At 32.0% G+C, this 72089-nt stretch overlaps 2 protein-coding genes and 1 long non-coding RNA gene across 3 annotated transcripts; 1 reads left to right on the forward strand and 2 right to left on the reverse strand.

Annotated features, from left to right (window-relative positions):
* Window positions 1-9157: 9157 nt before the first annotated feature.
* On the forward strand, window positions 9158-18931 carry LOC127704237 (uncharacterized). The gene is made up of 5 exons (XM_052208192.1): window positions 9158-9421; window positions 11210-11512; window positions 12274-12574; window positions 14242-14667; window positions 16149-18931. Exons 1-5 carry the CDS (start codon window positions 9166-9168, stop codon window positions 16333-16335), a joined length of 1473 nt encoding a protein of 490 aa, XP_052064152.1. The 5' UTR covers window positions 9158-9165; the 3' UTR covers window positions 16336-18931.
* A 1930-nt stretch (window positions 18932-20861) lies between these two features.
* LOC127704235 (receptor-type tyrosine-protein phosphatase gamma-like) lies at window positions 20862-51383 on the reverse strand. The gene is made up of 16 exons (XM_052208189.1): window positions 51163-51383; window positions 50785-50872; window positions 49726-49802; window positions 47608-47644; window positions 46077-46174; window positions 44986-45114; window positions 44565-44713; window positions 42924-43059; window positions 42275-42424; window positions 31512-31611; window positions 29869-29942; window positions 27748-27876; window positions 27338-27460; window positions 25378-25514; window positions 24633-24768; window positions 20862-23589 (listed from the first exon to the last, which is right to left on the reverse strand). The coding sequence occupies exons 1-16, from the start codon at window positions 51370-51372 to the stop codon at window positions 23518-23520; spliced, it is 1845 nt and encodes a 614-aa protein (XP_052064149.1). The 5' UTR covers window positions 51373-51383; the 3' UTR covers window positions 20862-23517.
* Window positions 32979-42128, reverse strand: LOC127704244 (uncharacterized). The gene is made up of 3 exons (XR_007983197.1): window positions 40577-42128; window positions 36194-36289; window positions 32979-34115 (listed from the first exon to the last, which is right to left on the reverse strand). It is a non-coding gene; the product is annotated as an uncharacterized LOC127704244 (long non-coding RNA).
* Window positions 51384-72089: the final 20706 nt, after the last annotated feature.

Raw genomic sequence — 72089 nt, forward strand, 5'->3', positions numbered from 1 at the left:
TATAGGGAAAACGGTACTATTTATTCTGCCATAGCCGACAATACTAACATTTTCAAAATTTACCACTTTTTATAATAAAAACCTGGATAAAACAGTTATGTGTGGTGTTAGTACTTTTTTATTCTGTTTTAAAAATTGAAGCCAAATAGTATCATGACCAACTTCCAACGGAGCTTGTTTATGTTATCCATGCCCACCGTCCTTTTACGCCAAATTTATGAAATTTTGGAAGTCTTTTCGAATAATTCTCTAGAAAATATTTCAATAGGTTTCACAATTTATATTGTAAATATACATACTGCAGTTATTCATAGATAAATAAAAAAATATATTGTACCCTTACATCCAATCACAGCGCTCCCAAGTTGACTTCCTTCACCTGCCTTGGGTACACAAAAGGCCAACCTAATGCTGGGAAAATGTAATAGTACCGTTTTCCCTTAATCAGGAAACAAACTCGTGTATTTTTGCCTCGCCATGTCCACAGTCTGCAAATTTTGATAAATATCTCGTTTGACATACAATTGTTCAATAATTCACTAAGCAAGTTTTCTGATAATTTTCCTTGCATTTTATATTTAGATATATATTTTTATTTTCAGAGTTGGATGACACGACATTAGACTTAATAGGGATAATAGATTTTTTGTTATTAAATGAAGCAAATGTAAACCTCAACAAAAAAGGTTGTGACTCTCCTTTAATTTTAGCAGTACGAAAGCATACCTCTGAAGTCGTAAGGAAAATACTAAATGCCAGTCCCAATCTGTTTCATTGTGGAAAGGAACACCTTAATGCCATTGAAATTTGCTTTTCTGATCCAATAGTGAATTTGACAACGCTGAATGAAGTAACAAGTGGCACTTTTGCAAACAGTATGTATTTTTGTATCCTGATTTTCACTTTATAGCATTTTTATCCACAATTTTATTGCAAAACATTTAGTTTATCTGCAATTGTAAACCACCAATAAATCTTATCGAATCGAACTTAAAACTTGTTTGTTCAGATGGAGAAGCTAATACAATTTGAAACTCATAAAAAAAGATAAAACAAAAATAGATAATTTACAACAAGGTAAAAAAAACATCAAGGGTTACCTTTATTATTAGAAGTTTATTTTTATCTCCGTTTTGATCGTATTGCTTCTTATTTGAGTACACCTATTTTGGCTGTGAGTGTTCTGATGAATGTTTTTGTTGTATCTCTATCATCTATATATTTTTTTTTACTTTCATATCAATCTCCAGTTTTATCTACAAATTTGAATGTACAACATATTTGCAATTTCTCATAAATGAGATATAGAATAGAAATTGGGAATGTGTCAAAGAGACAACAACCCGACGAAAGAGCAGAAAACAGTCGAAGCCACCAATGGGTCTCAAACACAGGTAGAAAATCCAGCACCCAGTGGCAGGCTTTAGCTGGCATCTAAACAAATGTGTATTAGTTCAATGAAAATGGATGTCACACCAAACTGCATACATAAGCTCTTTTCCTTTTGTATAGTGTTATTAATAGTTGACCATATTCCTTTAATTTTGTTTTCTGTTTTTGTCGCGCACAAAATCATGATTTCTGATGAATGGGTATCAGGGAAAATGTTTCACAAGCAGCAAATTCGGAATATTGGATTTAGATTTTAAGTCTTAGATTTTTTCTTAATGGCTTTCAGACTAACTGTTGTGATAGTTTTTAGAGGATAGAAAAAGGACAGATGAAACCAAGGTTATCAAACTTAAAAATTACAGTGCGAATGAATTCTCAACTTCTTACGGATGACCAAATTTAATTTTGAAAAACTTAATCACACGAAATTATGCAACTCAAATGTATATTAGTTTCTATGTTGTGTTTCAGGGAGACTGGGATGCCTGAATGCATTAGTTGAACGTACAGACCTTGGGGAAAGAAAAGAATGCACTTTTCATCAATTGTTTATCTTTTTGAAAAAACAATGTTCATATAATGCAAAATTGGTTACAAATATTTGTTCCCATCTACTTCATTCTGAATGTTATAACAATCTTAACTTTGATGAAGAGGGAGAGGATTCACCACTCATTTACTTTTGCAAAACAGGAGTTGTAGCTATTGTTGAAATGCTGATTGGTTGCAATGCTGATGTGAACCACGCTGGAGTAGGTGGGGCTACTGCTTTGCATCATGCTATTGATATACAGGGTAATTGTGTAGAGATATATCTCAATAGAAAGGCATTTCATAAAAATCGTTTGAAAAACAGTAAAATTCACAAGGTCGCTTCGTTTGATATTTATGATATAACCGGGCATATTAAAAATAAAGGCGTGACAAACAGTTACTGTAATTCATCATTTGATTCATGAAATATCTTGATTGATATTATTGTTTGATTGAAGCCTGCTTTACTCAAAAAGTAAGTAACATGTACATGCATATTCAGGGCGGTAACAGGCTGATATAGTATTACAATTTCAATATAATACGTGCTATACCGACAAGATGAGATGGATGCATACCAGCTTTTCAGGTAATATGCAACACGCAGACTTCGCAATGTAACCGGATGTAGTGTTTTTACTTAAAGCCAAACGGTTTTTCATTTTTCTTTTAAATGCTGCAGGTGCAGCGCATTGGATGGATTACAATTTTTTATCATTCAGACCATATCATTAATTTAGACCGGGGTTTTACTTCCTGCATTAGAGACCGACCCTCTACCACACATGATAAAGCCTTGGTGGTTTGTAGTGTTATATGTTTATATAGTCGCGTTGGGTATTACGTTTGATTTTTGTATAAAATTGAGAATGGAAATGGGGAATGTGTCAAAGAGACAACAACTCGACCATAGAGCAGACAACAGCCGAAGGCCACCAATGGGTCTTCAATGCAGCGAGAAACTCCCGCACCCGGAGGCGTCCTTCTTCTGGCCCCTTTTGTATGATTTTTTATAATGGTTCATTGCTCAATATTCTACTCTTGATCTTGTTTATCTTTTCAGTCTTTCAATTCATGGATCAAAGATCTGATTATATTAGAAAAATCTTCTTAGCTTTAACAAATTCTTTTCGTCACATATCTTTTCACATATTATCCTGTATTTTATTGTTGCTCTTTCTCAGGAATAAGGGTTAAAAGGCCAAAATTTTAAACTTATACTTTTTTCAATCTCATAAGATACAAACTGGATTCTCCATGGCACGAATGTTTTATCAAACTTAAATGAATCTTTACTATTTTCTGAAAGAAAACATTGAGGAAAAAAAAAACCGGAATTTCAGTCATCGTAGAAATTGATTGTAAACGAGACTTATATCCATAAAGACCACACAGAATGATTTTAATTTTACTTGTATAATCAAACAATTCAATTACCAGTATAATGTATGACATGTTTTAAAGAGTGATAAATCTTCGAATATGCAGGGAAATTTACGCGAACAGAACGGAAATCAAAACAAGCGAAAATAATCCTATTGATAAATCTTTAAATGTTTGCCATACGTTTTTCTATAAGATTTTTTTATTCAGATCAGGCAACAGCTTTGCCAATGCTAAACTGCCTTTTGACTGCTAATCCCGTGTTAGAAATTAGAGATTTCAAAGGCCAAACGCCTTTGGAAAAGGCAATATACATTCTATGTGAACATAAAACTTCATGGAGAGACAAAGGTGCAAAAAACAGCGTTTTACTGTGTTTAATCCAAAGACTTTTGGATGCAGGTGTAGTCTCAGATCATGTCAAATTAGGAAATGTTTTATTGAAAAGCGCAGAATTGGGAGATTTTAAAACAATGGAGAATCTTATTTGCCATGGCGCCAAAGTGGATAATAGAAATTCTGAAGGACAGACAGTCGTGCATATATGCTGGTCAAATTGTGAGTACAACTTTTAAAAATCTACATCCCAAATGTTTTTTGGATAGTTTCAGTTTTCGAGCATTTTAGTTGATTCCAATATTGATATAATACAAGGAAACATTTGACAACATAATTGACCTGATTTCTTTAACATCGACAATGATAAATATTTCAACAACAATACAAATTGGAAAAAAAAAATCTTTTATTTGAATATTTCACTTGATTTTTAAAAAGAATACTCTTATTTCTATCTTAAGCTACCTTTTTGACTTGTGTTTTGCACATCACAGTGTAGTTCGGGCTTCCATTACCGATAACTATCCTTAACTGAATTGATTGGAACTCGTTGTATAAAAGCTTTAGTTACTTTCTATTACTGCTGGCAAATATTTAATCCTTTATATGATTTACCTTGTTTGAGAGCAGTTTTTTCGGTGTTCTCTCTTTTTTCCTGCAATAGCAAAAGAGTCTACATTTTCATTCCTTGAAATAAACCAGTTATTGGAAGCCAGTTTAAACGAAAATGTTCTGACATAGAAACTACTGGTTATTCTAGTTTCATCATACCAGAATAAAACTTTATACTAGCACTAAATATTTTACCTGTAAACTAAAAATCCGTTTGACGAAGTTTAGATGGCACTTAATCACTCCATGCTATCGAATACTTATTGTTATTTTTCAGAATTGTTGTATTGGTTCATTTAAAGGTATTTATCTATAAGATAAAACAACAATTTAACAAATGAAACGGCCATTTGTCTTTAAAGTGGTCAAACATTAATCTTTTTTTTTAAGTATCGGAAAGCTCGTGAAAGTGATAATTGATATAATTGCGATGGGAAACTAGCAATTACTCCACCAATCAAGCAGACAAAGCTTTTATAATTTAATATTACACAATTTATTTCAGCGTTGGATGGTGCAATGGATTTTTTGAATTTATATGTCACGAGGGGAGGCGTTATGCGTCATAGAGATAGTTATGGTAATTTACCACATGTATCATTGCTAAAGAACTGTAATGCGAAAAGGGAAGAAGATGGAAAAATAGCCAATATTGTCAAATTCGTAATAAAAAACTGTAATCAATCCATCAATGATAAGGATGGTCATTCTCTGCTACATACTGCTGTCAAAAAGGGTTTAGTAAAAACGGCAAATGTTCTACTGAAGACTGGTGCATGCGTTAATACTGAAAACAGAAAAAATGAAACACCCCTGTATCTCGCAACGACTGCATGTAACCGCAGAAAACTTGGAGATCTTCTATTGAGGAAAGGAGCTGATCCTAATAACCACTCGAGCTACACAATACCTATCATTTACGCTCTAACGCACGGTGACGTAGATACAGTTATGTCACTAATTAAGGCAGGGGCAAATGTCAACGTAACAGACTATTTCAGTAGATCACTTCTTCATGTATTATTTTTAAATGAATCAGCAAAAGGTTTGTTTCATTATAATAATGATTTTTTTCTCTTTTCTTGCTGTTAATGTCTTCTTTTGTTTGCTACTCTTATCAAGTCTACGTTTTCAATTTTTATTGTTTGATATATATACGAACACTGAAGTCGGAATCAAAGGATAAGAAATCTATTTCTTGAATCTAAATAATGTTTTGTAAACACAGTATACTGATACACTTATACTTTGTAGTAAATACAAGTAAATCGTATGTGTAATACAATAAATAAAAACCGTCGATATCAGACATGTTTTGAATTGTGGACACTTTGATGTGCGACACATATGAAAAATCTGAAATTTCCCCCTATAAAACTAAAAGTAGCCCTTGTGTGTCACCCCTCCCCCACCGCCAGTCCCGTTGCATTTATCAACGGGGATATGAAATTGGTTCCGTCCATTCCATTCCAGCCGACTATTTATTTAACTTACGCATTGACGTTACAGAAGATATAAATTTATTTTTCCGTTATCACTTTGTAGTCTCCATGCTAACACCTTCCTTTTTTGTCAGATCCATAAAAACCATTGGTGATACACCAGATAAAGTTAATAAAATTGGGTATGGAAACAGGGAATGTATCAAAGAGACAACACTCCGACAAAAGAGCAGAAACAAAGAAATATGAGTTTTAGATAAATATTCCTAAAGTAATGAACGAAGAGATGCTCTCGCTCGGACACACACTTCATTGTCTTGTATATTATAAGCGCATATTCTGAAGCATGGCATGGCACAAAAATCAAACTATGTAAAAAATTAAACTGAGAATGAAAGCGGAGAATATGTCAAATAGACAACAACCCGACAAAGATAACAAATAGGGTAATATGAGTGTTAGATAAATATTTCTAAAAAAAACTTAGACATGTCTTCCTAATATCTATAAATTGACAATGAGGGTAGTTTGAAAACAAAACTTTACGACTAAAGAGATCATTTCAGATTCTCAATGGTGAACTTTCCATTTCTATATATCAACATTCCAGTTTCGCCTGCATATGGAATATATAAGTTGAAACAATATTCCAGGGCTTGCATTTCATATCATTATTTCCTTGATAAATAGTTGCTGCTTACAAAGAATCTATAAAACCACAAGTTCCAAGTAGTGGAGTTGAAATCATCTCCCGTAAATTTTAACGACGGCATCACGAGTTTGTTGCCCGTTATGTACGATCTGTTTCACAAATGACTACGGATTTATTTTTCAAATTGTCGTAACCATTTTCACCCAAATGTGAACTATCGAATATGACTTATCATCGAGTTTATACTTGCATGAGCAACACGATGGGTACTTCATGTGGAGCAGGACCTGCTTTACTTTCCGCTGCACCTGACATAACTCCCGGCTTTTGGTGGGGTTCGTGCTCCTTGTTCTTTTTTTGTTTGATGTTATTTGTCTTTAAGTCTTTTCCCTGTTTTCGATGATTGTCAGTTTATTTTCGACTTATGAGTTTCATCATCCCTTTGGTATCTTTTGCCTTCCTATTTCTATAATGATATAATTAAGTTTCTAAAATGTGGAACAATCATTTCGGGCTATGAACTTTCTAAAATCTTTGATATTAATTCTTGTCGCCGGAATAACATGAATAACATCTTCATTTCTTTTGAGATCCTCAGCATTTTTTGTAAAGAATTCAGCTTATAAAACCTTGCCAATGGATGATTTTCTAATACCATTTTTACCGGTAAAGAAATCCGATTTTAATTGTGTGTGTTGTGAAGTATGTGAGCTTGTTCATAAAGATGCATTTTTTAAAAATCACCGTCAATTTATCACTTTTTAATGATTTGTTGTTGTTTAATTGTTGCTTGCTAAGTAAAAAATAAACCTTCACATCTAAAAAATATGTAGAAATAACATTCAACCGCTCTCTTTCTTAGAGATTAATCACATTTGTGTTAAAGTTTTACACTAGGAGTTATTCTTCTGGAACATATATATAATATGGAAATCGACATTTTATGTGCTCTTGTTCCTACAGCTGATTCACAAAAGGGAGGGGTAGTACATAATTTAGTATACGTTTCAACTATTAGAAGTTCAAGCATATAAAGGTTGAAAATATGCCGCACAACCCTATTATTTTACTTTTGCAAAAAAGTAGAATATATGAACTTTCAACTCCAGGATACACTTTATTACGAAATTTCATGGTAATATTGGCACAGTTGCTTAGGTAACATATAACCCTGTATGATAAGTAATTTCATGAAATATGCATAGTTGTACTTTAAATGTACATGATGTATAAGAAGAACTTATATTACCCGTCGCAGTCATTGAATCCCTTTGATGTTTGATGAAAATTGTTGTAAGGGTGTTTTGTTCTGTTGCGATCCCAAAAGTAAGCCCTAACGCCTAATTTTGCTTCTTGTGACTGCAGCATAAAAAATAAAGCTAGAGATACGAAAAAAAGCATCTTTAAAACTTACCATACAACTTTCTCCTACAAATATATGTAATATTTCATTTGCACAGAAATAGCAAAAAGGAAAAAAATAAAAAAACAGAGAATTATTCCTACCCCTGGGTAAAAACAAAGATATATCTTTAAACGTTTATAGGCTGAGATTTAATTATTATAAATCTCTTTAGTATGTATAGAAAGCACTAATCGTGCGCGTGCTTTGAAATTATTTAAAAACAGATTTAAATAGTCATTTTTATAAACTTTTGATAAATGTATGTACCAAACTGGTACAAAATATACATCAGTTGAACAAATAACCTATTTTAAACACTTTTAACTCATTTATTTTCCAAATAATGTTCGTGTTGCTTAGTCTTTAGTTTTCTATGTTGTGTCTTGTGTACTATTATTTGTCTGTTTGTCTTTTTATTTTTTAGCCATCGCGTTGTCAGTTTAGTTTCAATGTAAGAGTTTGACTGCCCCTCTGGTATCTTTCGCCCCTCTTTTAGATATATTCATGGTTAGAGATAATAAAATTGTGACAAAATTTCTAAACTGACCAATTTCAGCAGAATTTGCTAACTTTTGAAAATAAATGGGCGTACTGTAATATGTAGACTAGAGACAGTTATTCAAGATTGAATACTTTATTTTATTTTGAATCTTAGAATAATCATTTTTGAATTTTTGATTCATATTATTCTTAAATGGTTTCAATTTATTATCAGTGTAGTCAAATATAGTTCCATGGCATTTCATGTCGGTAATCATGCACATAAGGCAGGCTGACAATAATATATTAAATTCTTGTTTTCAAGTTCGTTAAACATTGCAACAAAGGTAGGGTATGAGATATACTATAAAATTGAAGTTATAGTAAATGCAGTGTGATATCTTTAAGGCCATGATTCTGATAAATAAGTATTGTTGTAATAAAAAGCGTTTTTACAAATTTTTCTATTTGAACAATTCTTAGAATGGTATTAATTTGTAAATACATCTGATTCACAAACCACGCCTTATTTGGGGATTGATTGACTTTTGTAAAAAAAATATAAGTGCGTTTTCTATTCTATTCCAGGAAATGCTTTTTTACGAAACTTCATTGTAAAATTGGAATAGTTATAGACAAACAAGAAGTTCCTCAGTCATATTTTAATAGGTTTTTTGCCTTTTGACAGAACTTTGATGATATATGTTAAATTCAACCACTATTTTTTATGATATGGACAATTTAGTGATTGTTTAGTTCGATGTCTCATTGAAGAATACCCCACTTCTCCTTTTCTTTATAGGTATAGATAACAATGATATCATTGCCCTATGCATTCTCTGTAATTTACTAATTTTCGTATAAACATGAATACATTATTGATATATAAATATATATAATATTGTTTTGTAGGATACTTATGTCTCATGACAAAGTTACTTCTTGAAAAGGATATAAATGTCAACGTAAAAGATGTTTTTGGAAAACCTGCTATTTTTATGTTATTCCAACAGATGACAGGGAAATTTATCCTAAAGTCATCATCAACACTGTGTCAAAAACCTATGCTGCACTCAGAAGAAGATATTAAAGATGTAGTTTCTATGCTTGTTAGTCATGGCTTGGACGTTAATTTATTTGACAGTTCTAAAAACTCTGTACTAGATATAATATGCAGCTCAGGTCAGTGCTAATAATGAATGAAAATATTTGTCACTGTTTGTGTTCATTCTATTACAATATAACATTGATAAATTCTTATCAATATCATATGTATGGACTATTCTCTGTCTTTTACGTAATGTTTATCTTGTTCATGGCATTGACGTTTTTATTTGACATATTTTTTGTATGTCAAATTTGTTTCTTCTCCCTTTGTGAAAGGTAGAAAATATCGTCGTTTTGTAACATTTCTGTATTGGTTAAGTGACAAAACATCAGTGTATACAGTACATATCTGTCTTTCGATTTTAAATTTTAAATTCCTAAAACATTTGGTGGTAAATAAAAAGTATAGACGGGAGGAATAAAATATAATGATAAGAACACAGACAACTCAATTAGAAGAAGAATGCAATCAAAATCTTAGCAACGGAAAATCTAAGAGGGTATGCTCACATCGGATACTATTAGTCAACAAGCAGTGGTATCAATCCATTAGAAGGAATAGAAAATAACACTCGATAAATGTGGTGCGTGTGACGCCCTTTTCTGAATTCAACTTTATCAGTACCGGTCAAACCCTACAATTTGGACATTAATAATGTATAAATATTAGGTCAACGATGAAAGGTATGTGATAAAAGGGAGACAAAAGATACAAGAGAAATATTCAAAATAAAATATCGAAAATAAACTGCGATGCCATGACAAAGTAAACAAAAATACACCAAAACATAAACAACAGTATACAAAATATAACATAGAATACTAAAGACTGAGCAACTCGAACCCAACCAAAACAAAGGGATTGATGCCAGTTCTGAACTTCATAATACTGATGTTATGATAACCTGGTACTCTACCAGCAGCGTTTAGACCTAGCGCTAGCAAACTTTGGTGTTTGCAAAGACTTTATATTTTTTCTTAATTACTAGTTAGCAAGATTGGAAGATAACTTTTGGATATCAGTGAACAATTACAAAGATTTACAACTCAAATTAAAAATTACGGAAAAAAATAAATACTAGTATAGAATGCACTATGGAGAAAATAACGTCCCATCAATGTTTTACTTAACATGTCCTACATTTCACGCTTAGTTCTTAATTACATATATGACTAATGTTAATATCAAAATAATAAGATATGGTACCAAAATTCAAATGACGAAGATATAATACATTATAGACCGTACGGTCTTCAACAATGAATTAAACCCAATCCGACAAGTCAGCTATTATTTTAAACATGAAAATTAACAGCTCAAGTATCAAAAGTAAAATTTACGAAAAACAAATATCATATACATGAGCCAACAACAACTAGTTCGATGTGCAAGTTGGTTTATTCCCAAAAAGAATCAAGAACTACAATCACAACCCTAAGGTACAAATGGACCTGAACTTCTCCCATGCAACTTTTGTGTTATGTTACATTTTGGTTTTTATCTTCATTTTTTTCTTTAACTTAACACAAATTTATGAATAAAAGGATATATGAATCTAGTTGCGAATGTTAAATCCCCTTAAATGTTGTCATAATTATTCACATTTGATTTCTTTTACATTTGAATTTAGATGTTCCTTCTATAACAGTTATACAGATTTTAAAACGTTAGACATTAACGTTGGTAACGAAGCAAACTTTCTCATGGTGTATTTTCTCGGACTGTATTTTTTGTTGTTAATAGTTATAAAACCCAGATTAGCCAACAGCGAATTGTTGTCAATATTTTGGACTGTGGTAATAGGTGTGTCAATCGTGTAGCGTTCTTTACATTTGCTGATACGAAACATTTGTTTTTATTAGGAAGGCAACCAAAAGCTGGTATCATACTACTAAATGCAGGAGCAGATCCGACAAGAAGCAATTGCTTTCAGAAAGCAATAACAACAAATAATGCTGTTGAAAACGCAGATTGGGAAGAATTCATTCAATTGCTTCTTCAAAAAGGATGTGATCCAAATGTATTCAATGGTGATACATCGAACCTGATACACGTGACAAAAAAAAGATTGATCGGCATTGTAGAAAAACTTATCAAACATGGAGCAAATGTTAACTTTTGTACCTCCGAGAAAAAGACAGCTTTGCATTATGCGTGTGAACTAAGTAAGTTTTACTACGTACTGACAACGACATTCATTTATATGAAATATACTCGGAAAAGCAGTTAGTATACACCATCGTACAGTACTACATCTGCATAAACAGTTTTTAAAAATGCCTTTGGAAGGTTTTCTTTTTGCTTGATTCTCACAATTTGAATGTAAGATAAGTTTAAGGTTGTATGATTGTCATGTTAACCTTTTTTGAATCCATGTTATTGTTATTGGGTCAAATGCGATATGGTAATTCGTTTTGCTCATTTGCTCAAAATTGAGGATCATCATTTATATATTGAAGATCAGTTGGGATTGCATTTATATTGAATTTGTTATGCGCATTTAAATGCGTTTGTATTTTGCATGAATACCTGTTATTTGCATTGTATTGAGTTTTAAGATGTTTACGGAATATATTGTTATATAATAAACATGCAACAACACGATGGTATATTGCAAACATAATTATATATTTCAAAACGTTTTTAAAACATATATGTAAGTAAGCTTACATTGATAACACTACCGTTATTTATAAATCTAAACACCAATTCAAAGAGTATAATTCAAGTTTTAATATCATATGGTGCACTGATGAGTATGAAATGAAACGTGTCTGAGCATCAATTCATAACAAGAGCCCGACAGTAGGATCGCTTGATATTTTCTCAATTTTAATGTGATCAGCATCGATCTATGATCCTCTACATTTTTGTATATCAATGCTAAGAACTGCATTTTGTCATAGTATTTCTGATATATTTGTAGCGGAAGGATCAGCCCGAGATGATATTGTTAGACTTCTAGTTAAAAGTGGAGCAAAATTGAATATACAAACTTCCTCTGGAGAAAGCCCATTATATATTCTAGTGAATACAATGATCGACGATGTCAAATATAACAAAGCAGAAGGTGATGAATCAAAACGTGTCATTAAAAAAGAAATTGATTTGTCCTCATTTAATCGTCTTGTATGTGGAGGGTCACAATTAAAGGACGTCAAAATCAGCGACAGTACCGACATGGAGACGAGAGACACGTTTCTTTGGGAGTTTCCAATAGGAGATCTGTACGTAACAGCTAACAAATAGTTACCAAATCTCATTAGTAAATCACCCACTGTGTTCAAATAATTTTAGCGCCAAGAGAGTAAACAGAACCCAATATTTTTTACGTTGTTTGTTATGCAATATTATATTACAACTGTAAAAAGGAAATATGCAATGGCAGCGACTTCTGGCGAGTAAAAATAGTTTTCTTTTTCTCAGCTTCTTGTTACTTGGGCAGTATTAAGAAGACTAGCTGTTTACACTATTTACTTGAACACAACACAATATAAATTGAGTCGATTTAGGATATTTACTTCCAATGTTTTAGGGAAATGATAGTGTTCTATTTATCAATCGAATAATTTTTAAACATAATAACCAGCTTTACTAAACAGCTCTTAATATCATGTTTCATCAAACAAGTTTGCATGTTTTAGGCTAAATTATATACTTTCGATGAAAAGCTATATGGTCCTTTTGACAAAATCAACTAAGAAAACTTCAGACGTTTAGATGAAAAATAGTAATTGTTATGTCTTAATAGGAAGAAAATAAAAACACATAGAAAATTCAAGCGAATTGAAGTATACAATTGTTAAAAAAAGAAACAGAAATTAAAACAGACAAAAATAAATGGTGTTGACTGTTCCTGCTTCTCTATGGACCTCTCTTATATTGCCTAGGTATGTTACACTCGAAATTTTAAGATCGAATTCTAGAATATGTCCTATTTCTTATGTGAAATATTGATGGACTGTGAATTCGCATTGCGTTCAATGCATACATACCAGAAAAGGATTGCCTTGTGGATGCACATGCTCCCGTAACTTTTTGAAGCTATGCAATTCTCTTAGTTTGTATTTGTAACCTTGATTTATTTCTTTATGTTCGATTGACTGACGAGATTTGATCCTCTGGGTAAATTATTTTGCCTTTATCAATCGAGGAAAAAGGTGACAAAATGGTGACTTCTAGTGACACAGAAATTCCGTATTGATCAACCAAATTAATAAACTTCAGAAACATTCAAAGAGGTGACTACAACTTTACCCTTTGAAATTCAAGTTCAATTTAAATAAAGCGATGTTTTCTAATCATCCGTTTGTCATACCTTCTATCTTACGTCAGACTATGTCTCAATTATCTGAAATATAACTTGATGAAAATCGATAATAAATCGATAATAACATTGTGCTCTAAATTAAAAAAGATTCACGGGAACATTTAATAATGTTAAAGGATGGATGTTATCTCTAAAATTTACGCAATGTTATTTGGCATGGGTCACTTCATATACAATCACCTGTATATTTTCCCTCTAGCGAAAGTATAAGTAACATTAAATTTGGAATGTTTATACTGCCACGAGCATATAGTTATTGTCGAGTAAAATTGTTTTGATGATAAATCTAGTTTTACGTTCTGAATGTGATATGTTTACACAGGGTAAACATTACCAATAATAGTATATGCTTTATTTGTCCCTCAAATACAAAACTGAGTACATGGCACTCATTTTAATTGTCTATCATCTTTTAGAAGTGCCAACATTTTATTTGTGTATGTCCTCATAATAATAAAGACAATACGGGCGACGGAATAAGTTTCATAATTGATATTTCAGATAAACGAAAGCATTCATGTCGTTAAAATTATAATGGGCATGTAATATACTTACTTTTTTCAGGGACGAAAATGTTACTAAGTCAGCCTTACAGTTATTAATCAAAAATGGATTCTTAAATGCTGCAATGTGTCTTTTAGAAAGTGGATGGGAATTTAAAAGAGAAAAATGGTTTGAAAACCTCGATCTTTCTATTGTAGATTTATCGAATATAAAAATAGAAGGATCTTTTGTAATTTACAAGAGATTAGAAATAGAAAATGCAAAATCAGAATTTCAGACCTTTATCCGGAATACTCAGTTTGAGCTACAATCGTTAGCACAGTGTTGTAGGCGTGTCATTAGAAATAACCTTCTTGAGACATCCAATGGATCGGAGATTGAATCAAAAGTTGAAGTACTTCCTGTGCCTACAAAGATTAAATCATTTCTAACACTTGTGGATAATTGTCATGAATCAGAGATATTTCTGCTCGAAAATATTCTAAGGTATTTGTTTGTTTTCATTTATTACAAGAACTTTTAAATGCATCATCAATGGCCATGTTTATAAACTCCTAGACCGTTTGATGATTTGAACATTGAGCTAGTTCATTCAATGTTTTCAGTTTGGTTTATTCACAACTTAATCATTGTCTAAACTGTATATTACATTTATTTGAAATTGACAAATCAATGCTGCGTTGTTAGGTTGAAATGACAGGCGGCAGTGCATAATCATTTTATATTCAGATTTAAAGGTATTATTTTGCTTAGTCACACATTTAAATTATTCATTAGTCATTAGTAATGCCACATTTCACGGATATGTTTTGCTTTGTTACTTCCTTCTTCATGTCGAAAAAACAAGTAAACATGTATTTGTGTTTTATCATATCAGACCCAAATGCATGTGTCTTTGTTTTAAAATCAAATACCAAAATAATTCATTTATATAGATATAAGAAGATGTGGTATGAGTGTCAATGAGAAAACTTTAACATGTTAAAGGGAATATTCATTAAAAATTGAAATACAATTATCACTATATTAAGGTCAACTATATTGAAAGTTATCCTCGGAAATGTGTACACAAAAATTTTAAGAGCGTCATTAACGAGTTACCTTAACTACAATATTTGCAAATATATAAAAGTTTGCTCCAATAAATAATTTATGTGTCACCCACAGACGATGGCACTCAGGTGATCTTCCCTATTACAGATATGTTAATTTTTTTTTACTTTGTCATAGTATACTGTTCATTAAACGAGATATTGTTTATAACAACACAATTTGAATTACCTATTCGGCCTTTTACTTTTAACTTTTATAAAATAAAAAAACATAATAAAGATCAAACTATATCGGTAATGAAAATTCATCGGTACGTTTAGTTTGCCATACTGCTGTTTTCTGCTCTTTGGTTGAGTTGTGTTTTTTTGGTACATTCCCCTCTTCCATTTTAAATTTTATTTCATGCATAATAAAACATAAATCAACACAGGAAATATCTTGTCCCTATCGAAAATATTTTATACAAACCAGACATCATGATGCATAAAATTGAAATGGTGCGTACGATTTATGTTTCTTGAATAATTTTTATCAGATACACGGTCCAGAAGGCAATTTTACAAAAATGCTTGGGAATATAAAACAAATGAAGAGACTGTATGTAGGTGTACGTGATCAATTTAACTGAATTCACATGTTATATTGAGTCTGTGCAATGAATTTGTCTTCTTAAATCATTTTGTAAGATGACTCTATATTTCTATGTTTTGAAATATTATTTTTAGAGAATTCTTTAATTTCCAGAAAGAATATGTTTCTGAATCTACTGCCCTGTCCTAAATGTCACTAAAAAAAGATGTGTCATATCTAATTTTCAGTTTTAATCATGTTAATCATAATAGTTGAGCATGTTTCACTCTGTACCGGAACCAAATGAGAGTTAGTAATTATTTTTATATTTTTTTCGTTTTTAGACCTCGCAATTGTAACCAATTCCAGCCAACATATTTACATTCATCACTTATAACATCCGATTCTCTTGAAATGGACACAGATGACGAAGGAACATCTTATTTCATGAATGATTATGGCTCAGATGACAACTACGTATACGCACATGATGATGATCTCTCGGACGATGACTTTATGTTTTCACACTGAAATTACAGGACAAAAATGACTTGAATGCATTTTTGTTTAAATTATTTGTATGTGATAACAAATAGAATATTTTTAAACAAGTATTATAAAACAACATACTTGAAATTATAAAGACTTGATTCTGTCAGTTCCCCGGTTTTTATTTTTGCATTTTATAAATTTTGCTTTACACTTTTGTCCAAGGGCTTCAAATTTCTGATATTTCATGTCAAACACACAAATTTTTAATAATGTCAAATTTTGGTCTCACCTACAATGCATTTTGCATTAGACGAGATACATGTAATGTAATCTGGAGTGGTGTAAACCTTATGTACCAATCGTGATATTGCAGATTTCAAAAGAGGTAGATACATGTACTCAATATCAGCTGTACAGGTATGTCTCACAAACGTCTGAAGTGGTTATATGGGTTATAGCTTTTGTCTTAACACCATATCCATGGTTCAATCTATTTAGTTTAATAAGTCAGTTACTATGAGCAAATTAACAACTACATTTAGAAATTATTTGCAAGGCTATTACAATGTATGTCCATCACATAGAGTTCAACTGACATGGCACCATATCATAATTCATAGTTCCGTAACTAATTTAAAAGGTAGTTTAACTTGATTACGCCCGGTTCTTACTTACTGTTAATCATTAGTCAAATACGTTTGGTGTTTCGATGATTTTAATGTGCACATGTTTGTTTGACAAGGGTAATCTGACTTCGATCTGATATTCATTGTTAATTGGTAAATGTTATGTGTTTTTGGAGAAGTTTTTTTTTAGATACTGTAAGTAATTGGGCATCTTCATTGGTGTATATACAGTTGTTAGGTGTAAACGTCGTTATTAACGTGGTTGAATCTCTTGGCGGGTGCGAAGTATTGTCTTAATTCATATGTAATTTGGATAATCAATGTTCAGATATATATGTTTATATTCTTTCAATTTCAATGTTTACAACCAACACTTATCCAAAACAGTAACGCAAACAAGACATTTCAGTATGATAAGTTTGTATAAGTTCTTGTCATTAATTTAAGATAGGGGCTTTTGCATTAACAAATGAGATTTGACGAATGGTTTAAATTCAATATGACTACATAACATTACTGTATTGTCTTTTCTCTGTTCTGTGTGTACACATTTTAAACTAATGGTAACATTATAATGTTCAAACTTTATTGAAGTTTATGTACTCGTATGATATTCTTCTTATCGTATCTTTCCTAAACTCGTAAATGAAAATAACGCTTGCGAAATATTTAGGTCTTTCCACCTTTCCGTGATTTTGTTCTAGTTATTATGAATATTATCAATTGTTTTTATTAAGCAGGATGTCGCTTAGATATTAAGTTTATGATATCGAACAGTTTATAATCTTTCAAAATTGACACTGTTTAACCGAACACTTTTCCTATAAAAGTTATTTCCCCAAAACTGTTGCTTTCCTGCTCCTTCGCATTCGTTTAAGAAATCGACAAAATCATTTGACAAAATTGCTCATTACATCCTCAAATTGTCAACACAAGTTTGACTGACGAGATTCGGAGTTATTCCTACTATTTGATATAGGTGAAATGTAATAGTAGCTCATAAAACATAAGAGACACGGACCAAGGTTCTTTTGATTTGAGTTCATGGGTCCTCAAAAATGAAAATGAGACCAAATTTAAAGATCAAGGTCATATTCTTAATTTTGATTTTAGTCTGGATTTTCCTCAGAAACCGTATAAGATATCGACACAATATATTACTCAATTGTTAGTTGCAGCATGTCGTTACATATACATTTTGCTTGAAAGGTACGTTGACATTTAATAGGAGTTGATACCCTCTAAGTCTTAAATCTAAAATTAGCTGTATAAAGCATCAACCATATATAGAAAAGACCTAGGCTATTTTGATTTGAGGTCCTTTATTGATGACCTTGAAATGTAGATGATACTGGAAGTGATATTTTTTAAACCGGATATTGCAATTTATCTTCCTTATTTCAGGCAAAATTATATAAAACTTTATATTTGTGGAATCAGTGTAACGACTAAAGCTATCATATGAGATTGAAAGTAACAATTCAATTTGCTACAATACCCGATTAGTTTGACGTTTTATTTCCATTTTCAAAAGACAGTTTTGCCTTTACTACAATTGTTATGGTGTTCAAGCGATATACAAAGCTCCACTTTAGCTAGATATAAAATCAGGTGTAACCTACTATTTTTTCTTCTTAGTACCAAGTCAGGAATATGACAATTAATTTCCAATCGTTCCGCTGGTTATTTACGTTACATTTTGTAAATTTTTTTTATGGACTTCATTTTTTCAATTTAACTGTGAATTGTTATTTTCTATCTAATGTTTTTCCTTCATAATTAAGGTCACAATTGGTTACTTGGTTGGAGTTTCTTTTAATAAAATTGCAATTGTTATTTGACATTAATTGTTAATTATTGATTAATACTGTTTGTTTTTTAGTTAGTCGTTTACTATCTTATAACTTTGTCAATTATATCAGCATCTGTTTGTATGTGTGTATTTGTAAAAATAATATGGCAATTTTGCTGATTAGTGTTAGACATTCTGAATAAATTAGATTACTGATTGCTCGTTTTTTTCCTTATTTTCGTATGTTATTTGATATCGGTAATCATCGAATGTCGATTTGATCAAGTTCCTAATACAGATAAATGAGCATTATTAAGTCGCGGATTTCGTTACCATAATTGGATAAAAACTTTATTAAACTCTAACAAAGATACAAAGATGTTGGTTTGCAAGTTTGACGCAACCTGTAAAAACTCATTTCATACTGAAAAGCACATCCTTGTTTACTACAAATGATTTCTTGGAGTATTAATTTTATTGGAATATATATTAATATTAATTTTGTCATCAGTAAATTAAAACCAATTGTTATTATTGTTATATACATATTGCACTTTCATCGATCTACAATCTGTCGTTACTTGTATCTTGGCATTGCACAAGGTCTTGTTTTCCGCAGACTGTTTATGACGTCTTTACAATAACTCCATTGGATGTTGGATGTGTACTGATTAGTTATATATATATAGATGCTTGATTTCTTTTATTAGTTGTTATTGGCTTTGAACTAGCTGTCAGTAACTGTGTTCAATCATGAGAACTCTCAGATATGTACTTAGTGTCTTTTTGTTGTTGGAATGTACAAGTATCCGGTTATGTCCACTCAGATTTTGTTACATGTATTTCTGTTTGTATCCATGTGATGAGTTTTTCAAGTACATTTAATATCTGTTTTTATACCCCGGGCAGTGAGTCGAGAACATGAGATTTGATAGTTCGGTGTTATGTTGTAGTGTTACACCACTGTCCCAGGTTGAAGTAGGGTAAGGATCCTTCTTACATGTTTAACCCCGTCAATTCTGTACCGAGTCAGGAACCTGTAATTCAGTGGTTGTCGTTGTCGCTGTGTTACATATTTGTTTTTAGTTCATTTTTCTGAACATGAACTAGGCCGTTGGTTTTCTCGTTTGAAATGTTTTGCAGTTATCATTTCGGGGCCTTTTATAGCTGACTATGCGGTTTGGGCTTTGCTCATTGTTGATGGCTGTACGATGTCCCTATAGTTGTTGATTTCTGATTCAGTTTGTCTCTTGTGAAAAGTTGTCTCATTGACTATCATACCACATGTTATTTTTATATTTGTTCAAGATGAACAAAGTTTAGTCCTTGCAAATATCTGATCCAACTTTTGCTTGTCATCAAACTTGTTAAATATAATAGCGCAACACATTGGCATACATATTTTTTAATTGCATGTTTGTTTTTCAATTGAGAACGAGAAATGCGAAAAAAACTATATGCCGATGGGATTACTGTAGAGTTGATGGTATATTGTAATGTAGGAGGAATTAATACACGCAACAAGCATGGTCGGTGATAGAGAATTAAATATACTTTTCCATTCTCAATTTTATTTGGTTTATAAATTATAAACATTTCATTTTTAACATGATGATTCCGGAAAAAAATTCAATAATAAATCATAGGATATTTGGCACACCAACTAAAAGAAAGGAAATTTCTATGAACACTAACTCATCATATATTGAGCTGTATAGGTGGAAGATTAGATTGCGTTTTATCACAGCCCATATCTTCCATCGGGCCTGTTATGTGTTACCATCAGCACATGCCCATTTTTTATCCCTTAGTTAGTATTTAATAATCGTTTCAATTGCACCATAACATTGTCGCATTTGTCTTTGTTAAAGAATAGTAAACTGTTGTTTTTATTTCTTGTATATCAACCTTTAAAGGAATAAATCAGACAGAATAGAAATACTTTATGACAAAGTGTGATAATAGACATCAAAAGAAGAAAAGTTTTATTAGTTGATTTTAGATAAAGTGTAAGACACGAGTATTCTCAGCTGCGATATTCAATATGTGATGGATGATAAATTATGGTTTAATTTTCCTTTTGAGACTGAAGCTTACAATATATACATTTACATGTGAGCCGAAGATTAGCAAGAAGTGACAACAAATAATTTTTAATCAGCTTTTATTGATAAATTGATATACAATCTGCTACTATTAAGTGTTAAACTTGGTTGAGCTTGTTGTAGTTGAATAACATTTGGCAAGTCATATCCACTTATACAAAAAAATTCATTCGAAATGTTAGGCAAATATATTCATAATTTTTTTTTTTTAAATCTCTAAATATATATACTAATGAGAAATTTGACCAATAACAATAAGCAACATGCATTTGAATGGACGCTAGTTAACATGACTGTTCAGATGTCTTTACATGCTTAAAACAGTTGACTACAAGGATTTTACATTACTGGCCTTGAATCATGGAAGAAAACACATATGTAGAGGGACGCATAGGGACCACACTTTTTAATAAAATATCTTGCTAGGAAATGGTCAATAAATCAAATACAGGTAGATGCTTTAATCTTAACGGTTGTTTAAATAAGTCTTTATTTCGTCCCCGCGGGTATCGGCAAATAATTATGAACATAGTTAATTTCTGTGTTAACATACGTTATCAATTAATAGCGTACATACATTTTCTTTTCATTTAAAATGTGCAATAAACGGAAAACCATTGGTTCTTTTTCATTGCATTTGATTATAGGTAATCTAAGTTGGAATGGTCAAAACCTTTCTGAAGTTTTGGTTCTCAGCACTCTTCAACTCCGTACGTTTATTATGCCTTTATAACTACTTTCATTTGAGACACTGATGATTGTTTTAAGACTAAACGCGTTTGGCGGATAACCTTTTAATCCTGGTATCTATAAGAAAATTATTTGCCGTTTTTAGGGGGGAATTTATGGTTTACAGTGCCATGATTTGACTTGACTAATATGAATACTTTTATATAGAAAATACGTGCGTTTGATGTACAACATTAAAAGCATGGCAAATTTAAGTTTTTATTTTCTTTAAATATTCAACAAATAGAGAAATATCGGTTTATATATTGCATCTGATCTTGATAGCGGAAATATATATAAATAGGTAAAATGAAGCAATATTTAAAGGGTACAACTTATGAAACGGTTTATCTAAAAACCAACAACTAACCTGCAGAAACAAATTAAATAGCCTTTAGTAAATTTGTATATAGGATTTCGATAAACTTGTTCCATATAAATTTGATAAAATTGTGTTTTATTATGCTGGAACACATTCTGCATTCGGATGCGTTGGTGTCAAAGTCAAACCGAAATTTATTTATTTTCTTTACAACATTTATTTTTGCTATGTAATATACAATAAGGTGTCACTAAAGTGAAAACAATGAGACTGCAGACTATTATCAGGGACTTGTGATATAAAATGGTCTAGAGTTAGTTTCTTGAGTGACATGTTTACGAAGATAAGAAGGCGCATGGCCGATCTCGCGTTTGATAATGTCATTTACAAGTAATGAACATCGAGAAACTTTGTAGAGACGATTATTGGTTGAATATTAGTTGCTTAACGTCCAGTGAAAAATATTTCATGCATATTTAGGAGGACTGTTCACACAGTGTGAAAAATGTGTATTTGACAACTTGAATATAAGGTGTCAAAGACCCTGTATTGCGGTTTTGTAAATAGCACTTAAAATAAAAAAGTAGTTCTGGATATATAAATTCATTAACACCTTTGTTCGTATAGTGGACAGAGAAAGTCCGTCTGTGATGGGAAGTTGCTATAAAGTGATCATTCTGAACATCACAGTTATGCATAAAAGTTACATATACAAGGAAAATCACATTATATGTTAGAAATTAATTTATAATAAAAAAAAAATATTAAATAGAAAGTATAAAAACATTAGCATACATCTCAATGATTTTGAAAGTTTTGGTGTAAGCACATAGCAGTAGAAGCCAGTTCATTCGACAGTTGACAATAATCATTTGATACACAAACAAATTGGACATGAAAAACAATACTTTTCATATTAATAGTGAACTTAAAAACATGATAAAATCCATTCTACGGACTATTAACTACAGTTACACGAAACAAACATCTGTATTTGGCAAAAACGTTTTATATCATGTGCTACAGGGACTCAGTGTTAATTTAGTAGTATGCTTGAACTATTTGGAAATCACTAAAAATTCCTTGTTAATAATTGTAAAAGTAGGAACACTGATTGGCATTGAAGATGGTGTTGTTTTTGGCTTTCAAAAAGATGTATTGTTAATTAAATAACACGACTGTTAAGTATTTGATTCAACAGGGTAACCGGAATCATAATTTTTTTTTCGAACAAATGAAATCAATGAATTGAAAAACATCTTACCATACAAGTAAAGAGGAAAAAAATTGTACCATTTTAAAATGACTTTAATTCCAGTAAAGCGGTAACATTCTATCTTTATCAGTGATAAAAAGTATATTCGAACAAAATCAATATGCGTCTTGTTATATTGTTCCAATGAATATAAGATATTCGCCTGTCTTGAAGATTTCTTAAAGGAGCATAGCTCTTTGCGAACCGCAGCAAGAGTGAGTACACTAGACGGTATATAAAAACAGTTCAGTCATGAGAATGGATCCTTAAAAATAATATAAATGATAAATAAATACATATGTGAAGCGTTCTTTGTTGTGTATGCACAATACAGTGTAATATCATTGTAACCAGAAATATACCATTCTGGAGTCTATTAACTTCTCAGGGAATCAGAAATTTGCATACACGTTTGTTGACTCCAAATAAAAGTTCAAAGCCTCATAACACAGACGATACTCATCCTGCGAATATACAAATGTCCAAATAAACTTTATCCTTTGCATATAATATAATACATTTTGTATATCTCCAACACCAGAACATATCAGAAGAATTATCAAAACGTCGTACAAACTTTTCTCAGGTTACGAATATCGAAATAAAACTGTCTTTAATTAAACTTTTAATTTTTGGTTTAACACTGAATAAAATAAAAATAATGCAGAAGATAACTCCAGGACACATACGAATCATAATTTGAAGACATACTCACAACACAACGGTCGTAAAGAAAACAAAAGACGAAAAGACAACACTTTACAAAACACTTCACAGCAAACCAAGGAATGAAGGACTGAGCAACACGAACCAATTCAGAAACTTTTCATTTTATGCATAAATGTTTCTCAAAATTATTTGTTTTAAACCAACATAATTAAGAACATTCTTAATAAAGCCAAAACTGTTTTAACTCTGCAACTTCGTACTTTACTTCGCCTTTTTAACATTTTTTGATTTGAGCGTCACTTATGGGTCTTTTGTAGACGAAACCGGCGTCTGGCGCAAATACAATATTTTAATCATGGTATCTATGATGAGTTTATTATTAGATTTTTGTAACACATGTAGCTTAAAAAGTCAATTCATTTGTGTCAAATATATTAAGCCAAGTTTAATTCTACAAGAACGAGGTTTTGATATTCGAAGGTAGTTTCGTCATTTATTTTTAAGTATTTAAGCGATTTTAGTTATTGAAATATAAAGTTGCTTTATGGATGCCATAGTTGTTGTCAAAAATTGTTTTGTTATTAATTGGGCCATCAGTTTTCTCGATTGAATTGCTTCACATTTTATATAGCCGACTTTTACGTTATGTGGTTTCCTCGTTGTTGAAGGCCTTACGGTGGCCTATACTGCTTACTACTAATTCATTTTAGGTATATTTTATAGTTTTCTCATTGGCAATCATAACACATCTCCTCATTAAAGATAAAGTACATTTTCAATGCGTGCACTTATCATGTATGGTTGTTAATACAAGATTTGAGTTTTATTTTTAACTTACAAAATCAGCAAAAAACTCTGGTCTCCTCAACTGTAGTAGCCTAGCCAGCTGGAATATGTCAGCGCTATCATCTATTGTCATACTTGAGACAGCGTTTGCAAACGTACAAAACAGTCCGCAGTTTTTAGCACCATCACTATTACAAATAGATTATAAAAAGTAAAGCAGGAAAACTATGTTAAATAGTGTCCAAGATGTTTATTCATTAAGTTAACAATAATAACAATGTTACAGGGATAGAGGAAGAGTGGGAATTTTTCAATTTGCCACTTATAATAGCTCATACGTAATAAAAAATTAATATCGCCATTTATAAAAAAACAACCAAACGAAAACGACGAAAAACGAACAAAACCATTACACTAAAAAAAATAATTTTAACTAACACGAACACAGATCGGGTTAAACTCATGTAAGTTCGAAAACAAACTGATATGCGTATTGCAAAAAAAAACATAAAAACTTGGATAATTCAAATCTAATAGAAGGTATGTAAACATATCTTAATAATGACAACTATTTAACTTTAATTCAGTATAGTAGTTCTTAAACTATTCATATAAATTGTATTTCATTCGTATTGCATTGATTGTTTAAATGTCTAACACCTCTTTTAACTGCATTGATTGTTTTATGTTAAGCGCCTAGAATAATTTTAATTAGATAATGCGCTATATAAATATTGTAAATAATAATAAAATATTGTAAATAATAATAGTAATATCTTCACACGTTTCATTCATACCCGCTGACAACAGTCACTGCATCATGTGACATACTGACACGTGTTGATATCATATTGACCAGTTTACATAAAACACCTGGCTTAGGATAGCCACTACAAACAGCACAGTATATTACAACCTCCCTTGCCTTTTCATCCTGAAATGACAAAATGATAATGATTTCACTTTCTTTGGTGTTCTTCATGTATCTACTTACTTTCGACGGAAATAAAAAAATACGGGCATGTAAAACGTGACCAACCATAAAACAATGGGAAAAGCCATTCTTCTGTCTAGTAAGTAGTTTATGATCCGTTTCGAACATCAGCCGTATTGCAAGTAAATATGAATTGTTAATGCCAATCGTGGAAACGATTAGAGACACAATCCGTGAACTATATATGTGGCTATTTATGTGTGGTATAGATTAAAACAACTCATAGCATCTATTTTATCACTGCAACAGATGCGCATTTCACCAATAAATTTATCTTCAAAGATGCTAGTAGCCAAAATAATTGAAAACCTAACCTTATTAAGAATCATTTAGAATATATAAACCAATATACAACAAAAGCATAGAAAGCAGAACAGGGAATCAGAGTTTAAATAACTTACATGAGGGATATTTTTTTTAAATAATTTCCACAATTTTGCAACAGCTCTTGGCTGTGGAGATACCCTCGGAGAATGGAAATGGAGAATGTGTCAAAGACAAACCCGACCAAAGAGCAGAAAACAGTTCAAAGCCGCCAACGGGTCTTCACCACAGGGAGAAATATATATCGCAACAGGCTTCAGCTACCCCCTAAACAAAAATGTGTCCTAGTTGAGGGAAAATTAGCGTCAGACTAAACTCCAAAACATATAAATAAAGGAAAATAAAAAAAACAAACATATAAGACAATCAAAGGACAAAGGCTTGAGAAAGGGGCAAAAATGCGGACGGGCTAAAAATGTTTTGTGAGATCTCAACCTTTCCCCTATACATCTTGACAATGTAGAATAAACAAACAAACAGCAATATGCACAGTGAAACTTGGTTAGATAGAAGCCCGAGTCCGGTGTCAGAACAGGTTGACAGGTTGACAGAAAAAAACTATGCAAAATGACAATGATACATAAATTAACAAAAGAATACTTGCAGTTATATGACATACCAGCTTCAGACCTCAGTAAACCTGATTGAAAGATCATGTCTTCATCATATAAAAATCTTCGCTTGGGATTTAGTATCATATCATCATAAAATATATGAGAAGAATAGAAGCCGTAGCATGGTCTCTACTGGTTTTAGAATAAATGTGTTATTTTCGAATTAAAGACCCTATAACCATATCCCTTCTGAATAAGTCTGCAGTTTGAATGTTTGGTTAGTTTTTTTTAGGTGAATGACGACATTCATGTGCTTTGTATAGAATATACTCATTAAAGATTGGATGTGAAATACCTGAACGTATAAGATGTCTGCCCGAAAATGGAGTCAGTTGTTAATATGGTAAATTCTTGATTTCCTTTAACATAACCTCCATGTAAAATTCATGTCAAGCAATAATGATATTATTTGCAGCCTTATCAGCAGGGACAAAAACAGATTCCTTAGCGTGTTCTTTTAGTTTATGTTTGATACGAGAAATACGGCTACTATGATTGTTTTAGAAGTAAAATATAATAGTCCACCACGAAAAGGTATCGACCTTGAAGTAATAATACAATTAACGGTACCAATATGTATTTCCGTCAATCAAATCATGATGGCGTCTGTTAACCTAACGTAGGTATAACTTCAACTGTACAATTTGGAACATTTCATGCCAAAATCGCATTTTAGAGAGTACAATGTAACTCTTTATCGAAGAAGTCATAATTCGAATAGTCAGTCTGAGTAGTTAGCTTTATGTATTTGAAGTGGTTGACGCTAATATCTTTGTAAAATGAACGGATATCTCGTGTTGAAAAATTTGACATGAATAACGTTACCTTTCTTGACATAACTACTGTACACGATAATATATTGAATTCCTCCTTTTCTCGTCTCGTTATCTTCATGGTGAAAGAACCACAAGAAAATGTGTCGTCTGTGGTTGCATATACTAACTCAGCCTATGTATAGAATAAAAATGAATCGTAAATTATATGTTGAATGTTATGAACTTACTGTCGTTTGTCTTATGTCATTTACAATGATATTATCCATTTCTATCCATATTTAGAACAACAAAAACATTAATGGATACATTGGGTAAGTTGTTCCCCGAATTAGGTTTTTATGTGTATAATATAAATGAAATTAAATGTAAACGGATGAGCTTGAATGAGACAATTGTATTTTAAAATTATTATTCCATAGCTCAGTGCACTTTTGTTTTTAAAGATACCATTTACACTACCTCCGTTTGTTCGTTTATAAATATGACTATAGTAGATGAGCAATGGTCCCTGACCATTGTCCAAAAGTCGATTTTAGTCTCAGGCAATGGAAGCTGTGTCGTCAGATATCCCACAAATTTTGTGTATGACTGAAATAGAATAATTCTTAAAAATTAAAAGGATACACACAACATTAAGACTATTGAACTATCACATCCGATGGGATAGTTTCTCTCAATTGTTAACATTAAATATTTGATATGAATATCTTGAGTCGATGCATATAATCAGTATACCAAATCAACGGAGTTGCACAATTAAAGCCATATGAAACAATCTTTCTTGACATTATAATGTTATGGAAATTATTGAACCAATGCATGTACAGTCAAAACTGTATTAAGAGACCACCCAAGGGAGAAGGCAATGTGGTCTCTTAATACAGGTGGTCTTTGAATACAGGTTCCCCGATTTGAATAGAAGGAATCATTGATGTGCATTATGAACGTACTAGTGTAAGTAAACAATACTGTATTGGTCTCGTGTGTATACGTGTATCTGCTATGACTAATTATGAGAATTGTTCTTAAATTATTTCCTTACCTTCTTGTATTTTCTTTTAATTTGTTCATACTTCACAAGACAGGGTTTTTGTTATTTTATGTCCAATCTAATTCCTACGAAAATACCCAAAGGGTGCAGAGCCCTCAAATATGTTCTTCAAGATTTTATATAAAAAGTCTCATTATGCAAGGACTTTCAAATACGTTTTATTCAATTCCTTATAGTTCACTAGTGTTAGCTTTGTCTTTCTGTTTTATATTATTTATCCATAACGTAAAGCTTCTTTTTCTGCGTTGTTTTTTTTTTCTTCTTCCAGATTATAATTTGTTTACTTTTTTGTCTGTTCCTTTTTATTGTGTTTTTGTATTTTATGAAGTTTTGGAATAATTATCCAAATTCAAAAATTTAACTTGTGAGAGGGAAGATTTGAAGTTGCGTTGTTATCTGTCACTCATAGATTTTTTGAAGAAAGGTAATTATAGAAACATCAAATCATTTTAACATACATTTAGTTTGTACCAACAATTATCATTCTATTGTAAAAAGATTGTGGAATCTGTTAAATTTATTCTATGATAAAGCATAAATAAAACTAAAAACTGTCATAAGAAGGTGCTGCTATATTGCTAGAATTGTGAATAAGATTGTTAAAAACCTTCAATGTCAATGGACACAATTTTCATTTTAGTTTTCTTTTCAAATTTTATAACAACGCTGATGTCAATGACATTGATTGAAGGATGTACTTAGGTGAGGTTTAGGAATAAGTGTCATATCTTCGGACTCCTCTATTATTTTTGTTGATATAGTGTAAACAATTTTGCCCCATAACATCCATTTTTCTTTTCATATAAGACTTCATTAGCTCCAAAAAGGTCATTTACCAAAAATTAAGCAGATTTAGATTTCTTTTCTTTCGGTAAAGACCCAAATGATATCAATGCAAATATAAGGTATTAGTCTGAGTCAGCCTTTTCCCGCCATTTAAAAACAAATAAATGTCTCGAAAAGGAGCTCTAAAACCTATCAATATTTTAAGCTTCTTTTGTTCCTTAATTAATGCTCTTCCTATTTATAACATCGACGTTGAATTCTAGATGATTTTAATATCACCTAAGTACATCCTTTACACATAATATATAGACATGTTTTGCACTACCCCTCCGCCATATAAGAATTACTGATATTACAATTAAAAAAATTATCAATAACTCTTAAAAATGAATATTCAATGTGACGTGATATCAGCAACAAAGTTTCACATGAATTGTTTCACAGTATTTACGACGCGTATGTTGCTACGTGTATTTACTTAATAATAGTACGTCCCTTTTCTAACCCAATCCACTTTTTTTTAAATGCCATTCTTTCATGTGTTAATTAGAATCATATTCTACATCTATTTACTTACGTGTTACAACGTTAAACGTAAATTTGAGCGCAACTTGCTTGTTCAGTATAATGCATATATTACAGTTTGTCATTATACAAACTCCATTCATTACAATCAAACTTCAAGAAAAAGAAAAAAAAAATATATTTCAAAATTTGGACTATTCATTTTGATCTATTCATACCGGAGCTTGAATAGCATTGATATAATCAGTTCTTCCTTTTTCATATGATGTTAGAAACAGTCTGTTGTTGTCCGCTGTCAAAGTAAAAAAAGAATAATCATAAAGTGTTATATGTGTTACATATAATATTTCATATACATGATATACTATTTTTGAGAATAACATTACATTATAAACCTGGTCAATAAATGTATAATTTTTTTTCAAAATGATTATTTATTTTGTTCGATAAAAGATCAGAAAAAGATCATTTTTAAAAGAAGATTTGTATTGGAAAAAGAAAACTTTTAAAATATGTTAACGAAATATTATTTAAACATAGTGTTTGATGAAAATCAAGCATAATTTATTGAAATCAAGTTTCTTTTGGATGTTCAATGAAGACAAAATTGAAGTTATAACGTTTTGAAAAATAATTATCAGATTTTCAATATTATTAATATATTTTAATATTTACGACATTCCTAATAAGTGGTATTGCCTATACCATGGGCATAGTTTGTATATTAATGGTGAATTTTATCATTTTTAAAAGTCTAAAAAAGGGTATTTGCACCATGCAATTGGAGAATAAACTTCTAGTAGCACCCCTATTTAAACGAATCAAATAAATATTTTTGATGAAAAGTAAAATTAATGAGTCTGAACTTAGTGTAATCAAATTAAAATACTATAAAACAAAACCAGTGTGCACATTTAAATGAATTTTGTAGTGGCTTATAAACACAAAACATCTGGAAACTACAGTACAAAATGCATTAAACTAAAAACGGTCAAAACAGATCCTTAAAACCCGTCTAAATTAGACCGCAGTACCTTGCTTTTATTTTTATTCATACACAGACTGAATTGATAACTTTAGCATGATTATTTGAGTTTACAATTACATAAAGCAGACCAATATTGAAGTAATGGGCGGACTGTACTGCCAGACCACCACCAAAAACATATGCTATAGATGTCTCACATTTAAGACGTTTTTTATGAAAAGCTTAAATCTGTTTCTGGTGAGATATGATGGGTGATTTATATGTTAAAATCTATTTTCTATTCAAAATGAAAAAAAAAACAAAAATAGTAACGGAGTTCCTCGAAAACCCTAGAGTTAGCTTGACGCATTTTTATATGATTGATCATTTTCGGGACATTTTGTACAAGTGAGAGGTTTAGCGCTATAAAACCAGGTTCAATCCACCATTTTATACATTTGAAAATGTCTGTACCAAGTCAGGAATATAACAGTTGTTGTCCATTCGTTTGATGTGTTTTGTCATTTGATTTTGCCATGTGATTAGGGACTTTCCGATTAAATTTTCCTCGGAGTTCAGTATTTTTGTGATTTTACTTTTTTTTTTGTACTGAATCAGTGATCGTCTCTTTTTATATCTAACAGGTTTTGTTTAAAATTGTATGTTGCATATTATGGTTAGTTGAGAAACTTCATTGAGCTGTAATAAAACATATACATTTGTACATTGATATGACGGAATATGCATCATACGATTTGACGACCTTCAAAGTAGAAAGTTCATAAAATATTCTATCGAACGTTATATGCAGGGTACAATGTTGATGGATGCATTATTCACTCTAGTATTGATGCGTTTCAAGTGAACTGTTTTTCGCTGTCATGAGTAACTTACATGGAATGACTGATTTGTTTCTGTTTTTCTGTATATTTTCTGTACTAAGGGCAGATGTAAACTCGGACTTTCCATGCTCGGATTTCTTAGTTTCTAGCATCTACAATATGCAAACGGTACAATTATCACAACGCATTTTCAGTTATTCCTATCTGTATTTTTACCATTATTTAGGAATAATTCATATTCTACGTATATATATATCATGAAGCGAAAATAAACTGACAACGCCATGGCTAAAAAAGAAAAAAACAAACACTAATTCTCAAAACACAACATAGAAAACTAAAGACTAAATAAAGGCAACAGTAGTATTCCGGTGTTTGAAAGTGATAAACAGATTGAGAGAAAACATGAACCTTACCAAAATATGGGGGTGATCTCTAGTGCTCCGGAAAGGTAAACAGATCCTGCTTCACATGTGGCACCCGTCGTGTTGCTCATGTTAATACAAACCCGGTAACAAGTTAAATTCGGTAGGTCACATTCGTGAAAAGGGGACGGGATTGTAGTTACGACATAAGGAATATATCAGCTATCATCTGTGAAATGGATATTCCATAACAATCAACCAACTAGTGATGGAGTCCGTAAAATTTACGATGGTTTAATTTCAACTTCTCCATTTTTAACTCTTGGTTTAATAGCTTTCTTGTGAGCAGCAAGAATTATATAAAAAGTCTTTTCAATGCTAAACATATTGCTTTGTAAATCATGTCTTGTAATAAAAAGTTAAATTCAAGTGCGCATAGTGCAAACAATCTACATGATTCTACATTATTACGAATAACCTACAAGATATTTGCCATTTCTAACATCTTTAAGAGCCAATCTGCCAGAAAACCATGCAAAACCGTCCGAATGTCACTTTTTCCAAATGAGTTCATATTTGGCATATTGGTGCACCTTAGTAATGTTAATAAGCACACAAATTTTTTTGGGAAAATATTGAACCGATCTGGATATTTTTTGAGCGCCATGTTTTAACAGATGAAATTGCTCGAAAACAGCAAAAATAAGCCTTTTTTGGCATATTTCGCTGGTTTAAATAAAAAAATATGGTAACATTTATAATTTTTTGATAGTTGTTCCTAGTAATACATCACTTTAAGTGTAAGAATGCATAGAATTAACAATGCTGTCTATTAAGTGTATGTATAATCTAACTGTTTCAATATGTCTTATTTAGCTACATGTCCAAAATGGCTGATTTTGGTCATCTTTCAGAGCCAAAATACTCCAAGACCCGTTTATTATTGTAAAACAACATAGCTACTTGCAAAGTATAACTATATATACCCAATCAAAAAAAATATCAAGCTCGGCAAATAATGTTGGTGTCTGGTATATGCCACAACAAAATGGGGTAACCTGCATATTCAAATTTTCTCAATTTTGCCGTCTAATTTGTAACTACTGACAAACGATAGGATCTGGACTTATAAATAAGTATAACAACAAATGGAAAAGAATAATTAATGTTTCATTTAATACATTAAGAAAATAATCATACATAAATACAAATTATTCATTATAAATCTAGAGGCTCCCAGGAGCCGAAATAGATCGTATTGACAAATTGTGCACCTAAAATGATAAAAAACACATATTTCAAACGCAATCAATTTAAATTAGAAGTTAAACAATTCAGAATAAGTTCAGACTGTAAAAAAAAAGTTTCTTCTGACCACTTTTGCAATTTATTCTTATAATATATTGATATAGTTGTCGGATAGTAGCAGAAAACTGTGAAAATTTGTAAATTTACACATTTCAGGGACAATAGCTCATAGATGTTATGTCCAATTTTTCAGAAAAATTTTGGGTATTTAGATCTTGTCATGTTGATAGTTTTTATCAATATATATATATATATATTGAAAAGTTTTTAAATTTTGTATACATATATATATGTATGACACTTCTTCTAAAGTTATTAAGATGATGGTTTAAAAGTGAAAACTGTAAACAGATGATTTTAACAGACACTTAGTGATGGACATTTTTTTATGACCCTTTGAGCCTAGTATGCTAACAAGGCAAGATTTGCCAGGTACCTATATCTATGTTGCTGCAATGTGGTCAATACAAACATGAAAATCATAAATGCTTCTAAAAAATAATCCCATAACTAGACGAAAAACAAATTACTTAGTCTATATATACCAGTGCAAAATTTATAAAGAATTTTGAATGAAATTGGATAGCTGTTAAGATTACTGTACCTATAATGCTCTACATCACATCCTCGGAGATAACAGAATTAAAATAAGTCATATGAGTCTTCAAATTTCAATAAAGTTGAATGTGTTTTTTTATACTTGAACGGCTATAGGTTTTACTATAAAACAAGTGTACATTAACTTTCTTGTAAAAGAAAAACCATAACATTAAAATCTCCATAAATGATGAACTGTTATTTTTTGAGACATCATCCCATGGAAGATTTAACTGATGTTTTAAATTTGGAAAGTTTCTGTTGCTTGTTTGGTTGGTTGAAATTGTTTCTGTTAGAAGCATTATCAGTCTCCCAATCTGATGTTGACTGCTGTGAAAGTTCAGTTGTTGTTGACACTGACAGAAAGGTTAGCTGCGAGGCTAGATCTGAAAACCACAAAACATACATACATAAATCAGGCTGTTAGTTTTCATATTTTTTCATTTTCTTATTTTGGGGCCTTTTATGGCAGAATATATATGCAGTATAGGTCTTGCTCATTGTTGAAGGCCATATGGCGTATGAAGACCTATAGCTTTACTTCTATGTCATTTGTTCTCATTGGCAATCATACCACATTTTTTTTTTAATTTCATATATACCACTGACAGGAAATAAAATTGACAACTTTTACTGTAAGTAGATGCAGTTACAAAATTCTCCCAACTAAAGCCAAATCATTTTTGCAGAATAGTTATTATCCACTCCTTTTAAGCATGTCCAAATAGCCCTTAACATCTTTACAACAATAAAAATTGCCTCCATTTGGTTTGGCATGTCAAATTACCTCTCAATATAATTTTACATTGAAAACAGACAACGGTGATAATTTGACCGCTTTTAGTGACAATCTTTGAAATGGTGGCCATATTTATATCTGTTCTCTGTGTCAAAGTACAGCTAAATATCAATATTCTTTAAAATCAAACTCAACAAAATTGAAAATTTTACCCTTTATTTGCTGTGTCCATCTTTAAAAAAAATTTCATTGTTTTGTTGGCATGTCAAAAGTGCTATAATTCCTTAATGTCAATTTTCAATAGACCCCATTTGAACCAACTTGAAAACTGGGACCAAAATCATAAATCTAAGTACATATTTATATTCAGGATATTTGATTATTTCTATTTATCATTCAAAGAACCCTAATTCATTGTAATTAGAGTTCAAGTTTTGTTAAAATTAAACTTTGTTAAAATTTGGACCCTTTGGACTTTAAAATGTGGACAAATTTGAAAACCGGACCAAAATTAAAAATCTAAATATAAAACATTTGCATTTTGTATATCAAAAGAACCTCAAGAATTCAAGTTGTGTAGAAATAAGAAAAAAAATTTTGGACCATTTTGAAATCAATGTGAACCAATTTAAAATGGGGCCCAATAGCAACATCTTAAATTATTTAAATACATTGTTAGATTTAGCATATTAAGAACCCAAATAATGTATTTATTTTAATTTGTTCTTGTCCTAAACATGCATGAACTATTTGCCATTGGACATTAGCATTACCAACAACCAATCAATTAATCGAACAGGTGAAATATCTTCAAAAGTACCAATAAAAATCTCCCCCTTTTATATTTGAAAAAGTAAAATCACAAAAATACTGAACTCCAAGGAAAATTCAAAAAGGAAAGTCCACAATCAAATGGCAAAATCAAAAGTTCAAACATATCAAACTAATGGATAACAACTGTCATATTCCTGACTTGGTACAGGCATTTTCGTATGTAGAAAATGGTGGATTGAACCTGGTTTTATAGCTAGATAATAAACCTCTCACTTGTATGACAGTCGCATCAAATTCCATTATATTGACAACGATGCGTGAACAAAACAAACAGACACAATAGGTAAAATTGTCAAAAATAGGGGTACAGCAGTCAACATTGTGTTATCATCTTAATCACTATAAAAACAAACAAATGTAACAAAGAAGCACAAAAAGGCATACATCAAATTTAACATCCTCATTTTGCTTATATTATACGATTTTATATATCTATGTAAAATCCACCCATAAAGGATGGAAGGTTTTAAGTACTGGCGTTTGAAATTCGCACAGGTAGACATAAAATAATTTTGTCGTTCAAAGTATGACGGGATACATAAATACAGAGTCACGTAAAATGGATATCACAAAAAACAGACTTAACAGTAAAAGTAATATGTATTAATAAATAAATTATTGAAATGGAATGTATGAACAGTTCATTAGTCATTGTTAGTTATTGAATGGAAACTATAGGAGCCGCCCAATATAGTACTACAAATTAAAATTAGCAAAGTGATTTTTCAATGGGAAAACCAAGTTAACAAAGACCTGTTTAATAAAACTGATGTACAAATGTATAACATGTAATTGTATAATTATGTTATTATATAAGTGATTACATATACTTTGTATGATTACCATGTTATACAAACAGTTAAATTAATATATAAGTTAATAATAACTTACCAATATCTTCTTCTATACATGTATTTAGTTTGACCTGGCTATTGTCACTTTTACAAAAATTCATCTTAATTGAGCATTGCTTGCATATATATAGCCCTACAAATAAAAAGTGTAAACTATAAAATAATTCTTCAATTTTGTTTTACATGAAATAAAATATATCAGACAGGAAATGTAGGGTAGTGTAGCATCACTGTGCATGTAGTTTAAATGTATGTTTTTTCTTTTAAAAAGGGCTCTATAAGTAATCTACATACATGTACAAAAAAAAAAATGTTCATGTAGGGTCCTAAAATTGAACTTTACAAAAGTTTGCAATGCTTTTGATTTTTTTAGTCTCCATGGCCTATAAGTTCATTAAACAAGAGGCTCTCAAGAGCCTGAATCGCTCACCTGTATTTCAGAGGAGAAGATTTTTAAATGTTAGCAAACTTGATGAACAAATTGTGTAAAATTGTCTTTAAAGGGCAATAACTCCTTAAGGGGTCAATTTTGGTCATATTAACTTTTTTGTAGATCTTACTTTGCTGAACATTATTGCTGCTTACAGTTTATATATTTCTATAATAATATTCAAAATAATAACAAAAAACTGCAAAATTTTGTTAAAACTACCAATTCGGTGGCAGCAACCCAACAATGGGTTCTTCGATTCGTCTGATAATTTCAGGGCCGATAGATCTTGACCAATTACACAATTTTAACTCATGTCACATTTGCTCTAAAAGATTCAGTTTTTGAGATATAAGCCAAAAACTGCATTTGACCCTTATGTTCTATTTTTATACGACCGCAAAAAAATTTTTGTGGTCGTATATTGGTATGACGTTGGCGTCGTCGTCGTCGTCCGGCGTCGTCCGAAGACACATTGGTTTTCGCACTCTAACTTTAGTTTAAGTGAATGGATCTCTATGAAATTTTACCACAAGGTTCAATACCACAAAAGGAAGGTTGGGATTGATTTTGGGGGTTATGGTACCAACAGTAAAGGAATTAGGGGCCAAAAAGGGGCCAAAAATAAGCATTTTTGTAACTTCCAGACATAACTTGTGTGTTAGTGTATGGATCTCTCTGACATTGTACCACAAGGTTCCATATCACAAAAGGAATGCTGGGATTGATTTTGGGGGTAATTGCCTCAAAATATTAGGAATTAGGGGCCAAAAAAGGGGCGAAAAAACAAGCATTTTTTCTAGTTTCATGACAATAACTTGTGTGTAAGTGCATGGATCTTTCTGAAATTGTACTACAAGGTTCCATATCACAAAGGAAAAGCTGGAATTGAGTTTGGGGGTAATTGCTGAAACGTTTAGGAATTGGGGGCCAAAAAGGGGCCAAAAATAAGCATTTTTTTAGTTTCCAGACAATTACTTGTGTTCAAGTGTATGGATCTCTCTGAAATTGTACTGCAAGATACCATACCACAAAGGGAAGGCTGGGATTGATGATGGGGGTAATTGCCTCAATATTTTAGGAATTAGGGGCCAAAAAGGGGCAAAAAACAAGCATTTTTCTAGTTTCAGGACAATAACTTGTGTGTAAGTGTATGGATCTTTTGATATTGTACTACAAGGTTCCATATCACAAAGGGAAAGCTGGGTTTGAGTTTGGGGGTAATTGCCCTAATTGTTTAGGAATTTGGGGCCAAAAAGGGGCCAAAAAACACATTTTTCTAGTTTCCAGACAATGACTTGTGTTCAAGTGTATGGATCTCTCTGAAATTGTACTGCAAGGTACCATACCACAAAGGGAAGGCTGGGATTGAGTTTGGGGGTGATGAATCATAAGGGGGTTCAAAAAATTTGGGGGGGGGGGGATTTTTTTTTTTTTTCCTTTTTTTTTTCTTTTAAAATTTTCCATTTTAAGTTGGTTATTTCTGATTTATATTTAAAAGCAAATAATAATGATATGGTAGGAGATACACACCAAACAGGATGTGTAAATTATTATATAATAAGTATTGTGCAATAGCAAGAAATTTTCAATTGCACAGTATTGCACAATAGCAAGAAATCTTCAATTGCACAGTATTGCGCAATAGCAAGAAATCTTCAATTGCACAGTATTGCGCAATAGCAAGAAATATCCAATAGCACAATATTGCGCAATAGCAAGAAATTGTCAATTGTACAGTATTGCGCAATAGCAAGAAATATTTAATTGCACAGTATTGTGCAAAAGAAGATACTTCGTATAAATTGCTTATTTCTTGACCAATTTCAATGGGGTTTTATTCTTGAATTCTTGGGGTTCTTTAATATGCTGAATCTAACCGTGTATTTAGTTTTTGGATTTTGGGCCCCGTTTTTAAATTGGTCCACATTGAGGTCCAAAGGGTCCAAAATTAAACTTGGTTTGATTTCATCAAAAATTGAATTATTGGGGTTCTTTGATATGCCGAATCTAACCGTGTATTTAGATTCTAAATTTAGGTTCCGTTTTCAAATTGGTCTACATTAAGGTCCAAAGGGTCCAAAATTAAACTTAGTTTGATTTTAACAGAAATTGAATTCTTAGGGTTCTTTGATATGCTGAATCTAAACATGTATTTAGATTTTTGATTATGGGCCCAGTTTTCAAGTTGGTCTAAATTGGGGTCCAAAATTAAACTTTGTTCGATTTCAACAAAAATTGAATATATGGGGTTCTTTGATATGCTGAATCTAACCATGTATTTAGATTTTTGATTTTTGGGCCCCGTTATCAACTTTGTCCACATTGAGGTCAAAAGGGTCCAAAATTAAACTTTGTTTGATTTCATCAAAAATTGAATTCTTGGGGTTCTTTGATATGCTGAATCTAACCATGTATTTAGATTTTGGATATTGGACCATAATAGGTGAATGTCCAATTTAAAATTTTTAAGTTCTTAGACCACATTCATTCTGTGTCAGAAACCTATGCTGTGTCAAATATTTAATCACAATCCAAATGCAAATCTGTATCAAGCTTGAATGTTGTGTCCATACTTGCCCCAACTGTTCAGGGTTCGACCTCTGCGGTCGTATCAAGCTGCGCCCTATGGAGCATTTTATTAGCCATGGCAGCCATGTTTGTCGATGGATACAAACTTCGGATACAATTTATAAACAAGATACCCTAAGGAACATTTAGTTAAAGTTTGAAGGTAATTGGCCCAGTAGTTTCAGGGGAGAAGATTTTTAAATGTTAGCAAACTTGATGAACAAATTGTTTAAAATTGTTTTTAAAGGGCAATAACTCCTTAAGGGGTCAATTGACAATTATGGTCATATTAACTTTTTTGTAGATCTTACTTTGCTGAACATTATTGCTGCTTACAGTTTATATATATCTATAATAATATTCAAAATAATAACAAAAAACTTCAAAATTTTGTTAAAACTACCAATTCGGTGGCAGCAACCCAACAATGGGTTCTTCGATTCGTCTGAAAATCTCAGAGCTGATAGATCTTGTCCAATTGAACAATTTTACCCCATGTCAGATTTACTCTAAAAGCTTTAGTTTTTGAGATATAAGCCAAAAACTGCATTTGACCCCTATGTTCTATTTTTATACGACCGCAAAAAAATTTTTTGGCGGCCATGTTTGTCGATGGATCAAAACTTCGGATACAATTTATAAACTAGATACCCTAAGGAACATTTAGTTAAAGTTTGAAGGTATTTGGCCCAGTAGTTTCAGAGGAGATGATTTTTGAAATAGTTTACAACGACAGATGACGGACGACGACGGACGCCAAGTGATGGCATAAGCTCACATGGGGCCCTTTGGGCCCCGGTGAGCTTAAAAATATCATTCTCTGGATAAAGTTGTCTTGTGTTACATGTACAGTATGTTGTATGTAAAACATGTATTTGTAGGAGGCTTTTCCACGAGATAAAAGTTTTTTTAGTAGACAAAGAGCTGAACAACTTCCAGTAAGAACTGAAAATATAACTTAGGGAAAGAGAATAAAAACCTGACCTGCTAAACATTGAATATGTTGAAATAGATTTTGATTATTATCATGATTCTGGTCTATAAATTGATTTTTTAAAGCAGAAAATAAATATATATTGTACCCTGGTTAATAGCTTGAAAATTAAAATTCTGTCCTAATCTGACAGGGACATAAATATTTTGACCATTCTAACCCTCCCCCTTGCTTTTTTAATCAAATGGTCCCAAGACAGAACAATGTATATACGGATATATATTATTTGCTTGCACTTTGCCATAGGAAATAAATAAGATGTCTTAGAAACAGGTCAGGTGTAAAAGAATATTCACATGCCCCTTCAACACCCACCCCCCACCCCCCCCCCCCTTTTTTTTAATCTAGCTAATGTATCAATTGTTGGTCCCCTAATTTCAGATTGACTATATTGAACAAATGAAAATTGATTGTAAGATTTGTACCTGTTCCTACTGGAATAACTCGTCCTGTATACAGCCTGTTTTGAAAGGGTGAAGATCCTTGGTCAGCTTTGGCTTTGCTGGAAGAGGGTTGGACGAGATGTTGACATCTTGCTTGACTATCATGTCAATGAATTCCATAAAAGTCCCTGTACTTCGAGCATATTCAAAGACAAGATGATGTAACAACCATGGGAAAATAAACCACTCCTTGTCTTATATAAAATAAGGAGTCCTGTTGGAAATTCTACACCATCATAAGTTTTCAGAATTATTCAGACTTCCTATTTAAATGTAGATGAATGGTAGTCTGTATCTGTATGAATATGTTTGGTTACCAATGCTGGTTTCAATACCACGGTAGAGAGAGTTTCGTTGATTTATTGATGGTGCGCCAGAGCAGTTTTGACACTCTCAATCTCAATTTTGGTGCGAGCAAGGTGGTTCCACTCGCTCACTTTTTTTTTACAAAGAATGATTTAGAATACTTTTGTTTTGCTCGTTGAAATCTAAAAACACTTTTTGCTGTTCATGGACTTATTTTTCCAATCAATATTTATCATGTTTATTCACTAAATTATTGTCATGATTGTCAAATTTCTTGGCAGTAATTATTTTTTTTGGAAATGCTATTTTGGTCTTTAGTGCATTCAGATATCTTAAATAGTTTGTAATATGTAGATGTATAAGGCTGGGATAGCCCATATGCTCATCCTAGATTATTAAAGTCACAAACTTCACTGTAAACATTTGTCTGCCAAACCATCACTGGGAGCTGACATGTTTGAGATCTTACCCAAGGGAGATAAGTCAATGGAAGAGCATAAAAGATGGACTCCCTGGTTTCAGACAATTTATTGATTTTTGGACTTGCAGTACAAATAGTCTTATTTCATTTTTCAGACAAATTGATTTTACTTGTTCGAATGATTTTATGAGCCAGTTTAGTACCAATTGTGTTTAGAATTTAATTAAAATCAAAATCAAAATGTGTCAATTTGGGACTAAAATCACCATTCTTCCAAGGCATAAATTAACATATAATAGTCATTTGCCAAGCTTAATATTTTGTTTTGATTTAAAACATACCCCATAGTTAAAACCGATATAAGTTGCAAACAAATCCGGAATGGGTCTTGCAAGATAGAAGCGAATGAAAACCACGTAAATTCATGTATGAAAAACCCCGCCTTTGTGTCCCTGCTCCTGGCAATGTGCCAAATCGTTTAAATTTTCATTTGTATTGATCATAACATAGTAAAATGGATGAGTTTCAGCTGACATTACTCTTAAAACTCAACTACCCCATTTAATATGCTTCTGGGTCATTCTTAAAAGGCATAAAAAAGTTGGATTTTTCCTTTGTTTCATTATGAATTTACAGAATTATGCAAATGAGGCTGTTACTAAAAATAGATACGATTCTGGGAAAAATTAAATGGTCAAATTCTTTTATTTTATGTCAAGGATTAAGATGATGTATAAAAATTTGTCAAGTTGTGATTGTCGATTTGGACGATTTTCTGAATATTGCATGGTTTTCTGGCGGATTGGCTCTTAATTAGAAACGGTAACGAGTAACGATTTTGATTTTACACAATTCACGGTAGAGTTTTATTGTCCCGTGTTTAAAAGTTCTGTTTGGTATTCATCACTGCGTTCTGTCAACAAAGCTTTTGTGGCAAACTAATCTCCCCCTACCTTAAATTCTTTGTACAGTTTTTGATGATTAATTGGTTGTTTATCAGACTGTATTTCCCGCCAAATTGTTCCAAATTCTTCTTTTCTGATATTTGTATCTTTCATGATAAAAGCTTCTAACAAGGCATAGTGTAAACACACATACTGTTCCTAAAATCATATTCATTTTGTGACATGAGCTACAACTTATTCTGTATTCTTTCTATGTTATAACCCTAACTATTCAACTAATATTTCATCGATATCTATGTCTCGTAGATCAATTTAATTTTTTCCCCATTGTAAGAACAAAAAATAATTGTCATATTTTATTATCGTCTATTATTTTTGTATAAATTCAGATCGTTGTTTTTTCTCGTTTGAAGTTTTCAAATACTATCATGCCTGGTCCCTGTAGAGCTTAATATCGTATTATTGAATGATGTGCTTTGCAGTGTTTGCTTTCATCAATGCCCATTGGTCTCTGGAGGATTGTTGTCTCATTTGGAATCTTAGCACATCTCTTTATTTTTATGTTATAGATATTTTTCTTCGCTGTTGTATTATATCTTAATGATACAACATAAAGTACACAATACATTATGAATATGATAAACCAATTAAGCTTATTTCTTCAAACAATTTTGCAAAATAATGTAAAGAGACTTACAGGGGTCTGCACCATATTCATTCGACTGTATCTCATTTTCTTTACAAACTTGACAATGTCGACACAGCCGGTGACACGTCCCTCATCGTAAAGAGCGTCTAGTCCAATATATGTTCCTGTTCTTCCAATGCCAGCACTGAAATATTTAAATTTATTCGTAAGATGGTCTATCTAAACTTCCTATGTTCATAACGTAAAATTGTAAGGGTAAGTTATGAGATTTTGAGATAAGTATGATTTTTTGGGAATACAATCTTTAAAAAAATCTGTAGCGCTTAAGTTTTACATGTTTAATTACTTGCCATAGCGTTTACATAGCTTGTTTTTTCTACTATTTTAAAATATGGTGGAGGAGCTAAAATCTTATAAATTATTTCATTCCGATTATTGAGGGGTAACGATTTATTTGCATTTAATATATAAAGTTTATTTCGCTTATGTACTGACACAAACATGCAACTACCGGTAACAAAGATGCAATACCCAACCAAAACATAAATAACAGGTGCCCGTAGCAAATAGTTACGTTTTATTAATTCAATTAAAAAAAAACCCAACCATTTATATAACTTCAGGAAAGATTCCAATCAACATGGCTTTGAACTAGCTTTCAGTAACTCTCAAGTACTCTCAGATCAGTACATTTTGTATTGTATGTTTTATTAGTTGGTTTTTATGCTTTGTATCAATCTAATGAGTTGAACCGTTTTCAATTGATTTTCATAATTTGTTTTGATATTGAGTTGTTACATTTTTGTCCCATGTTAGGGGAGGGGTTGGAAGCCCGTAAACATGTTTAACCCCGCATTTTTCCATATGTGTTTGTCCCAAGTCGGGAGCCTGTTATTGAGTGGCTGTCATTTATCAAATTTTTTTCTTTACTGTTTTGTATAGTTTGTTTTTGTGTAGGGATGTTGCATTGCTGTACCAGGTTAGGAGAGTAAGGCACCCGTCAATATGTTTAAAGCATCTACCTATATATGTGCACGTCCCAAGTGAGTGGTTGTCGCTTGTTGCTGTATGTCATATTGTTTTTACTTTTATTGTGTTGTACAAAAATCACGCCGTTACTTTTCTCGTATTAAAAAAAAAGTTGAAAGATACGGACATTCATACTCATAAGTCGAAAATAAACTGAAAACACCATGGCTGAATTATTTAACATTTGTAATACTGGGTCTTTTACTACTTGCTATGCAATACGGGTTTGGCTCATTGTTGAAAGCCATACAGTGACCAATAGTTGATTACTACTACATGTTGAGATCTCTGGTGGAAATTTTCTTATTAGGAATCATATCACTTCTTCGTTTTTTATATAGAAAAGATTTTGATACAAAATACTAATTGCGAGATTAAGACTTGATTAGACAACGAATAAACAATAAACGTTTAACATTTAATTTACTTAAAGTGCGCACAACACTTAAAATACTTACTCGGGTCTGCTTGGTAAAAAGTTCGGAAAATGAATTGGTAGAAAGGAGATTATGGTACAAAGAGTTGTAAGGTATAATCCTAACAAACTAGTAAAAATTAAGTATAATAATAAAATGAAAGATTATGAACGTTTGTATATATCATACCTGTATAATTTTTAACCACATATATGTAATAATGTTTGGAACTTCTATTAATTACCTGCAGTGCACAAGAAGTTTGCCATTTTGAGCATCAGACTGATCTGATATCACACGTTTATGAAACAATACAAGGTACAGAGGATCTGGTGTTCCATGATCAGGCCAGGTTGTGAAATGGTACTGGATAACAATCCGTTTCTGCTTCGTCTAAAGTTGAAATAAACATAATACATTAAGTATCCCTCATAAGAGGTGAAATAAAAATACTTTAAATAATTATAACCTCGGGGACTTACCGTTCACATGCAGAGGTATCGACCAAGTGATAGTATATATATGTATATCGGTACTAAATCTACTGTACCAGATGCGTATTCCGACAATTGGTTGGGAGACAGAATAAAAAGAGGCATGAAATATTTTTTTTCGAGGTAAACATCATAAAGTTTATGCAGTAGATAGTGAAATAAAACGCCCACCTTTTTATCTTCAACAGATATTTCTCTGGTAATATAAGCTGCTCTTTCTTTTTCTGACTGCAGTGTGAGAATAAAGTGTCCTAGTACCATTGGCTTTCCTCCTTCAGGCCAATATTTACCACATTTTTCCTTCAAGACAAATATGACAATGTTAATAACATTCGTCATTTATCATTAACCCACAGGAGAATAATGCATCCAACATATTTGTCTGCTTTATAGTGTTCATATGGTAATAGAACTAACTATATCGAAAAGTGAAATAACTTGAAAATTCAATTACCATTCCATAATTTTGTGATTCCTTATCACTTTATATAATTCATTATCTTATTTAATAGGTGTAACACGAAGGGTGTCACATGTGCAGCAAGATCTGCTTACCCTCCCCGAGCACATGAGATCATCAAAGGTTTTTGATGGGGTTGGTGTTGCTCAGTATTTATTTTCTAGTTGTGTTTTGTATACAGTTATTTGACCTTTGTTCCTTCACTTTTGTCATGTCGTCGTCTGTTTATTTTAACTTATAAGTTTCAAAGTCCCTTTGGTATCTTTCGCCTCTTTTTTAATGTTGGGATCAACATTGATTTCACGTAATGTAAGATTAAAATTTTGATGATTTCCTGTATGATTTTTTTTTTATAGATGATGTTTACATTTAACTATAATGTTGATTAATATTCATTTAACATTTTTTAACCACTATGAAATATTAAAAAAAATTCAGCATAGTATTAATCCCAAAAATTGTGGTAAAAAAGACGAATTTGTTTGTTTTCCGGTTATTAACATTTTCCTATATGTAAACAAAAGCACTAAGAGACCCAAATTGTGGACTTTTTCAAGGATGGATGGTCGTTGAACTAACTCCAAACAAGTCAAATAAATACTTTAACACTGGTATTTGTTGCTTTTCATGTAAGATCGCGGTTTTTAAGTATATTAATACAAATAATGGTCGGATTTCAAAGATGTTTACTAGTTTTGTGACGAGTATTTCTAGCATTGAACAATACTAACTTACTTATTCCCTTTAACAATAAAAGTTATGCTTTTCGATGAACCATACACACAATATTGATATTTCTTACTTTTGTCCCTTCAATCAGATTGGTCAGCATTATGATCGTCCTAGTGTTGTTTTGCCAGATCATTGTCCAGTAGTCATGGAATGTATGCTTTAATGGTCCTAAAATATTAATTTTCGTTTTAAAAACATTACGGCATTATACATATAAAAATGAAAAGTGATATGATTGCCAATGAGACAACACTCCACACGAGACCAAATGACACAGAAATTAATTGCTATGGGTCACCGTTCGGACTTCAACAATGAGCAAAGCCCATACCGCATACCGCTCATATAACATAACATGTATGCTATATTATGTTATATTAGAGTCCATTACATAAAATGGAGAATGGAAATTAGGAATATGTCAAAGAGACAACAACCCGACCAAAGAGCAGACTATAGCCGAAGGCCATCAATGGGTTTTCAACGCAGCGTGAAAATCCCGCACCCGGAAGTAGTCCTCAGCTGTCCCCTAAAACAATTGTGTTCTAGTTCAGTGAAAATGGACGTCACACTTAACTCTAATACATATAAATGAACGAAAATTAAAAAAAACACACAAGACAAACAAAGGCCAGAGGCTCCTGACTTGGGACAGGCGCAAAAATGCGGTGGGGTTAAACATGTTTTGTGAGTTCTCAACACTCTCCCAATTCTAGCCAGTTTAGAATAAAGAAATACATAGCAATACGCACAGTAATGTATGCTTCATAAGAATTCGTAATTTTTATCATCAGGTCTGACAAAATTGCTAGGTACTCCCATAACATATTGCCGTATAAAATTGACAGCTATGACAACATGTTCTATCAGTGACAATTATAAATTTGTGCACAAAAAAAAAAATAATTCAAACGCTTGATTCAACACTTAATTTCATGGTTGAAGCATAACAGTTTATTAACAAAATGACATCATACATATTTCTGCACTATATTAAAATGTGCTTCGATCAACGCTTCTACAATTTGTCAACATTTTATTTTTAGCGTACATTGAAATATTAGTCAGCTATCGATATTTTCTAAATCCAAAAAGTTAATAATCATACTTTATAAAATTAAGAATGGAAATGGGGAATGTGTCATGGAGACAACAACCCGACCAAAGAGCAGAAAACAGAAAAAATTACTAGACTAAAGACGTAATAAATGTTAACTATTTCGGATACACGGTTTAAAACATTTCCGGATTAAAAGACTTTAATCATTGAAATCTACAACTTCGGATCCGTCACTGAATGAGTTTTACCAAGTTTTAGAACGATACTCACACAAAGAAACAAACTATCATTTGGTCATGATCACTTTTGAACTCTTCATTAACAAATTTGAAAAACATATTTCACCGTCATACAATTCTTAGGATGTGACATACGTAGCACAAACAATTAAAGAGCAAAATTTCCATCACCATATATATATGTACGCATGAGTCTACCCGGGTACAGAAGTTTTTTAAAACTATTGTTAATGTAACGGGCAGTGCAAAAAAATCATCTCTTATGCAATTAACATATACGGATGACACACACTTAAATTTACCTTGCGATGCTATATAACAGTTTTCTCTCTCAAAACCCTAAAAGTATAAACAATATACATGCTAAGAGGATAATCTAAAAGGTTATCATACTTTTTAAAAACACAATAATTGATGACAATTATGAAAGTGAGTTTGCCAACCAAATACAAAAACTATAAAATCAAAAAATGAAAAAAAGATCCGTTTCTACCAATACGACAAAACAAACTAATTTTGAAGGTCACTTGTAACTTTTCTGTTCTTCCGAGTGGGATTTACAATTTTTACGTTATATTCTTTTATGATATATTATACGTTAACAAAAGGTAGACGAGAAATAAACGTCATTAACACGACGGTTTATCTTTTTGCAATAATAACAAAAGTAAAACAGTCCATGTTTATATTACATGTACCATACTGCGCATCAAAAAAAAAATAAAAGAATTAACACGAAAGAGGAAAAAGCTGTTGTCACTTGTGGTGTCTGTATACATCAAAAACACCTGGCATACACATTCCCATTTTGTACTTGCATGCGCTTAATATTTTTAACAGAAAGTACGTGATCAAATTGAATTCTATCATTTGTGTGATAAATCTTTGAGGTTAATAAATGTTCTTAAGATATTTAAAAACCGTGAAATTTTAAAATCGATTATCAAACATCAATTATTTCAGAAATGTTAAAGGAATTTTGAACAATTCTTTTTTTAGACAATGAACGGCCTTTATTGAAATATCATATACAAGGGTTGTTAGATTATTATTTAGTATATATTCCAGCATTGAGGTAATGTTTTTTTTTAGATTTACGAGGTAAAAGCTTTTATTTAACAATCAAATAAACTATCCTCTTTGTAATAAAATGTCGCTCAAAGTTATTGTCTGAAGTTTTTATATCAAATATTGACATTATATTTTGCTTTAGAAATATTTCAATTTCTATCTATGTTTTTTTTATCGATAAACACATACAAAGCTACAAATAGTTGCTTATATATTCGAGCATTTGATCTTCTCAGGTTTTATGGCCTCCTCCACTTATTTTTTTACTTAACTTAGAGTTATTTTTGTTTTATACTTTATTATTTACCTTTTACTGATATTTTTCTATTATAGGAAAGAAAATATCCATCATTTATAAGTTTTGTTAACAGTTGAAAGAGAAATAAGAGAGATATATTATTGAACCTTAAATAATTAAATAACATGGTTACAATCATGGATAACTGTTGGTTCTTTTACAAGATACCACAAAGTCATCGGGTGAGATGTATCTTTTTTAGGATTCCACTCTTATCCATTATGTCTATTATCTAAATTATAATTTTGGACTTCTTATCAAAATCACAGTTCTTTCTGTAAGTATGCTTTTTTATCAGTAAGTTCAAATAACGACATAATCATCTTGAATGATTTACAAGAAACAATTTATAATCATAAGCATAACGTTAGCGTATGTAAATGATGAGATAATATTAAAAAAAAAACGCATGCTTATTCAGTACACTTTGCCAAAAATTGCATTATATGGTTATGAGTCTGACTACTATCTGTAATTTACAAAAAAAGGCATATTTGAACTAATCTCGAAGTATATGTAAACGTATTGTTATTACATTTTTAGCAAGAAATGTAATTCTAGGCACATCACGATTTAATCTCATAGCAATTTGCCAATATACATATTTAATGATATTTATCACCCTATGTTTATAAAACATATATAGAGAAATTGATTGTTCTTTGAAATACGTGAAAAAAGAAAATGGCAAACAAAAGTCCATTCTTATTACAAAATATCAACAATAACACATCTAAGAAAATAAACTGGAAAACTATCACGGGTATGGTAAAAGGATAGGGATAGATAATGGCTCACTGTGAAAAATTAATGATGTAATAATGAGAGTAAACACAGTTTGAAAATAAAATCTAATAAACAAACGAAAATCGTGATTAGAATTTTAAACATGTAATTGTTTATGAAGGTATGACGTAGAATATGACATATATTGGTTGAAAGTTATTAATAAAATTAATTTTCCCTAGAGCAAATTATAGAAAAAAGAACTCAAGACATTTATTGATTCATCATAGTTGATAAAAATGATTGCACTGAAATATTCACTTACGTCAACAAAATTTGCATTGATATAATCTGTATTCGACGATCCAGGAGTAACGTGCAAAGTTACTCGGGTATGGTCATCTGCAATGAGAAAAATATAGAAGATACAGAAAACATTTTTACTGGTCAGAAATGTACATAATTTTTAGAAAAAAATTGCCTTTACAAAAAACCTTGCCAGTTGCTTTTTATTTGTACTGATACAGTATCAAGAATAATGTTCATAACAGATTAAATACTTTAAGAAAAAATAATAACAAAGCAGAAACATATAGAAAAATTAGAATAAAAGTGTGCAATTAGATTAATGTCAAATTCATATAGTCTATGTATATATATAAAAAAAAAGTCCCATTCTTTTATGACCAAAGTATAGTTACTGCAGTTGTCAAAATTTATTTTTGTATTATTTGTCCCAGCAAAACATAATTACTATTTGCAGTGTAGAAACTGTATAAGTAAAATAGTCGTTTTACATTTTTCCGGCTTTAGGCAATCATTTTGTGTACCCAAGGCGGGTCAAAGAAGTCAACTTTGAAGCCAGTGATTTGACGTAGGGTTATAATAAATGTTCTATTCATTTATTTATAACTGCTGTGTAAACATTTACAATTACATGACTTTTGGAACCCAGGGAAATATGTAATTGCAAAATATTAAAAAAAGCTTCCATATTTTCTTAAATTTGATAAAAATGACGTTGACGAGTAGTAGTACAGACAAACTTCTTTCGATGATGGTCATGCCACCATTCAACTTCAATTTTTAAAACAGAATACTTAAGTACTATATAATATCTAACTTGACTGATGTGTCCCTGTATCTTATTTTAAAAAGTTATTAATTTTTAAATGTTAATATTTTCGCTTAGAATTATTAAGGAATAGATACAACCGATTACCCTGTACCGCATCAATTTGACTTTATACATTTATACATATTGAATGTTTACTGCGTAAAATTATATGATCATGCTTGTATTAATAATTTTCATCTAGCTTTACGTCGGCAGAGGTCATGGAAACACGTTATTTGTAAGAAACTTATAAAAATATACACGTACAAGGAAATGTTGTTTTAAATCTGTTCTTTAACAAATTCTCTTTCCGTTGAGCTGTAGTTGTAGGGTGTTGTGGACCGTAAGGGATTGTCTGTAAAGAGAAATTGTTTAAGAGAATACTGTGGAAATATATACATGTTTGCCTTATTATATTGTGAAATATGCGGAAAATGCAGTCAATTTGCATATCATAGTAAAGTGTTTTATTTTTCGTAATTTAAACATGCAGAGTCTTGGGGAGGTTCACTAACAAAAAACATAATCTTGAAAACTTTTTTTTAATGGAAATACATTAACCCATAATACATCGTATAATTCCCTTAAAACACTCAGCAGCTATTAGTTTCTTCTAAATAAAATTTTCTCCCCATATACAAATACCTTGTACTCGGACTGAAGACCTTCATTTGAATCTTTCAGTTTAATGTATTCCTTTAAATCTTCGATTTTAACGGTAGTCAATATATCAGGTAAGTTTTGATATGTGGTGCCTTCATCTAAATCGTTTTCTCTTGTTGGTGCTTTGGAAGGAATAAAGTCATCTGTATCAGAAGATGACTGACGACTAGCTCTTCCAATATTGATATACATCCCATCTTGGTGATCTTAAAACATATAACATTGACTTATAATCAATACTTTTAAATGAAATGGATTTAGGTATTTTTGTCCTACATAAATGTATCTAAAACGATATAAGCCAACTGATAACTTTGAGCGAGTCATTTAGGAAATTTATCTTTCATACCATGCTCAGTGCTTATTACCATATGAACAAGCAATACATTTCACAATATGTGTAACGATAAGAAACGAACTTAATATCATAACTCTTTGTCAAAACAAATTAGAAAAACATATGTTTAAACGTATCAAAACATAAAAATTGTAATATTAAGACAACTATTAATTATGATGAAGTGTCGTCCGTTGCCTCATGTCGACACATTTGTATGTCGAGTACCAGTTGTATATATCAACTGATAACACTAATCTGCCAGGACATATATATCTGTAAGTAAAACAATTTGTTATTTGATCCTCATTTTCAAATGTCGAAATGATATGCGTTAGATGAATAAATATGGTTTTGGCATACATACTCATCAGCCTGTTATTACAAATCTGGAATCACATATTTGTAAAGCAAATGATAGATGTGATCCACAGATTAAAGGTCATACAAAAATTGCAAGGAAATACAAAAGGAAAAAAAAGGTTGCTGTTAAAAAATATTCAATTACTATTATTATCATTTATGAGAGCGAGGTTAGATGGATATCCTTTTATTTATGTGTATGTCATTTTATTTTAACAATTAAAACAATTTTCTCGTGGAAGTATATTTTTGTGCATATACCTTGTCGTAATGATACAGGTGTATCTGCAAACTGAAGTCCTTGATTTTCTGTAGATAATCTATCATCAGCAGGTTTACGTCTTTTGCTATTATAAGAAGGGAAATCAATTATTTTCACTCTAATGCATAATGCATAATTATGAATACAGCCAATAAAGATGACAAACGTACCATGTTTATTATCAACTCATTACATCTCAACCCGACAGGTGACACAAGTAGGGCTGCTTAGCCTTTGTATATGTTATCTTAATAAAGTGGTTCCTAACTTTTAAGTTTATATAAAAAAAACTTTTGTACGAAAATAAGAAATAAATAAATAAAAAAAAAAATGACGCGTTCACTTATATTCAAACCTGTGTGAAATTAAAAACAGTTAATGTGTCTTAAATCGTAGACCGTCAGAATAAACTTACGTACTCTAATATTAAAAAATAACCAAAAAACATATGACAACATTTTAACTTAAAGCGTCCTGATCCGCATTGTTCATACGAAACTAATCAAAATTGATTATGATAGATGAACATATTTGTTTTTCGTTAACTATTTTGTTCATAAATTAGGCCGTTAGTTTTCTCGTTTAATTGATTTACATTTGTTATATTGGGGCCTTTTATAACTGACTATGCGCTATGGGCTTTGTTCATTGTTTCATTGTTAAAAGACGAACGGTGACCCATAGTTGTTTATATCTGTGTCATTTAGTCTCTTGTGGAAAGTTGTCTCATTGGCAATCCTTCCACATTTTTTAAAGACAATATATTCTCTAGAGAATCAAAAACTAGAGATCGATTAAAAAAAGCGTTGCAATAGATTAATTTCAATTAACCATGTTTTTTTAATTACCTTTTCGTTATATATACAACTATGATCACGACAATGCAAACTAACACAACAATACCTCCTCCAACACCACCAGCTAGGGAAGCTACTGATCCAGCTGTATTGGCCTCTACAATGAACGTTTTCAACTAATTAACTTTATCATATTAGGATAAACCGGTTTAATAAAAGTAGAACTCCGTTTTTCCCAGAATAAATCCTAATTGTTTTCGAATTTAGTCACTTTTCATAATACGTCATTTCGTAACGTCATTCATGCGTTGTCAACAAAGTGCAAATGCTGCCAACATAGTTAGCTAAAATTTAATCGTTGAACAACATGAAGCCACAAAAAAAAAACAAAGAAAACTAAGGGAACTACAGGACAATCACCAAATAAAAAGAAGAAAACACAAGGGACAGCATCATAACTAACAAAAACGACGTTATACCAAAATAGGAGAGAGGATCTGTCAGATCACACAACAGAGCCAACAGAACAGCAAAGAATGACCCTACCAGAACAATTAAGAAGCAGGGACAAGGAGACGATACAATTTCAGGCGGCTCCGTGCAGTATTTCTTTGGACAGTGGCAGAGACCAACCTGAGATGGCTGGAATTGACCAAAACCCAGTACCAAGACAACATATAGCTACTACCGGTATGTTTAATAATACAACAGGTTTACGTGATTGTAACAGGGGTTATTCACAGGGTCTTATTTTAGACCTCGTACACGAAAGTGTAACGCCAGTGTACACATCAAGTGTTTTTGACCCTGTAGGTGCCCATATACCAGTTAAAATTAAGGAGAAAAATTGGGCCGGAAAATATCTTGATTTACATGTTTTACTTAAATCTGCAAAAGATTAAGCAACAGACGCCCATTTAAATGGCGATCTTTCAGTAAAAGGGGGGATATTAATTATAACTCCACAAAAACAGAGCACCATCACAAGTATGCACGTATGAACATCTGCTTTCATCATCTTTATGGATATAATGCTAGAAAAATGGCCTAATAAAGGACAAGAGTTCCTGAAATACATGTACAACGTTCGACTAGCTTCATCTAGAGGTGATGGCTCAGGTTGGGCCATATATGATGAAAATACCGCCTTCGTAAGGCAAGATGTCCTCACTCGTCGTGGGCAGAGCTTGACATGGAGCTGTGGGTATTGTACGTCTCTACTCCTCAGAGAACTGTTCATTCAGATACTAATCATTCTATTGGGGATCAAAAGGGATCACAGTATGTCCACAATAATGAATCTGAACAGGTACAAAGATTCTTAGAACCATGCAAGGGTTACAACTTAGGCAGGTGTTCTTATGGGGCAGCATGTAAATTTGAACATGAATGTTTTAGGTGCTCTGAAAACCACCCTATTGGGGCCTGCAAATACAGGTAAGGTTTACCAGTTATACTCTCTTTTAGGATGTTCTCCTATTAGTGTAAATGAAGCAAACAAAAATGTTTAAACGACAAAAGTCCATTTTGAGTTATGTCCCTTGTTAGAAATTTAGTGTTTCCACTTCGAAATATATTCTCTTAATAAATTATAGTATATCCTAGTGGATGTCTTACCTGATTCTTTTATATGTATTTTTCTAAATCCTGATTCCTGATGCGTTAATAAAACGGTATCGGCATAAAGCTTGAAAGTTTGAAAACCTCTGGGTAGGAAACTTGGCACCGAGCATCAGTGATTGCAAGTATAAAACAAAAATCTGGCACTGAGCATCAGTGATTGCAAGTATAAAACTTAAATCTGTCACTGAGCATCAGTGGTTGCAAGTATATAACAAAAATCTTACACTAAGCATCAGTGATTGCAAGTATAAAACAAAAATCTGGCACTGAGCATCAGTTATTGCAAGTATAAAACAAAAATCTGGCACTGAGCATCAGTTATTGCAAGTATAAAACAAAAATCTGGCACGGAGCATCAGTGGTTGCAAGTATATAACAAAAATCTGGCACTAAGCATCACTGATTGCAGGTATAAAACAAAAATCTGACGCTGAGCATCAGTGATTGCAAGTTTAAAACAAAAATATGGCACTGAGCATCAGTGATTGTATGATTTTCATGCTAAAACAAAAATCTAGCACTGAGCATCAGTCATTGCAAGTATAAAACAATTCTGGCCATTAATGAGCATCAGTGATTGCAAGTATAAACAAATATGTATAAAACAAATCTGTACATGATTTATATGATATGAAAATAAAGTATTTCCATTGTAATGCACTTTAATATTAGATGTGCTACAGAAAGCAATGCATATAGAAATGAGTTGACATACTAATCAAAGCTTGCTAAAACAAAATAAGAATGTAAACAATTGGCAAGATGCACCTGAAAGGTTCCCTACACCCTGAGGACCACTTATTGTTCCGCGTCTAGAATATTAAAAGCTGTTGTAAACTGATAGTGATAAGCAAGTGAACTCGGTAAGGGTGGTGCCAATAAGTTTCAGTGGAGTTTCGGGGGGAATTGTTTGGCAGTGAGTGGGTATGCCCCACTCATTTGGCGGGATATGGCAAGATGAAAATGGAACATGTCCCCACATTGTACGCTAGCTTATATTTGGGGTTCTCTTCAGTGTTCCCACAGAGTTTAGCTTGGGTCTTCTTTGAATGTATCAAAGAGACCGGTTCTTGAATTGGTCCCAGTTCGGAGCTCAGCTGTTCTCGTTGAATTTTAATAAGCTGCAAATGTAAACCAAAGAGTTCTTGGGGGAATATTTGCTACGTACTGGGGCTCATTTTCCATACGATCGCTCTATTTTAAAAAGCAATTAACGTAGAGGATTGTAGCTTTCATTGCCTACCAGTGAAGCATAGGCTTGCCAAAAATAATGGTTCGGCGGTTTGAACGTTCATCTTGCCTTATCTTGTTTGCGCAAAAAAATTATACTGTGGCCATATCATTCCAAATTCTTTGTTTATTATATTTATCTTTGAATATAAAAGGAGAAACTATTATAATATTATCAGAGAAAAGGGTTGATCGCACTTGAGACATATATTAAACGAAAGCGAGAAATTTGGTTGATCGCACATGAGACATATATATTAAATGAAAACAGTTTCGTATCTTTGATTAAACGTGTGTAGATATTTTAAAAATATGAAAGTTGTATATAAAATTAATGATGTTTGAACAACTTTGATAATCTGGAAAGGACACGCTGTAACTCGGAACTAAAAAACATTTTACATGCGAAAACATGTGATAAAGTAATTCAGTTCAACAATAGAAATATTGAATCATATTTTCATGTTAAATTTCTTGGTATCGTCACATGACTATAAGCGAATGCACACACGTCTTCTTTTAGTTGCATGCGTCGTACACATTCAACCAATAAATCCGTAACTTTCCACTCGTTCAGTGCCTGGATGGTTTTATCTCCATTTCGCCTACTGTCGACTTCAAGAAAGTTTTGTTAGTACATTGCTCCTTTAAGTAGCCAGATTACATTATGATTAAGAGCGCTAAATAGTATAGTCAATGCTCGGTGAATAATCAGTTTTCCGTGGTAATAACAGCTTAGGAAAACAGTACATTCTTACCAATAAATTAATGCAAATTTCGATGATTTTGAAGAAGTTTTGAATTAATGAAATAAACATTCTATAAGTATTGAAACTTTCTTCATACAATCACTTTCTCTTGTGTATAACTAATAAAAAAAAATCTTCAAATACATAAGATGTACAAAATAACATAAAAAATGAAGGCAATAACAACTAATATGTTGTTATTGTCAAGGAGGCAATATGATATGTATAAAACTCCGACTAAATCAAATGATCAAATATATAATAATGACGATTTTGAAACAAAAATGGTCGGAAATTAATAATATCACAATTATAGCCTTATTATGAGGTCAATACAGGATATATCGACTCAAAGAAGTATATCGACCTCGGACTTCGTCCTCAGTCAATATACTTCTTTCAGGTCAACATATCCTTGTATCGACCTCATACAAAGGCTATAATTGTATAACATATGATATTTCATATAACATATGATATCTCATATAATAAGTCTTTTATGGAAATTATATGAAATAACTTATAATTGATGTAAGAAATATCATATAATATTATTAATTCGTATATTTCAACTTATTTGATTCGTTCAGGGATAGTCACATGTGAAACTATATTTTCGAAGGTAGATAGAAAACAGCTGATAGCAAAAAGCATATTGCACGGTTATTTTTATAATATCTAAATACCGTTATACTTTGTGACTTCGTGTAATGAATTTCATGATATTGTTTAAAGTTTTGAAAATATTTATACTTATGATCGATTATTTGAAGAAAGAAATCTTCAAATACATAAGATGTACAAAAAAAACCATAAACAATAAATGAAATAACTACTAATATGTTGTTATTGTCTATCAGACGATATGATATCTATAGAATTCTAACTAAATCAAATGATCGAATATATCACACTGACGATTTTGATACAAATATGGTCGGAAATTGATTAAATAACAATTATAGCCTTTGTATGAGGTCGATACGGGATATATCAACCCAATGAAGTATATCGACCTCGGACTTCGTCCTCAGTCAATATAGTTCTTTCATGTCAATATATCTTTGTATCGACCTCATACAAAGGCTATATTTGTATATTTCTAATTCATATATTTTTACTCATTTGATTCGTTCTTAGATAGTCACATTTTTAGTCACATACAGGATATATCGACCCAAAGAAGTATATCGACCTCGGACTTCGTCCTCAGTCAATATAGTTCTTTCAGGTCAATATATCTTTGTATCGACCTCATACAAAGGTTATATTTGTATACTTTTAATTGTTTGATTCGTTCTTAGATAGTCACATTTTAAACTATATTTTCGAAGGTAGTTAGGAAACGGCGGATAGCAAAAAGCATATTGCACGGATTTTTTGTATATTATGTAAGATATCTAAATATAGTTTATAAAATATAGAAAATGACCTTTCTTTTCGAAAAGTTTGTTTTCCCTATTGGTTACTTCACACGAAAATATTATGATAAAAAAAGAGACTTCCTTCAAAGGTTTAGAAATAAAATAAAGGTCTTATAGACCTTGCGAAGGTTAATTTTCGTATTGAAGTCGTATGTCCATATTGCCCTTCGTAATGACATTGTGAGGGCATCTTGTCAAATCGTGTCATTTTTGTCTTTATTTCGTTTGATCATCAGTTTGATCGGGCATTTTCGACTCATGAAAACAATATGACGGAAACAAGAAATTGTCCTATTTTTTAAGGTACGCTTCACAACTACGCAAAGTCGTCGTAATGCCGTCGTGTAGCCATTGTGTTATATGACGATCTTATCTGGAAGACAGCCGAATTTGAGCACAAGCGTTTCACATGCGTCAAAGTAACGTAAACAAATAAAAGGCCAGCTTGAGAGCATCTTCCTCAGACATTCCTGAGCAACTCTACAGAACAGAGGCGTGTATAACTACAAACGCTTTGATCACAATTAATCAAAATTTAGTTCTTTCAAAATGGCATACTTTGATGATGAGACAAAAAGGCAAAAGAAGGCAGCATATCTTTGTCATATCTAAGCACTAGTTTTTGCCGACAACGCCTTCATTTTGTTTTGCTTTTTACATCCCAATAGGGACAAACCGAGGCGAACAAGGAAACCGAGGTCTACGTGGGTTAGAAAATGTATGTCTGACAAACAAAGAGAAGCATATGATCATAGTAGCACTATAATAAAGAACCTGAAGACAGAGGATAAAAAATCCTTCCACAGCTACACGAGGCATCCCAGAACCGTCTTCACCGAGGTCCTGCGAAGGTTATTAGCAGAAGACAAAGTACACATTATCTAGACAGTCTATCCCTTCTCGTCTCAAGCTATCCATCAATATACGACACCTGGCATGCATTTACAATTATATAAACCTATACTTCAACTTCAAAGTTGCTCCAAGCATCTCCCTTATCATCAATGATATCTGCTATATTATCACACCCGAGTTTGCTGTTAATGTGATCTAGTGTAATACTAGAAATGTGGAGTTGAAAGCCTTTGCTAAGCAATTCGATTACAAATGTACATTTATACATTGCTGTGGTGCTCTGGATGGCAAGAATGTTTCGGTCCCCTGTCCCTGTAATACTGGCTGTACTGTGTACAGAAACTACAAAGGCTTCTTCGACAATGTTCGTATGGTTTTTGTCGACGCAGAATAGCTACAAGTTTATCTCGATTGAAGTCGGCTCTGATGATTCAGGGAAACCATACAAAATATCTAATGTTAGACTCTCCAGAGCTTGTCTTGTAGTTGAGAATGCATTTGGTATTATTGGATTATATGAATTCACTGGATAAATTCCCTGCTGGTTATTCAGTGACTAATTCACATGAATACTTGACCAACTGGTGTAGGTCGAGTAAGTTGTCATTACAGCAAAAAAAAAAGTGCAATAAAGATATTTTTTTGAGAAAAAAAAGAAGGTATTATTGGACGCAAATTCTGAGTTTTACCTTGTGTGTTTATTCTCAAACTCATCAGACAAAGATATCCAGTCACCGAAAAAAAATCTGGAGAACCAGAATGTCATTCCAGGGGCATGCATGGAGAAAAGTGTTTCTGAATATCTACCTATGAGGGCAAGGAACACTGAAATCCAGTATGGGAGGCAAATAAGAAAATATCTGGGGCATTTCGTTATAACCTCAAAGTCTTGTTTGGTGCCATAGCAGGACAGGATGCTGCGGCAATTATCCACCCTATACAGTGACAGTCAAAAACATTGTGATGATAAACAAATAATTTTCACATATTGCATGTTACTAAAAGCAAAAGGCGTATAAAGTAAAATGTTTTGTTACTAAAATTAAATTCGAAATTATCTTAACAGAAATTAATAAAAAAATATGTACATATACATGAACAAGTTATTTACCTTCACATTGCGATACGGTACAAAGCTGATCCTCATGTATTTCTCCTGTGCAGTTAGAGCCACCGTTTAGTGGTACAGGATTGTTACAAGACCTACTTCTTCCTTGTTGTCCAGTTCCACATGTTACGTTACAAACTTCCCAAGGATCCCATGATGACCAACGTCCATCAACTAAAGAAATATATTTAATTGTCTGTTTTATAGGACAATAAAGAGCTACAAATTATGAATTCTTTTATATATTCAGATATTTTTTATTTTAATTTAAAACAGACCCAACGACCCGTTTCTTCAAGGGGATTCATAAGCCATATCGGCATTATATTAAACTCAGTTAAAAGTGTGTCAAAGGTTAACATTTCGAACAATTTGCCAATATGGTGTAATCTGTTTCGTAAAAGTGTGATTTCAATCGAGGTACATATGTTGCGATAATTCGTAATTGCTTTCAGGGCTCACAACTGTGTTCAATTGTTCTGATGTTGAGAATCGGGCCATTTTCAAATGTATATGTACATGATTGTTACGAGGAAGATTAGAATTCATCAAAACTGGTTGACTATTTATAATGATAAGACGTCAATTTCATATGATGTTTATAAATTGTAAGATTAAGTACTTTCAGATGGTAGTTTTATTTTCTTATTGTCGACTTACGTTGACCCCTAAGTGCTTATATCCACTTTATTTTAACTCGGATTGATTTTTTGAATTACTGTTATAATGTCTATGTCGTATGTCTGCTAAGTACCGAACGTGACATTTTTCCTACTATGACGGTTAAACCGAGTCTGAATTTGCATTGCTATACGACGTGTCTCGATATTTTTTTACATCAACCCTTCATGTATTTATTTTTGAAATTTCTGTTATGGTTACGGTTGAATAGTGTGTCATGTCTTATCGTTTGTAGTCAGAATGGTTATAAAATGGCCTTTCAATACCATCATTGTCGTGAAAATTGTTTGGACTGGTTTGTGAATATAATTGTGAGAATTTTAAGATTATATATTTGCTACATTAGTACGTCACTGTTTGTGGCGTCTGTCGTTAATAGAAGATGTATGTTCGTTGTTCTGCGGTTTGCATATTGTTTCGGCAATTGTATTGTTTGTGTGTGCGTTTCTCTGTGACGAGTGTTCTTGCGCGTGTTTATGCTTTATATCTGTCACGTAGTGTTGTCATTTCAGCGAGGTTTGTTAACATTGCCATAAAAGCGGGAGGTTTGGCTAGCCATAAAACAAGTCAGGAATAAGGCAGTTGTTATCAAATAGTTCGTTTCTATGTATGATGGGGTTTGTTGTTGTTGCATTTCAGTTTTCCTCTTACAGTTGATGTGTTGCCCTCGGTTTAAGATAAACTTGTAGCCCTCATTTGTTTTCTATCAATCGATTTATGACTTTTGAGCACCGGTATACTATTGTTGCCTTTATTAATAACCATTATACTCATTTTGAAACTTAATTATCAACATTGAAACTTAATTATCAACATTGAAACTTAATTATCAACATTGAAACTTAATTGTTAACATTGAAACAAGAAGAAATACTGACATTGCTAGATAGTTATATACATGCAAATTTTGTAATATGTTGAGTATTGAAATGAAAACGAATACCACATTTTATTGGTTTGTTGAGCCCAAAGATTAATTAGGCTGAAAATTTTATCATTGCATTGCTCTATTACAACCACTTCTGAAAAATGAATATATTCAAAATAGCGTCTATTTCACTTTAAAATAAATTTAGTAATTGTATAAAATGTACATGGTCAATGACACCGCAGGGTATTACTTAATGTTGCTTCATTTCTTATTATGCATTTTATGTATTTTCATTTGTTTGTTATCATTTGTATGTGTAAATATGTTTTCGTTGTCTTAGCATACACAAATTTTATCATTTCTGCTGTAAGGAAATCATGATAGGAAACACAAGCCCAGGAATATCGTATCAATTGGGAGATATATACTCCGTATGCAGGCGCTGCTGGAATGTTGCTACATAGAAATGGAAAGTTCACAATTGGGAAGCTGAAATCATCTCTTTTGTCGTAAAGTTTTGTTTTCAACCGACCCTCATTGTCAATTTCTAGATGTAAGTCATAACAATTGTACATATTGAAGACATTTTTGTCAAAAAGTGTTATGAGATATATAAATATATATATATACGAAAAAAAACACGATGTTTTATGTTTATCATTTATCGATAAATTGCATTAGAAGCTTTCAAAATTGAAATTGATTTTGTTGTTTTTTTTTCGATCTAGTTCGATTAAATTGTAAAAATTTCAAGATTAAATATACGTCACACAAATACGTCAATATTTGTGGAGTCCTATAAAATTGAAGATGTTCGTTGTTATTCTTCTGCGGTGTATATGCTACTACTGTACTGTTATATCATTTATTTATGCGTTTCTCTGATTTTGGTGTTCTTGTGTTCGTTTGTTCCTGTCACGTAGTGTTGTCATTTTTGCAGGAGGTAATGGTAGCCATAAAACCAGGTTCAACCCAAATTGTTTTCTCAAAATGTATTGTACCAAGTCAGGAATTTGGCAGTTGTAGTCAAATAGGCCGTTTCGATATATATTGTCGTTTGATTTTGGTGTACTTGAAGTCTGCACTGTTTCTAATATTCCGTCTCTTTCCTCTTATAGTTGATGGTTTAATTTGTAACCCGGATTTGTATTCTCTCAATTCATTTATGACGTTTGAACAGAGATATAATACTTTTGACTTTATTTAAAATCATTGCTGCATATTGATAAAAATAGTTAGAAAATTGAAAAACAAATCATATGCATACAAGATCAAAGGATGTTTCAGAGACAGTATCCAACAATGAAATGCCATTATTCTTTTTATCAGGAATTTTTCTTAACTGTTTTTTTCGGGTTGAGAATATGAAGAAAAAGAAAATAGTTCGTAACAGTCCTATCACACGCACGAAACGTTGGAATAGTTGATCGGTCGTATGAATGAAGTTGCGTGCATTTCATTGATAAATTGACGCGGATGAACATGCGTATGTGACGTTGCTGCAAGTCGTCATTGCCTAGTATTTTCGAGTATCAAGTCCTGTACATGATCTAAAAAATACTAGGCAGTAAGACCAAAGGCAACATTTACAAATTCCCATTAGTATATAAGGAATCATAACCAAGCTGTTCATAGCTTATATCAATCTGTTTCTTTGAAATACCAAATCCAAATACCGATTTCATACACACAATGTAGTTACTGTAAACATATTTTATTAAAGAAATCGTTATATATATAGCTACAAAGATAAAGACATAAATACGAACTATACAAAAGATTCAATAATTGGGATTAGGAAATAAGAGCAGTGCTCTTATATAAATCCGTCGCCCTAAGATCAAAAATAAAATTACAAACTATGAATACATGCTCAATGTAGTTTAGTAAACAATTTTGTACTTGTTTTTTTTTAATATCCCTGTTCTTGTCTAAAGTTTGAGCTTGTGAGCCAAATTGAAGTAAGTTTGCGTTCTGTATGACTGAAGTATTAATTTAAAAAATATTTTCATGACTTATTATTTTTTACAATGAAAACAGAAAATGAGCTATAGGCTCGTTTGATCACATGAGAAATTTGATGACTATACTAGATTTATACTGCACTAATGTAATAGTTGACCAGTTTTGTACTAGTGTAGTGAAAATATGTAAAGCTTTTATTTTTTTTTTATACGACTTTTGAAAAAAAATACATAGTTTTTCTTTTTTTTTTCAATAATGTTTGCTGCATATCAAACGTTTCCTTTGGAATTTCCCACCGTTACCTCTTTGTACTAGCAGCATACATATAATTTGTCTTTTCCAAAGAGAAAAACAACGAGTTGAAAAATAAGCTAAGGTTGATACGCCAGGAATGTATTCGAATAGCAACATTTTAAACCTATTTTACACAAAGCTCCTGTAACCAGCTCGTTCTCGTCATTTTCTTTTTAGGGGGAAATTATAGCATTATATGAAAACTTTGTTTTTCTTTCAATTCAGTTTTTGCTATTTACCACAACTTTTTCTGGTGGATTTATAATTAATAGCGTCCTTGCTATAACGGAACAAACATTGAAAAGATCAAGTTTTTAGTGTTTACAGGGAAGGCAATAATTTTACACTAGATTGATCACTACAACCGGGTACGTTTTTTTCTTAAATGAAACATAGAAATATATTGGTAAACGGATTAATTCAGCGCTAAAATGGGCACTTATATCAATGTTGGAATGACCCAAGTAGTTTTATATTTTTCGTTAAACTGTCCTGCGCCCCTATTAAACTGTATTGGAATAGACATTGATTGGTAATAACATAGTTGATAAAATTATCAAATATCTTGACAAAAAGTCTCAGTTAATAAGGTCGGGTGCATGTAATAATATGGATACCCAGACATTTATACACTAACGTTCCTGCCAACATAAATTTTTGTTTACATACAGCAATATTCTTTCGATTATTGAATAATCCAGTAAATGAGTTGCAATGCTTTTTAAGCTTTATCGAGAATACTTTTTGTTAGTGACTCATAACTTAAATTTTCACAGATTGCCAGAATTAAAATTCATCTTTCCTTTTTCATACATATTTTAATCTACTGCCACATACTAGGATACTATGCTATATAGCTTTATTTGTATGCTTATATTAAAAAAAAAATATAGTAGACTTTCTACTTTTTGAATTTTCATTGTGGTTCATTATTTCTGTTTTACGTTTTACATCAATAACATGCAAAACGAATGTGTTGATGATAGTACTCCTTTCAACCGCAATCTCTGAACAAAGGTTTCAGAAAGAAGGGAACTCGAATGTCAGGAAAAGATTAAATGCATTGAAAATAATAACGCTCAATGGTAAATCATCAGGAATGATGTTATTGAATGTTATAAATTCATTCGGATAGATCTTCATGAATTTATTATACATATAAAAAAGAAGATGTGGTATGACTGCAAATGAGACAACTCTCCACAAGAGACCAAATAACACAGAAATGAAATACCATAGGTCACCGTACGGCCTTCAACAATGAGCAAAGCTCATACCGCATAGTCAGCTATAAAAGGCCCCGAAGTGACAAATGTAAAACAATTCAAACGAGAAAACTAACGGCCTAATTTATGTACAAATAATACGAGAAAAAAAAATGTAACACATCAACAAACGATAACCACTGAATTACAGGCTCCTGACTTGTGACATGCACATACATACAGAATGTGGCGGGGTTACAGTATTTAAATTGATTCATAAAAACTAGAGCTTTCACTGTTATTCTAATAATATGTTTTCAAAAAAGGACTAGTAAAAATTCAACTGGTTTATTTATCAGTAAAATCAACATATATTGTACTTTTGAAAGGCTTCAATACCTTTTACCTTTTATGAAGTAATAGAAGCTACATAATGACTCTGTTCATACCTCTGTTTCCTTTTCAAGACCTATTGTATTATGTTGTTTTAAAAAATATGAAAATTACTTATTTTTCTGGAATAAGTAAACAGTCACATATCGGGCACGACACAGATAAAGATTTTAAAGCATACGCGATGACTTCAATTTTCCAATTGTGAAGTACTATTTCTGTGTAATAAATTTGGAGCAACGCCTGCATAAAGGGAATATATTTTCAAGTTGGAACGATATTCCGGAGTTTGCGTTTTCTATCATGTTGTCATTGATAAAGATCTACTACTCACCAGGAAAATATTACTCTAAGGTTCCATTTTACTAAAAATAAATCTTCTTTTGAATGTTTTGATGTTTACATTATGATTTAGTTGAGAGAATATCAATACAGCAGCTGACAATGAAATGTATCAATTGTCGAAACAACAAAAATACCGGAAACCTATAATAATGTCATGTCCAAAGATAATTGATAAAAGAGAAGGGGGTTTCACATTAAACTATTAGCCTTATCTTTGAAGCAGCATATTTGTTGAAAATAAAATCGATTTATAGAATCATTATCATAGATAAAACTAATAACAATATTTATTACCTGGACAAATAGATAATGAACACGACTTTTCTTTATAATCGTTCCCCTCACAATCAGCACCATTATTTTGTCGTACAGGGTTGTTACAAAGGCGTTTTCTTCTTTGTTCACCATTTCCACATGTAACTGTACAACTTTCCCAAGGGTTCCAGTGCGACCAACCGCCATCAACTGTGAAAGTACAAAATATGTTTGTTCAGTGTTTTTTTATTAGCATTTATTAAATCTCTTATGACCTCATATAATAGAACAGTACATAATATAATGCGTTTTCCTTAATCAAAGCCTTGTCTAGGATATCATCAAATCAAGTCGTGTGTTTTGTCTTTGGAATTAATCACATGTTGTCATCCCGTAGCTTTTTGCTAGTATGAAAGGGTGTGGAATTTACTTAATTTTAAGGCTGTTTAATTACCCGCAGTTGTTCAATTCCTTGTTAATTGGTCTTTTGCGGATAGTGTTTGCATTTGCAACATACCACATCTCCTAAAACTAAAGCCTTAATCTAAGACTATGATCAAGGTATGTTTCTTTAACAGCGCTTTCTATTTGTTCGTTTTTATTCTGTGGAAGTTCACCACTTCTGTGTTGACATGAACATCAATTATATGGTCATTTTTATAAATTTACTGTTTGCAAAAGTAAGAATTATTCTAAATACTAAGGATTTTCTTATCCCAGGCATAACCTTAGCAGTATGTAGCACCACTTTTTAGAATTTTTGGTTATCAATGCTCTTCAACTTTGTTCTTGTTTGGCTTTCTTTACTATTTTGATCTGAGCGTCACTGGTGAGTCTTATGTAGACGAAACGCACGTATGGTGTATTAAATTATAAGCCTGGTACCTTTGATAACTATTAGCATGTCGAAATGTCCTATTGTAATGTTTATTTGTGTATTTCTCTGTCCTGACCACTTCGGTGTTGACATGAACATCAATTATATGGTCATTTTTATAAATTTACAGTTTGCAAAATTAAGAATTATTCTAAATACTAAGGATTTTCTTATCCCAGGCATAACCTTAGCCGTATGTAGCACCACTTTTTAGAATTTTTGGTTATCAATGCTCTTCAACTTTGTTCTTGTTTGGCTTTCTTTACTATTTTGATCTGAGCGTCACTGGTGAGTCTTATGTAGACGAAACGCACGTATGGTGTATTAAATTATAAGCCTGGTACCTTTGATAACTAATAGCATGTCGAAATGTCCTATTGTAATGTTTATTTGTGTATTTCTCTGTCCTGTATGTTCTAGCATTTATTTGTACTGTAGTCCTGTCATGTAATGTTGTCATTTTAGTGTTATATTTAACATTGCCATACAAGCGCTAGGTTTGGCTAGCCGCAAAACCAGGTTCAACCCACCATATTTTCTTAAAATGTCCTGTACCAAGTCAGGAAGATTGCAGTTGTCATCTTATAGTTCGTTTCTGTGTGTGTTGCATTGTCGTTTTGGTTTTTGTTGCACTTCTGTGTTTCGGTTGTTTCGTTGTTTTCCTCTTATAGTTGATGTGTTTACCTCAGTTTTAGTTAGTAACCCGGATTTGTTTTCTCTCAATCGATTTATGACTTTCGAACAGCGGTATACTACTGTTGCCTTTATTTATATATACTAAGTAATGAATAATGTTCAATTATTACCTATGGTGTTTGATAACCGTTCCCTTATACAAGTATGTTTGTTCTTCTAGTAAGCAGAATAAACATTTTAATTGTGTCCAATTTAGAACCACCATGAGGGTTTAACATATAAAATATACGAGTGTTAGAGAAAAAGTATGAATGCAAGATGACGATATAAAACCACTTCGTATGAAGCAATACATAGTTTGATACCACAGAGACATAAAAGTTAATACCGAACGAGTTATATACATGCTAGTGTTTGCTTGCACATATCCAGGTTTGGTTTTGCCTTACTTACAATGTACATGTACATTTAACATTTTCAATATACATTTAATTAAGACAATATCAAATATATAAAAAGTTTACATTAGTTATCTCTAGTAAATTTTTTTTGCAGTATTTTCATATTCACGTTTTTATATCAGTACGTTTATACGTTTATGGTTAAAAGTGATTGCTTCGTCGGTACGTTTACCGCAATGTTTCATTGTACCTGATAAAATATATGGAGCTCAATTTAAATTCATAAACTTACAAAATGAGTTCTGAAATTAACTCGACCAAAAGCTTCAATTCTCCATCGATTTCTTTCAATGCAAATTAATGTAAACAAGCATTAGACCCAAGTTCATGATATGGGACCGCAATATATTTTATTGTTGGTGATACATAAGAATTGATCCGAAATCACTTATAATGTTTTGAACTGAGATTCGAAATTCATACAAGAAAATGAAATATTAGATTCGGAATTTGAATTTGAGATCCCAAAAATCCGAACACATGGGAGATTTGAAGTTATAAAACTTTTACCGCTTATGAATTGTTCTATTGAGGTTTAAAATAGCATGAATTATTCACCTGGACAAGGAGATAGTGTACACGACCTTTGGTCATAACCGTTTCCACGACAATTAGCTCCACCGTTTTGTGGTGAAGGAGTGTTACACAAACGTGTTCTTATTTGTACACCAGTTCCACATGTAACTGTACAAGTTTCCCAAGAGTTCCACTGTGACCAACCTCCATCAACTGTAAAGATACACATTAACTGTTTAATTTTTTTTTATCATGATTAAATCGGTTTCACAACCATCACATATGAAAAAAATAAGAAATAATGTAATGTTTTTTCCATATTGCAAGCTTTATGTCGTCTGAAAAAAGCCTTCGATAATACAACGTTTTAAAAAATAAAGTTAGATCATTATAAAATTTAATTTCCAATACCTAGGTTTCATCTTTCAATATTTTTAGGTCCCTGCATATATTTAATGTTTTTGTTGCATCAGTTATCCTGTGGGGGTAATATTGCAATTACCTGTTTGAAGATGTTAATTAAATATAGAAAGAAAACTTCGTGTACTAAAATTCCTGCATGATTTGTTTTAAATCTTATCGTTGCTAATAAGCAACTTTCAGATCGTATAACTGGCAAAATATTGTAAAAGGTGAATCGACAGTCATCTTATGCCTTTTTAACTTGAAAAATACTGTAGACTGTTAAAACTGATGTAGTCGTCATAAATCTCAAAGTTTTCAATGGAAGAAGCCTTCAAATCTATCATTGTTTTTGCGTTCAATTCATTTTGTCAAATTAATGAGTAGAAAAACACGTCAAAAGAAGTTTAGTTAATATGAGTTATATCGAGGTATATTACGAATAATTCCTGTTGATGTAGGAACATGTTATCATATACATAGAGTTAATTGTAATGTTTATAACTGTTATTTTATACATATTTTTCTCTCTCGCAACATGGAATAAAACAATTACTGTCTTTTGAGTGTAATAAAAAGTATTATCGCTATTTTACAAAATTTTCCTTTGATCTTAATGACTGATAATTTCCTTTCTCAGCACAATAGAGAGATATAAAAAAAAATCGTTAGAAACTAAGGGCGCACGTGCCCGTTGTCAATGACACTAACAACGTCGTCTTAGGTAAAATAGCGATAAACAGATTATCATTGGTCATCTCAACGATAATCTATAAATATTTCGCCTCCATCTTTCTACGGTAATATTATGTTCAAAGGCAACAAGTTTAGGAATTAAATTTCAAATATTTACTTTAACACAAAAGACGTATTTATAAAGATAAAGTTTATACTTTTACCGCTGTTGCTCAACAATTGTTCTTGGTATATTTAAGGAACAAAAATCAATTCCCTTCAATTTATTTATGTTGATTTTCTAAATAGTTATTACATTCATTGCATAAGATGTTGTCCTTGAGTTCCTCTTTAAAATCTTGTATGAAGTATAGTATAAAGTTTTAAGTGGACCACGTTATGATTGCATATCAGCAGGCGAAGTACGTTTGGTTTTCTTTCAATAACTGTGATTATTCGATAATGATAGAAATTGAGTAGGTTTTTCTATATGAATGGGATTTTGAATAAATAAGCATATTCACCTGCGGAAAAAGTATATTCACCGCGCAAAACGTCGCGTGTTTTTACATAATAACGATAGAATGTTTGGCGTTTAGTTGATTTCGGTAAATAACTGTTATTTTATACATATTTTTCTCTCTCGCAACATGGAATAAAACCATTACTGTCTTTTGTTTCGGTAAATATGTTATTTAATTGACTTTTGGCCGTTAGCCTCAGTGAATATCAGTTTTTTTAAAACGTTAATATATATATAAAACCACACATTTACCTCAGAAAAAGACAGTAATTGTATAGGTTTGGTTATTTCCAATGGAAGTGGGAAGCAGAGGACTTGTTGGACAGTCTATGTGGAGGGCATTAGAGCACTTAGGATCGTTGGAGGGGAAAGAGGTAAGCTGATTGGTAGCTTGTGCAAAGAGGCAGAGACATCATCAATGTAGTTGGGCTGGGACTATCACCCCAGTCAGTGCATCTCTGGAGGTGGTAGTGGACAGCGCCGAAACATCCGAGGAAGGAGGATTCACCTGGAGATGGAACCGCGCATCTTTACATCAGGATTCTTTAAGGTAATTTAACCTAGGAAACCAGTGGCTGCCAGGAAAGTCTGGATGGCAACTGAGAACAGAACAGTGACAACCTGGAGAGACAGGAGAAATTCAGGACTGGGATCAAGGAGTGCAGAGGCTTGGCAGGCCAAAGTAAATTTTCTGCGAGGAAGAACATGTTTTCATCTAGCTATGGGACGACATATACTACGACACCCAAAGGTTTCGCGAGAGCGGGGAAGGATGAGCAATCGACAGGATTGGAAACACCGGAGAAGACACAGGACCGAAAAAAGACTACGAATTTGAACAACGTAAATGTATGCATCTGTTGGAAAGTTTGCAAGAACCAACGTGGTCTGAAGATACACATGGGAAAGATGAAATGCAAGCCAAATCAGAGCATGACACAACGCACGGGCAGCGGGGTGAGACGGAGGAGGAGGTGGTTCAGGATACAGACCACAGTGACCATAGCCTCCATGTGTTATCCGACGAGGAGGACAGCATAGTAAAAGGAACCAACAGGTACAGGAGGGTTTAGACAACAACATACAGCCACTAGAGTCAAACAGAACACCAGACACAAGCAAGGACAACATAAGGAGAAAGAAAGTAAAATGGCCCAACAATAAAAGTAAAAGGGAATGGCAACAGTTTGATGAAGATGTGGATGCAATTTTGAACACTACATTTGCATGTAACATAGACAAGAAGATTGAATCGATGACATCATTTATTTACAACATTGGTATGGACAATTTGTTGCAGATGAGAAAGGGGTGGTGAGGCGAGAGGGTCAAAAGAACAGACGAGATTCCAAGATAGCAAAGATGAGGAAAGACCTTAGGCAACTTAAGAAAAGATATAATCAGGCAGCAGAGGATGAAAAACCAGCATTATCTGAACTCAGCGACACCATCAGAAAGAACCTCAAGATCACAAGGAGAGCAGAGAGAACGAGGAAAATGAGAAAGAAGAGAGAGAAAGCAAGAGCTCAATTTACATTAGATCCTTTTCAATTTACATTAAGATTGTTGGGGAAGAAAGGGTGAGGGCAACTGAAAGCTAGTAAAGTGGAAGTAGAAGAATACCTAAGAGAAATGCACAGTGATCCAAAAAGGGAAGAAGACCTACCGGAGATAGAACAACTAATACGCCCGGAAGATCCAGATCAAAATTTTGATGAATCACCACCAAAGTTGAAAGAGTTAGTAGATGTTATCAAAAAAAAAAGAGCAGCATCAGAACCAGGTCGAAATGAAGTACCATATAAAGTATACAAGATATGCCAGAGAATAACAAGACCTTAATGGAAACTGATAAGGGTCATTTGGAGAAGAGGTCGACTTGCAGAGAGTTGGCACAAGCCAGAAAGGTGCTTTATACCAAAGGAAGAGAAGTCAGAGACCCTGAAACAGTTTAGTATGGAAGCTTATATTAATCACGAGTTGATCAGTTCTCAGCTCAACTTGTTGACAAAAGTAAGTGGTAAAGTTGCATTATAACAAACGTTGTGAACTTAATTTTGTG

Source organism: Mytilus californianus, unplaced genomic scaffold, assembly GCF_021869535.1.
Source record: "Mytilus californianus isolate M0D057914Y unplaced genomic scaffold, xbMytCali1.0.p SCAF_6, whole genome shotgun sequence".
Lineage (NCBI taxonomy): Eukaryota > Metazoa > Mollusca > Bivalvia > Mytilida > Mytilidae > Mytilus > Mytilus californianus.

Bases quoted from the DNA above. Each gene is read 5' to 3' on its own strand.
- LOC127704237 (XM_052208192.1), top strand. From the start codon at position 9,166: ATGACAAAGTTACTTCTTGAAAAGGATATAAATGTCAACGTAAAAGAT. The intron at 9,422-11,209 runs GTCAGTGCTAAT...TGTTTTTATTAG, and splicing joins AGATATAATATGCAGCTCAG to GAAGGCAACCAAAAGCTGGT. The intron at 14,668-16,148 runs GTATTTGTTTGT...TTTCGTTTTTAG, and splicing joins CTGCTCGAAAATATTCTAAG to ACCTCGCAATTGTAACCAAT.
- LOC127704235 (XM_052208189.1), bottom strand. From the start codon at position 51,372: ATGTATATCAATATTGGAAGAGCTAGTCGTCAGTCATCTTCTGATACA. The intron at 29,943-31,511 runs GTAAGTTACTCA...TTACTTTGACAG, and splicing joins AAACAAATCAGTCATTCCAT to CGGACAACAACAGACTGTTT. The intron at 23,590-24,632 runs GTAAGTTAAAAA...GTATATTCGCAG, and splicing joins CAGAGTTTTTTGCTGATTTT to GATGAGTATCGTCTGTGTTA.